A 72,089-nucleotide genomic window follows, 5' to 3' on the forward strand; every position below is an offset into this window, starting at 1 on the left:
ATTAAATCAACATAAAAAATAATTTTATCAAATGGCGACACTCGGAATAGTGAGGTGCCCGGCGTGTCATTTCTTAATATAGTCCACCTCACAAGATCCTTCCACATTAACCCTTTCCCTCATGAGCATATTGTGAAAAATGGCCGTTTTCATTAAAAAGCCTCCTGTTACAAGATCAAACTGCAATGAAACTATGAAAAATGCTTCAATACTAATCAAACTTGACACAAATGTTGACTGGACCATTGTCTTTGTAAAGACATGCTCTGTCTTAAATTTCATGTTACCATGGCAACGAGGGGACATCGCAAAATTGCCAAAAATCACTATTTTGCGTTGACTTTTTTTTCATCAAAATTTGTTTCAAAGTGCTGCAACTTCTCAAGGGATTTAGAAAGAGTCAAAGGCTTTTCAGCGTTGGTTACACGTTACCTTATGATCGATCTGGGGTCATTTTTAGCCTCTCACAAGTCCAAAAAAAACCCAAACAGAAGGGGGCACATCCACCTTCTGGCAACCCCTGATGTATCCTTTTTGATGGAGGGCCGCGTCGAAAAAGTGCTCATTTTTTTAGCAACATTTCTCAAACGAAAACGTGTGTTTGGGGCCCAAATAGGACATTTTTTCACTACTTGAGGCCTAAAAGAGGGTGGGGGGGTCGAAAGTGCGTTGTTTCGCGTATATATGAGGTAAAGGGTTAATCTTATGTTTACCACTTTTGTATGACTTATACAAATATGCTGTATGACTAAGATATTTATTGAGTAATTTATTCAGATTTGATGTACATGTTTGACATAACAGCGGCAACCATTTGCAAGCCATTCCATTAGATCATGGTCCTATTCTGTCTTTAAATATTTTGAATCTTCCCGGTTTTGTCCAGATTGAAACATGGGAAAGTTCAATATCATAAGAATTTCATTTAACCCGCCTTGGTAAGGATGAAAGAAACATGACTTAGTATGTAAACTTAATCTTAACTTGACTCTAATGTTTAAGTGTTGATTGATTACTTTCTTTTTTCTTTCTTTTTTTGTGATTTCGTACTGATTAAATGTATTCGATATTTATATATTTCTATCTTTAAATGACTTAAATGATATATTTGCATATTCATGACATACACCTTAATCTAAATATGTATACATTTTGTAATATGCTAATATGTACTGTTTTATATGTATCACCTGATACGATCTATATATAAACATTGTTTGGTATTTATAATACTGCCTTTTTCAATTCATTGATAAAAATAAAACGTATATTAATATCTAAGTTAATTATAACAATAACTTTAAAAATGTCCAATAGCACAATCGATTTGCTTGTTTAACTAGTGTGTAAAAGTTGGATTTAAAAAACTGTTGAGTTAGTGAACAAATATTAACTCAAAAATGACACAAGAAAAACTCTGTTATTATTATCAAATACTCTTATCTTCTGTTAATATGCAAAGTGTTACATTTTTTGAAAATATTGACTGAATGTTTTGTCAGTAAATGTTAAAACGTAGTAGAGTAAATGTTGAAACGTGATTGCTATATTTACGGTTTTTTTTTCTTTTCACTGCTGTATTCAAATTTTTGGACTCAACCAAAATTCAAAATAATAATAATAATTATGTCTTTTTTAAAAAAAAATGGGTAATAAATCAATCGAACAAAACAAATAATAAAATTATCTTGATTTTACATTAGGGTGTTCTAACTAATATTAAAAAAAATACAACAACAACAACAACATCATCATCATCATCATTGTCAAAAAGAAAGCAATGAGTCAATTTAAATAATTGAAAAATAATTGTGTATGTCTAATATTTAGATTAACAACAACTGACATTTTAAAAGTATAGAGAAGAAAACTCAATATTCGCACAATATAATACAATGATCATTACAATATTGCAAACATATATAGGTTTCTTATTTTAAGTCCATAAAAATCATTCTTTTCTGAAATCAAAAAAGGAAAGAATTGATCAATGGATATAACTATTGTACGTTTGCATAAAACCACTATTTTTATAAGCCATTATCAGCTATATTACTTTTTTCTTTTTCTTGTTTTAATGGCGCACCAAAAAAGTTTAGGTCATATGGCGCCGAAAAAGGAAAAATGATTTTGACTAACCTCGGATGTTACAAACTTCAAAGTCAAAATCTCACCTGCTGGAGCTAAAAGATGCATAGACTCCAATTGTTCGAACCCATTTAGTCGCCTCTTACGATCACACGAGGATAAACGGTGACTGCAGTTCTTATCCAACAACCATAAAAGGCAACACCTCAGCCACAAGGAGACTAATAATACTTAATCTTGAAAAACAGTATTAAGAGTCTTTTTTCGTGTAAATCAGTTTCATAAGTCGTCCATTCAACCGGTGTCATCGGTGCATCTTTTAGTTTCGATCTAGGATACATCATTTTTATTATGATGGTGTTTTACAGATGATTGTCACCGAATTACAGTTTTTAAATCAAATGTGTAACACCTAGCAACCTTAAAATGGTATAAAAAAACATGCAAGTTCTATGAAAACGTAAAACACTCTTATATAACCTTTTTTTTTGATTAACTTAAAAATTAAATTTGATATTTGAAAAAAATTATGATTGCTTTACAGTCTCTTTTGTGCATGTAAAATAAAAATAGTTTGATACTCGTATTTCAAAAGTAAGCCAGTTAGTTTTTATATTAAGATTTAAACATTCACATAATAGTCTACATGTTAATAAAAAATAATATTTCAATCAAAAGTAATGGTTCAGGTATACAGAAAAAATCAAACGAAATGTTTTATTCAGAAACAATTGAATTAGCTAAACAAATTGACAATGACAATTGACCAAACAAATAATGGTAGCGAAATTTCAGACTCTAATGCTGTTAATTGCAAGTGCCGAAAGTAGTCCGCTTTTTTGAAGCGGTTACTTCCCTTTATATGTAAACTAACGCCGAAAAAAATCAGGGGAGATCACTTCCTAAAGATGGTCAAATGACAGGCGCATTAATTTTCAAGCAAAATGATTCCCGAATGGTCGAAGATTTCTAAGCGCTCGCTTAGGAAGCGAGAGGTCTGGAGTTCAAATCCCAGTTAAGGCAGCTATTTTTTTTCAAATTGTTTAAGTCAAATAAACATTGGATTAAATATCAGTGTTTAAATTAGTCTTATAGCCAATTTACTGTAATTAAAACGCTGGAAAGCATTGGTGGCACTTTACAATAACAAATTGGTTTATAATCTCACAACCTTCACCTTTCTGACATTCTGAGACCCAAACAAATTCAGCGCCTTCTGTGCTTTGATTTACTTCTCAGTTATAATTGTTAATACCAGCGATGATTTGATCTTTTCGGTTGATAAAGCCGTCTTTATACACAGGAAGAGCTATGAACATCCGACAATCGCTAGGAAATATGTTTGAATATGTTAATACTATTGACTGCATCTGCGCATTGTTCATGGCAGATTCAAACATGTCAGATGTTACGACATTTAGTTGCAATGTTAATTTTCGTTTTGTATTGTTGTTTTCGTGTTCGAACGCTGCTACAAATGAACAGTTTTCACCTTGTTTCAACTCCTCTTTATGCATCTCAGTATACAGATATATTTGATGTTGATGTAAAATACTTTTTACAACTGTCATATAATTCTCTGTAAACGTTGGAATAAAAAACACACATTTGCCTTGGAAATATGAATTACTACCAGTATTATAAAAACCTTTCCACACAAGTTTTTCAATTTTAAATGGATTATAAATATTTACGCCTTGTCTTTCATCTATTTTGAATTTACAATTAGCTGTATTTGCAATTTGTTTAATGACAATACAGCTTATTTTTTCGTTTACATTGTTCTGATTAGTTGCTTCTTCGACATTCGTATGGCCATGAGTGATATACACTCGTAAGGCTTGTTTATCCATTTCAAGCCATTTATTATCATTAAACAATTGCGTTAGCATTTTATTAACTTCTTTCTTATGTAGGGTGTCTTGTAGCACTTTCAAAACACTGTCAGTGATTGCTTGCCATAGCATCTTATTAACCAAAAGCAATTCTTCAAGCCATTCCAAAAGGCTTTCTTTCTTTAATGCTTGTTTTATCATATTACTCACATTAACCCCTTTCTCTTTTAAGGTATCTTCCAGCATTTCAGACACTGATTCATCATTGAACGTTTGCTTTAGCATTTTCGTGAGATGCTTATCCTTGACGGCTTTTCCAAATGTGTGAGAGTAAAGTTTCTTCCCGTTTCTTCCCATCAGCAATACTTTCAGCAAAATATCCATAAAAAGTTGTACAATCATTGTATGGAATCCCACCTTAGAGTCCTCTAGCTTGCCCTTTGCAATCATTGTCGTATCTTAAATATATCAAATCATGACAATATTAGATTATAAAAACTATGGGATTAAAGTTGGATATTCTCTTCTAACTAATTGAAGTTCATGGAAGAGAAATGATTGACCATTTTTCCTTATAATTTTCACATGAGAAAGTTTATACTGATTCAATTACAAAATACTACTTTAGAAACACTTTCGAATCCATCCACATTTTAAATAAATCTTATATTTAACTATTCAACATGTCAACGTTCAATGTCATTATAGTTTGTTTTTTTTCAAAGAATTAATCAAATCTTTCTATCACTAACAAAGTTAAGGTAATTTTAGGAAAATTATAAAACTTGACCATGACGGACGAGGTCATGGTAAGATAAAGGTTAAACTTATTAAATAATTCAACATGTAGGTGTGAAAATAAGTCATGTCATGTTCAAATATGAATCAAATTCTCAAATACAGAAGAGGATTTTCTAATCCATCAAATCTGTCATTTAATAGTAAAATCATCACAACTCAAGCAAAATTCAACAATTTCTTAATAACAATCCATTTCATTTAAGACTAATAATTATTATATCTCAACTAACTGGTCAAGGTCAGTTTTACAATTCGAAGGTTTTTGTCTATAGGGATGCCGTGTCTATGTATTAAGGCGTTCCATTTAATAGTTGGTATTGTTAAGAATTAATGTAGTTCTAAACGCTCGAAAATGACATGAAGATTGCTGGTATCATTTTGATCATGCAAAAGTTCAATTCAGTTTAGAAATAAATTAAACTGATTCAAAGTTCTTATTATTCCGCAGTACAAATAGGCTGAACACTGCCACCTTTTCATTATATGATATTTTCAATATTGATTACTTGTCTGAAATGATCATAATTATATACATCATACCACGGCCGGAAATTATATTCGAATTTTCGAAATTCTACAGAATATTTTAACATTGAAAAACGAATACGAATGTTCGAAAAAAGAAAATAAATGTTTTGAAATTTCATTTATTTACTTTATTTATTTCAACTTTTACTCAAAATCGTAAATTAAATCATTGACCTTCACTAGATCTTTATATAGCACATGTCAACGATTATCGCCAATCAACTTTGAAAAGTTTGGGGGTTTAGTTGATCCGAAGGGCACTCATTTCACAATTTGTAATTTAACTGTTTAACAGTTTATATTGTAAAAAAATCCGACTTAAATTTTCTTACTTTATTGATTTATGTGCTTTATTCTTTCCAATAAGAAGCGAATTGTTATACCAAGAGAATCTAATTCAATTTATAATTTCAGATATCTTTTTTCATGAGATTCAATCATATGATAAAGGCTGTAGCGCACATCTATTGTATGTTAAGAACAACATTCTGTTCTCTAAAATTTCCAACGATCATCGAAGAAAATACACATTTTTGTCATTTATGGTGTATAATAACAGATAAAACTCTTTAAGATCTATTTGATATATCATATAACCTGCCATTTTTTTAAAGACATGTATTATACATAGGCCGTTTTTCCTTAAGGCATATAAATATATAAGACGGCCAGTATACTCTTCCGTAGATATATAAGACCTAAAACGCTAGAATATTCTATACTAATAATACACTACAGCTGCATAAACAACCATCTAACGAAATACATTACTTGAAATGAATCAATAAGTTCCTACCTCTAAATTCCTGTTTATTGTCGGCGACGTATAATCCTCAAATACATGTATGGTCAACTTATTGTTAAACACCTCAATAATTCTAATAAAACCTTTTTTTCATAGATTTTGACTACGTGGCAGGAGAACGACACTGTCTATTAGTAACAAATAAATATGGCGGCTCAAAAATACATGTAATATTGGGAAACCAAACATTTATAAAATATATTATAATCAGTAGATTTTGTAAATGTTGTAAATCAAGTAAATGTTTGTGCAATTAAATATTGTTTAATGTTTTCTGTTGGTTGTTATTTTTTGTTGTTGGTCTGTTTTCTTTCTCTTTTTTTTTCATTTAAATGTTTAAAATAGTGTTATAATCATTTTGCGCGAGTGTTATCTTTACTATAAATTTTACAAAAACATATCAGCAACCTTGCATTATCACGTCTGGTAAACATTAGAGCTATCTCTTTCAAAGGTATGCGGTACTAGTGCATGTTGATAAATTTAAGTGTCAACAAAGGCGCAAGTTAAAATGTTTCCTGATAGGATTACGTTTAATACTTTAAATATGAGATATATAATTCCAGTTTGTGAAGTCATATATACAAAGTTTAAGTAATCCAGACAACCACACACTTTCAAATGTGTGTTTTTTTTGTTTTATTTCTTCTTTCTTCAACAAATTGTCAATTATATGTCATCTAAATCTGTTAAATCGAGAATATAGTTTTCAATAACCGATCAATAGCCCTGTTGTTTACCAGGCCTAATAGCAAGTTAAAAAGGCTTCCTGCGGGGTCGAGTTGTCATACTTTAAATACCAGGTACTGAATTCAAGTGTGTAATGTTGATATCCATTCTTTTTAGCAGTCAGCAGATAGAGACCAACGTAGGAGAATAAAGTTTACATAATCGATTAAAGACCGAAGGATAGGCCTATTATTGACTATAGTTGTGAAATTTACATTTTTATTTTTAATTGCACTTAATTATCCAGTTTGTTTAGGTCATATTAACTGAACTATTGTTACTCAGTTTGATGAGTCGAATAGCTGCAAGCTTAATGCCCATCGTGGCCGGCTGGGATGCTCTGTACTGTACAGTTGTGTAAAGTCGCGGCAATAGTTGCTTTTTGAGTGTAACGTATGGATGAGAAGTTTTTTTATTAGGTAAAGCAGCAAAAACTTTTGAAGCTTTTGTGTGTCTATACAAAGAAAAAATTTAACTTCGAGCATTGGCGCCAATCGTAGCAAGCTGATATTCTCTGTACTGCGCTTGGGGTACAGTTGTGTGCGGCAATAGTTTCTTAGTGTTACAGTTGAGATTTTTGTTATCCGAATGATCTTTAATCAAACTTTTTTTTTACCGTACTGATACAAGTAAATACTCAAAGTTAACGCAGATTGCTTGGGAAAATTATCGAAAAATATTTACTAACGGTTTCAAGTCCGTGAAAAATCTAAGCGCCACGACAAATTAGTTTGGCAACTTTTGCCTGCTTCGGACAAAAAGCTATATAATTTTAATTTATATGTTAACTTTAACATTTTGAAACAACAACAACAAAAAAAAACCTAAAAGAATGCACACAATTTGGTATTTTGGTGTTTGAAATGACTAGATTCATTGACTTAATTCATTGCAATGATGTTTGACTTATTATGTCATTGTAAGATCTTTTATTATAAAAAGGCAGAGCAATTGTGATCCAAGGGATCACTTTGTTTCCAGAATTTTTTATTAATGCAAAACATTCAAACATTTTCAAGTATAATAAAATATGTTTTATTTGAATAGACTCACTATGCCTTTGAAGCAGCTTATACATTGTATTTTATTTTTCATTTGATAATCGCTGATTCAATGCTTTCTTTTTAACTGTTAAAATAGTTATGTATTTGCTTGTAGATAAAACGATCACTATATGATCTCAATGAAATAATATAATTCTAAAGTCGGCGACAATGAACAAGCTAGCGCGCTTTGTGATACCCCTGCTTTTGAGCAGATATAACGATAGAATTGATAATGCTATTGGGGGACTAAGTGTTATTGATTTTATCTCATCAATGCACAAATGAGACATATATCAGCTTTCAAGTTGTAACGCAATGGCATTTTGTTTGGATTTCCGATTCATTACATCAAGGTTGAATGACAAGCAAGCGTATATAGAAACTTTATGTTTTGCCGTTTAATATGCAGTTATACTGTCGTCTTTTTCAGGACACAATTTCTACATTTTTGCTTGCATAAAAAAGTGATCAATATATTTCATGTAAAGATTGTCTATAAACATAATTCTAAAGTCAGCCACAATGAATGGGGCCGTGTGATTGCAGTTATATTGGGGGACTGAGCGCTCCGGATTTTTTCTTGCCAATTCATGAAATTGAAGCATATGTCTGTCATGCGAATGCTCAGTTTGGAATTTATGTTTGCATTTTATGTAGTAAATACATCTGCAAAAAGCCCATCAGTATAATAGTTGAAACATAACTTAATCAATCATAATGAGACAAAAATGTTATTTAGGAACTTCCGAAAAGGAAGCAGTTGCTATAATTTAAAGTGTAATTTCAATGATACAAGATGTGATTTTCTTGTCACAGATTAGCACAGAAAACAATTGTGCTTTTCACGAGCAATGTTTTTGATATGATTGAGAACAATTTGGCTCTTTTATAAATCCATTTGAAATTTCCATGCATGCATGGAGTATCAATTGTATTCCAATATCACTGGGACCTGGAATAAAACAACATCAAATACTGTATATTATTACTTTTCATAGTCAGTAGTAACCTATCCATTGCCGTCAGCTAATTGTTTTATATTTTTCAAACTCAGATCTACGACTAAGAGGCCGACTTTCACAGATGTGTTTACATTCAACAGAATAGTGACTTTATTAATTTTATTGTCTATTTTTTTTTAACTTTCTCATCAAAATAATGTGCGGAAAATGATTTTGATTTACTTTGGAATGATAACGTATCTGCAGAACTTCTAATTGCGAAAACAACTAGCATAAGGCCAAAAACCATGTTCATGTTCTTCTTCGTGCAATGAATTGTCAGACAATCAGACAAGCTCCACGATTTTTAAATTCAAAAATTATGTTATGACGTTATGCTGCTAAAATTAGTTTAGATAATCTACAACTTTTAATAAATTTCATGTTTGACAATTTTAAACAGTTTTAAAATGTACAATGCGTTTAAGACAGTAAAAGAAACATTGTACTACCACAACCAACAAATTTCTAGTATTGAACATCGTCTGTTGGGGATAAAAAAATAGAGCATGCTTGTTGATTGGCTACATTTTTCTGGGGCTTACATATTATGGCGACAGAGAAAGAGATAGTAATAGAAAAATCATCTTCAGATGTTCGTACATAGGTTTATTTACTCTGGTGTTTCATATTGTAACGACAGGGAACGTGTTTTTATTTTTGCCTTTGAAAAAAGTGTAAGAACATCAAAACATTGATACTCGGGCTCTACTCCCCCTCGTACAAATCAGATTCATTCTGCAGCCTTTAAAAACTCCAATAGACCTGTAATATGTTCTGATGAGAATATTCCCCGGGGAATACTTCTAAGGTCAATTGTGGGCACATATTACTACAAATACTTTCCACTCACCGCTATGGGTTCGAATATCTACAGGGACTTAAGATTTTTGCACGCAATGAAGCTATCCAGCTAGCGTCAGTGGTTCTATTCAGGTGTCTGTTCGTGCCTGAAATAATGCACCTAAGGCACTTAAGGTCTTCCTCCGGCACTATAGCTGGAAAGTCATCCATCATAAGGTTAATACTGTGTTGATGCGACATAGATTAACAAATAAACAAAACTTCATAATATGTAATTTCTCAGGATATCGTTAAATCAAATACACGTGATTAACGTTATGATAGTTTATATAAATCTTTTAACTGGCATTTTATCCTAACATTCTCGTTATATTAGAGTTTTTTGATTGACAATACCTAATATTACCTTTATGTTAATATTATACAATTAATTGCAATATCATATTAACGAAATACGTTTAATTAAAAATATAAATAATATACAAACATAACTCATTCTGTTATAATTGTTGATTATTGTATTCTATATAGATTACGGCTTGATATAACGAGTATTTGAAACTTATATGTTACACAAAAAACAAACTATATATAATAACCTCCTCGGGACCATTATTTTGTTATATGTCTCCATTCAATAAATACAATACCAAAGGCAAATGTCTATCCTAACTAGTCATATAAAATCAAATAAATACGCAAGTTAGAGAAAGAAGATGCATCTTTTTAATTTTTAAATGGTACACGTATTGTCATTCAAGTAAGCACACTATACGTAGCAACACAAAAAATAAAATAATGCACCATTAATCAATAAATCTTTTTCAATAAAGCATACGTAACAAAGCAAAAACAGTCAAGGTCATAGCTGATCTTTTCTATGGATATAACCATCTTTATAGATTGGTATTGCAATAAACATTCTACAATCACTTGGAAATAAATGTGTGAATGTCAATTCAATCATTGATATCTGGCTAGCCCGCATTGCTTCCTCGAACATCTCCGACGTAACCACAGATAGTTGCAGCTTGTTAACAGTATCATTTGTATATTGAAGCTTTATCTGTGTAATCATAAAAACGTACTTGTCAATAATGAAACCATATATCCACCATTTTATATTTTTGGCAGATTTAAGAAAATCAAAAATGGTACTTCTAGATTCATTGTTGTTTTCGTCTAAAATTTGATATTCGTCACCGGAACAATTCATTGAATCATGATCGATTGTCTGTAGTTCTTCGTAGCTTTTATACGTTCCTCGTCCTGTAGATATTTCATATCTTAATTTGCCTACCGATGTGTAACGGATGACAAACGTTCCATTTCGTATAACAAGCTGTTTTTTATTATATACAGCACATCTGTGGTTATTTTGTGAGGAATTCACTTCACTATCTAGAGTGAACTTGCAAACGGATTTTCGCTCTTTTGGTGAGATATTTTTATGAGAAGCAAACCCTTTCTCTTTATAATTTAGATTATTTGTCGCAGATCCTTCTTCCATGGATTTAACAATAACATGAGGTTGAGCTTTACCCTCTTTTCCAGATCTTCTCGTCAATGTTTTGTCAATGATATTTTGTGCTGTTTCATATTTATCTTTCATGTATTTTTCCACTCGCTGTACTTTTTCACTTATCCATTTCAAGATGGAATAAAGACTGTAATAAAATCCTACAGAAAAAGTTGTCGACTTTGCCCTGTGTAAAAAAATGATGATATATATTTTTTAAATTAAGATATAACTTACTAATAGTTTTTATAACATACAACATGTTTTTATGTATTGGTCGCCGTATTCAGGACATTTTTGCAGGATACATCTTTTCCGCCTAAACAGAAAAACACAAGTGCATTTTCACGAAGCGTAAATGTGTAGCACAGAAACGAGTCGTACCAACGTTTAGACTCAGTTAACCTCGGACTTTTATGAATTTTGATATATTTTACAAATCTTGCCCATTATGTGTTATGCATGCAAATCACTACGTAAATTCGTACATTGAAATTAATGAAATGAAAAATTTATGTTTATCAAAATCATAAAATTATAAAAAATACCAAAAATGCAACACACGATATATCAACTGATGTTTCAAATAATTAAAAGAAATAAAATAAAAAAAGATCATCAGTTTATGAAAGCTACTTAAGAGGTTTGTCCAATATTCGAACATTTACATGGTCACGATTCCGCCGTTCTTATAACTATGCCATCGATCATTATTTATTGATTTAATATCGAGATCTTTACTATTATTAAATTCCAAGTAAAAGTAAATAATAATAAATAACGGAAACCTACGCAATACCTCCCGAAAGTTTATGCGTCTCAGCTCAGGTCAATATTGACAAATTTTAGAGATTTGACAATATATTACGAAATCAATTTATGTAAATATTTGACATCCACAGGAATATGAAGTCTATTTCGCTAATTTTTTTATTAAAAATTTGTCTGACAGACATAATGAATTTAAAACTGACTACTGATGTACAATTATAAACAAACTCAAATAAATGTCAACAGGTATTTATAGTAGACAATTTGAACTTTCGGTTTCTACCACCATTATGATAATATATAAAATATGTACTGTTAACTTTTATATCTTTAAATTTACTTGATTTAGACGCACTTTTATTAAATATACATGTATAATTGTAATAGTCCAGCATTAAATTACTACTTGTTATGAAATACCATTTCCGTTCTGTGTATTCTTATAATTGTGTCCGAAGTTCAACGGAAAGGACCGAGAAGTTTCAAATCCGTTTAGCCTATATACTGTAGTATCAATTATATGTTGCTTCCTGTCGTGATCCGGACTAAAAAAATACCAACATAACCACCACCAATTATATCATTATCAACTGCAGTAGCACAGATACATTTAAAAATGATAGTAGTTATCAACAAACATCTGACAAGTGTATTTCGCCCGAGACGAGTATGAAAATTAGCTGTTCGTATCGTGGTAATTCTCTAATCAGTGAATACATTATACATGTATAGTGTACTACATAATGGTCTTTAAAAAAGATAAATTATAATACCATCAAAGTATGATATTTATCACAGATATCTAATTGGTAAGGTTGTGAATAAGTTTAAGAAACAGTAAACAGAGAAGTAACTTAAACTTGACGTGGTGAATGAAAATATGATTAAGATACGAAACTTACATTTTTTCCTCCTAACATTCGATATCCTATTTTCATGTTATACATGTAAAATAGAACTGGAAACCCGAGTTTATTTTTAGAAATTTGTCCGCGTGACGAAGGAGTGAACAACTGCTATTTAAATAATACAGATATGCGTTTACATTACATTATAAACTTCCAATATTTTTAGGCTTTTTTACATGTTAGAGCACAACTCTTTCAAATGGCTATAAGATAATACCAGCGTGTTTTTCATCATGTTTGCTACCGTCATTTTTAAAACTGAATACAGTTTCAAAAATGAAATCTAATCAAATATTATTCACCTAGGTGTATATCGACAAATTATTAAAAGCTTGGACACTATCAAGAGTGAATAAAAAGCTTTGGTCAATCAAAGAACAGCCATAAAAATTAAAATCAAATGTTATAACCTATGTTATAGAACATAATCAGCAATTCTTTTTGCGTGTTGAATATCACGTTAATTAATCTGTTATTGTCAATTACGTTACAGACCTTAATTTAGATATTAATTCATTATCATTTAAATTAAGATTTGGCAATTCGACAATAAAGGAATGGGGGATTTTACAACATTTTCACAATGTAATAATTAAAACATATGATTATTATTCATAATTAATGAACTAGGTTTAAAATAATTGTTTGGTTGTGGTCCTGATATCAAGACAAAACGCATTTTTTCTCGTGAATGTATTAATATATGTATACTGAGATATTTAAATAAACTTTGACCCTGGTCCAGATGATGTAAACAGCATGTTCCTTTGCATTATTATAAAAACTTTGCCAATTGGCAATTGGATTATTTTTGTATTTGAGGATTGACTTTTGCAACACGTTACCAGCCTATGACTCATATCTCTATTTTTAAACAGGACAATTATATGCTAACCTTATAATTATAATCACAAATTCCAGTGGTTTATAAAAGTTGTACTAGTCCATGTACTACTTAGCCCCAGTTCATTCTAATTCCAATGATCATTTCGTCTTTTCAATATGAAACACATAAAAAATACAACAAACTATGTATGTTTGGTTTCTGTCTAATTATTAAAATGAACATATATGCTTAATGTACATTGTACAGCATGTCTAACTTAAAATAAAGCATTTTATTATCAGAAATGTATCTAAATTGTTAAAAAATGCACTTTGAATATATCTAATTTCGTTAAACATATAAACACTTTGCTCTTGATTAAATGAAACAACAATATCAAACCACTTAGAAACATTCATTTCCTAGAAAACAAATTCAGGTTATCCAACCTATTACAATTACATAGCGATAAGAAAAAAATACACGTTTACTAAAGAACTGTAAAAATACATCGAAACCGAAAGAAAGATTAAAGATAATATTTTAATATTAAGAATATTTTTATCCCATATTTAAAATTTGATATAATATCATAAGGTTTTTGCCAAGGCATATGATACAAACTGTGAGAAAACACCATTATTCATTAGTCAATGTGTGGTAAACGTTTTATTAAATAGCTGAAACACTGGCAGTTGTTTTTTAGCAAAGAAATGTTTTAGGGGAATTGATATTGTTATTTCATTTTTTCCATCGACAAAATATTTACATATTGAACCAACTTTAATACAAACAATGATACTTTCAACAAATCAGGTATATCACTGATGATGAAATATCTTATAATAAGAAAGGTAACTATTCATTTCCCTCACAGCAAGCTATCTTACATATATATACATACATAAATACATATATGGTATGTTGCAGTGGCCATACGATTTTATGGTAACCAAAATGTCTTTGACTTTTTTTCCAGAACTAATATTCAATGATAATGTTGCGCATTTGTTAAAAATTAATATTCAAATATTGTCTCTTGAAAGTATTATAATACTAATATTAAAACAGATGGTAAAACAGAAATAGAGCCAACATGAGTTAGAATAACGTTGACATAAAATGTGATTCGAAATCAAAGAGAGCCAAAATTTTAGAAAATGACTTTGAAAAGGAGTATACTATAAAAGCTCGGACTTTAGATTATACTTCTGACAAACAAAAACATTTTCGTTACCACTTATACTAGTACCCAAACTGGTTTAAGTCATTTTAAAATGTATTTATCTGAAATTCCTAAAGAGAAAACGTAAAGAAATTGCAAACAAATGATACCGTGTCTCTTTTGACTAACATATAAAAAAATCAACAAATTTAATCAAGAATAAGATAACCGATTATTAAAAGTAAGACACCTTTGCATAATTATAGACTAGTTTTGTTATCCAGTAATTTAAAACCTGATTTAAATGATAAAAGAATGTAATTAACATTAAAAATGTAATAAAAAACAACAGGTACTATCATTATAAAGTATATTTTTACAATTTGATCTAACAAAGAGTACGTCTCTATTCTATTTCCTTTTGTTTTGTAAAACAACTACTTTTTTCAGAAATTATAAGGAAAATTTAAAAGTAAAACGAATAAAATTCATCTGCATTAATTGTAAATATTTGTATACCAATAATTTGCTTTTAATGAAAGGCTCTTTACTAAAATAGATTTGAGACAAAATACATTTTAAATGAGCATAAACAACTGTGAATAAAATTATAACAAAACATATTACCACTGAAAGACAACCATATATTAAACATGGCTAATTAAGATGCAAGACGAATGAATATAATTGATCTTAACTCAAAGACATTGTATAAATTCCAAAACATAAAGATATAAAAATATCATTTTCATTGTAAAAACAAACAAACTTAAGATAGTATCAGTACACAAGGTACTGAGTCTTCACTTGATAATCATTCCATAAATTATTTCAATTAAATTTTGTTCTAAAAGTATTCTTGGTTAAAAAATAATCTCGTGTAAATATCTTTTTTTAAAAATGAGTCAATCGAAATAAGCGTTCATACAAATGTTATGATTTTGCTTGAATACGAAAATATTTAAACATTTTGAAAACTTGAGAAATTGTCTTATATACTTAATAGCATTAAATATGTTTGATAACATTGTATTTTATATAAATGGTATACAATAATATATACAACACTCGGTTGCAAAAGAAAGTGCGTACTTGGTGACTTGATAATTCTGTAAACATACATGAGCAAAATATTGACACATTTGGTATTAAAATTTGCAGAAATGTATTGACCATACAATGTTTTAATTGTACTGAAATTTGATAATCATCATAAGTTTGGTTACGTGTAAATAGCAGTAGGGTGACACGAATTTTGACGTTTTTGTCTAGTTAATAAAGTGACCATTGAAGTGACCATTAAATTATTAATATCTCTTGAGTGCAATTCATCTATGGATCAACAAAAATGTTCGAGACTACAATGACCTGGCGTAAAGCCATATAAACTTGGGTTTGAATGATGTTCCGCTTAAAACTTCAAGTATCCAAAGAAAAGAAAACATCGCATTATCAAAAGGCATTAGTCTGCAATTATCATGTTTTATCCAACAGCTGTTCACACGTAACCAAAATTCTGATGATGATCAAATTTCAATAAAACGTAGCCAAAACATTGTGTAGTCAATACATTTGTACAAATTTTTATACCAAATATGTCAATATTCTGCTTTAGCAAGTATACACAATTTTCCTGGAACTAAGGACACACTGTCTCTAACAACTGAATATATAAATGGTACATTTTCCTTACAGTAGATAGACTGTTTAAATAGTGATTATAATAACTACTTCTGATTCGCAAAATAAGAACAAATCTAACAAGCTTTCAATGTGTTTTTTTATTTGGGTTATTATTTATTATCACACCAACCTTTTCAATTAAATAATCGCATTAAAAATGATATTGGCCTTGTTCGTTTACCCTAAAAATGGCATTATTTGCAATTAAATATAATATCAATCGAACTATATAAAACTCTTAGCGTTTTAATTGAACATTTATTGTCAGAAGAAAATATCAGGTCTTTCTGTCCTATGTTATCTAATGTGTTCGTCAAGGACCAATTTTAAAGAGAAAAAACTGTGAAAAGCAGCTAGCAATATTTTAAGTGAGAAAAATGTCACTTAATGAATGCTTTTGAACAGTTCAGTTAAAAATCGTTAGAAAATCTTAACAAATATATTACGTTTTGCACATATACCATAAATAGGATCTCACTAATATACCGTAATTAAAATCAGTAGAATATAGAATGTATATCCAAGCTTGAAAGTAGATAAATCAGGCTAAATATTGATAGCAATAGAGGGTTGTTTTAGTTACAGATATCATGGTACATATATACTTTGGTAACAAGAGTGTCAAGCTATCACTTGATTGCTCATCTGAGAACTATTGCTAGAAAAGTTTCTAGAATATTTATTTTTAATATCAAAATCTTCTCTGGGTTATATTTAGGGTCAACTGTAATTAAATTGTAATTTACAATACAATAACTATTTAAAATGACAAACTAGGTACAATTCAAGAATGAAAATGAATATTAGTACATCATTTAACCTATCTGTTAACGACCATGATGAGAGGAACATTGTCAAATATCAACATGTTTACTACGGGCGTTGAGACTTAATCATGAAAACATTGTTATGTTATTTCCAAGCAACAAATATAATAATAATATCATAGTAAATGGTCATGTTTGACCGCAGTGTCAAGATGATTTATAGAATTGTGCCAAGCAATGCTACATGCTAAATATTTAACTGTTTGTCATATAATTAAGGCAAAACATAATTTTAATGTAATGCTCGATATCTTTCTAGTCTAAGTGACAAGCTAGAAAATAAAAACTTTGACCGAAGGGACATAAGTTCTTTTTTGAAGAAGACAATTGGGTCACTACTATATACCAAACCAAAACTCAAAGTTCTTGGTATTGAAGTTTCTAAAGAGATGTTTCTAACATATTGTGTTAATGTAGAGCGTCTCACCGGGGATAGACTATTTTAGACAATCATTAACATTTGTGTTGATGCTACAATCATACTAAATGTCAAATATTTAGATCTTTTTCCTAAGTCTGTTATTACCCCACAATACCTTTTTGAGCATCACACTTATGAAATATAAATGTTTGAAAATATCAAAGGAGTAGAGCCTCAGCTATTTCATTCAATAACCTTTATTACCAATATAAAAATCAGACATACAAATAAAAAGTGGACAGTGGTCAAAATCTACCTTGTGGTAAAAAACAACGGAAGACAAATGCTGGACAAAATGCGATCACAAAAGATAACATTTCAGCGGTGTGCATTTCAGGGGTGTGCATACCTAAAATTATGAAGCAAGTTTGACAAATTTTCACTTAAAGTATGTAATCATTGTATCATTATAACATTCCATAATAGTTCTTTGGTTTCAAAAATGTATTCTGTAGAAGCATTTCTTATAATTATGTTTTTAGCTAAATTTGTAAATGTTTATATACTCCTCTCCCCTTAGTTGGATGTACATTCTGTTTTTCATAATTTTTCGGATTGAGTTAATAGTGTTCATCTATTTTCTTTGTAACTTACTAGTTAATTAATAATTTTACATGATGTTGATATTATATTAAAAGAAATAAACTATTTCTTTAAGTACATATTTCTACAGACCATGCATGGATGGTCATCTGATCAAAACTAATTATTTCCCTTATATAAGGAACGATAACATACAAACTAAAACAAAATTGATGTTTCACTTCAAATAAGATTTTTTTCCATTAAGTTCAGGAATAATCATTACTGATGAATTTGTCTTTATATACTTTGTACAATAAAACATACATGTATATATCTTTGTAAGGAAAATATACCTAAGCATTAAAAAAACCAATTTACATATATATCTAATCTATGCAAATCTATTTAAAAAAAACTAAAAACAACTTATAAAATATCCCCTCCAACCAAACCTAAACGGCCTCTGATTTTCGCAAAGGTCATAGTCTATCAACAACAACCAATAGCAACTGTTGCTTTGTTCTTTAGCCTTGTTTATTTTTTCTTGCATTATGTATATCTCTCTTTGAAGTCTAATATACTTACAGAAAGTTATTCAAATTGCCAAGTCCTCTTTGCCTTCAAGGTCATTTCAATTAACAGCAACCAACATTTACTGTATATCTGTTCATTGGCTCTGGAATACTTAGCGTGCTATATACATGTTGTGACACATTATTATTTTCCTTTTTTCGTCATCAATATCTTGTAATAGCTTATTTCTCTACTCTACTTCAACAACTAACACCAAATCCGTTAATTTATCTGCATTAGATTGCAGCAAAAGTATCACACAAAGTTGTTTGTGAATATTTTCAACTCTTTTCTGTCTCAATATATGTATCTATCTCTATACATAGCATCTAATATATTTCTGCATAAACACACAGTTCACTTCCACATCTGGCAATCAATTTCAAGAAATTTATTCCTTTCAGGTTGTATCATAAAAAGGAAAAGTATTCAAATACAAAAATCCACTCATCATGTTCATGAAAATGTTTATGGACAGTTAGGCAAGTTGCGCAAATGTGTTTAAACCCATTACCCGTCGAAAAGAGAATCTTTTAAACCTTTAACATAAGAAAAACGTTTGATGGCTTATGTATTCGTTACAAATAATTTTCACAAAAGTATTTTCAAATACATGTATACATGCCGTCTAAAAGAAGCCGTCTAATAGAAGTGTTGTACAACCTTTAACAAAGGCGAAAAAATAAAGGTTGTTATAACAAACGGCTAGAATACGAAGACTGGAGTATTAAAAACCTATTTAAAGTTAAATTAAAAAAGTTCACAACCTCCAACCTTTTCTCAAAAGCGAAAACAAAGGTTGGTGTAACGTACGACTAAACTATTTCATCTAAAATATTCTTTTCAAATTACGAAATGATTTGTAGATATATTAAACATCTAGCAGAAATCTGTATTAACATTTAACAAAAGTAAAACATACACGGTTGATGTCACTTACAGCTAAAACACATTTGTTTAAATACAACCCTAACTTTCAAACGAAACAACATCGAAATCAAAAAGTTAGAGATTTTAAACTTTAGTGAATCAGTTGTTTCAACTCTAAATTGATTTAAAAACAACTATATTGTTATAAACCTCGAAAACCTTTTAACCTTTGTAAAAAACGAAAACAAAGGTTAAAATTATTAAAGATAACAATGTTATCGATACACAGGAGCTTGTCGAATACGAAAGTCTAAAAAATTTCAAAAGTAAATATTTTTCCCACTGTAGGTATAATGAACTTTCATACGTGTGTTTGGAAACACTAATGTGAATTATTGAACAAAAATATTAAAACAAGTAGCTTATTAAAGATCAACCCTGATTAAATAGATTAAATGAAATATTAACTGCGCTATGTGTATTACAAAATATAAATGGATATCATTTGGTAAAGTCAGATAATTAGAAAACAATCGTATCTAAATTTTACTTTCATCTATCCTGGTTATATGATATGAAAACAAAATCATTATTTAGGAAACAGTGGCTTATCATAATGAAATTGATACTTGGTGTCATTTCTGCTGTCATCCTGATGATATTCTTTACCTCTCAAAGTCCTATGTTTGTTGGCCGTAACTTGTTTGACACTTTTTTTTCCGTCCGAACCAGTCATACTATTCTTTTTTAAAGTGGGTGAACTGTTTGTTTTTTTATCATAACATCTTTCATTTTTATTATTTTCACCAAACTTGTTTGAAGAGCGTGAGCCTTTTATATTTTCATTATGATTTCCACTTTCACTTTGGTTATTTTTATCAGACTTATTTGAAGAGAGTGAGCCTTTTATATTTTCATTATGATTTCCACTTTCACTTTGGTTATTTTCATCAAACTTATTTGAAGAGAGTGAGCCTTTTATATTTTCATTATGATTTCCATTTTCACTTTGGTTATTTTTATCAGACTTATTTGAAGAGAGTGAGCCGTTTATATTTTCATTATGATTTCCACTTTCACTTTGGTTATTTTCTTCAGACTGAGTACTACTTCGACTGCTTTTATTTGCACTTAGAATGCATTTACTGTCATTATCTTGGTTATTCATAATTTTATATTTTAAAATATCTACTTAACTTTCTATCAATAGTCTATAACTTTACATCAAACGTTTACATGTAACGATAATCTTTTCTATTTGTCATATTTGTAAAAGTAAAGTGAGTATAACTTAGTAGACAATAATTTAAAATATTGGAAAAATTAAAGGTTATATACACGCTACTAAAATTTTGAATTTTAAATATTAGTTTTCATGTAATGACAAATCATTATCCGAAAGGAAATATATTACAAAAAAGATGTTTATATATAAACATTAAAAGATGATACAAACAAAGATGATTTGATTAATGTTAACGTTTTTTCTAACATTTTCAGAGTATGAATATAGGTGAACGTAATTGATTTCTACACATGCTACATGCTTGAACAATTTAAGATCTTGATATAAAAACATTTTTATCATTTGTGGCTTTAGAAATATAAATGTATTATGTTTATGTTAATCTGATGAAATAAGCAAAGTGGTTCGAATCCCGGCCACGGACCATCTGCTTTAATTTAACACATTTCTTTCATATGTAATTGTGATAAGCTGTTGTCTTTGGTTCAAACAATTTAAGTGTAAACCGTATGATGTCTTCTAAAATCTGAAAATGAAAGAAGAAGAATAAAATACATTTAGGTATTTAAAGATTTCGAATAATGTTTGTAAATAATCATTTTATTAAGACTTTTCTACATTTCTTACATATCGAGGCCTAAAAAATCATAATCAACATTAACTCACCTTTCATCATTATATATTTGACTTCTTTGATAGTTAAATTGATTATTTTCATTATAAATGAAAATAATTTTTAATGCGCATTTAAAGCTTACTCCCGGCAGAGCCCAGGACCATCCCGGTAAGTTACCGGGATGATCCGGGACGATCCGGGTGAAACTATTGTTGCGGTCACACTAACTTCGGCAGCGCTATGGTAGTTCCTAACTAACCACCCAGGATGCGCTCCGGATCATCCAGGCAAAGCCAAGGTGAAGCTACGGTTCATGCCGGTGCTTCCCCGGTCGTTCCTGGATGATGCCGGAAGAGTCCCGGTTGACCTAGGCAGAGCCCCGGTCGATCCATGCAGAGCCCCGGCAGAGCCCAGGACGATCAAGACAGAGCCCCGGTAGAACCCCGGTGGAAGCGAAAATGATATCATTGATACATAATTTTTATTCAATATAATACCTTTTGTTCCAGAATAGTAATTAATGATGATTTTCTGAAAAATCCTTATGCCAGACAGGATAGAAGGGAGATGGGAAGGATTTTAATACAAACAAGTGCAATAATCGCAAATTGTCGTGATTCTTTTAAAATGAACCGGGTTTTGCCGGGGCTCTATCGGGATCAACCGTAGCTATACTTTCTGAATCATCCCGGACCACCCCGGTGATATTAAATATTTTATTCCATCCGGGGTCGAATGCAGGATGTTCCTGGATCATCCAGGACGTTGCCGGCAGAGTTACGAATGTACCCCGGTTGTTCCCGGTCGCACTCCAGTCGTTCCCGGATCACCCCGGACGTCTATCGGGGCTCTGCCGGGATGTAAGTGAGACTGTAGCTTAATGAAATATTCTTAATACCGAATGACTAAAACAAAGGTACATACCTCAAGAAATGAAATTATTCCTTTAGAAACTCCTTCCACAATGATTTTCCATTTATTGTTTGAAATGTATTCATAGTTGCATTTTCATGGTCTTCTGTAAAAAAGAGCAAAAGAAGTAGAGTTATGATCTTGTTTCGTTACACTTGCATTCATGAATGCTTACTCTATACACATGGGTTTTTACTATCCTCGAGTAGTGTATCAATTGCAACGACTCGCCTTTTTATATAGAAAAAACATTTGATACCTTTAAGCATCCGTTTGGCAAGAAAATTAAACAAACAATATTTAAAACAGTAATGCATAAAAAATGCAGGTATAACTCGGAATGCAATGCATATAGCGTCATAGTGTACATTGTATGTAATTTGTCATTTAGACGTTAACTGTAGCGAATTAAATGTAAATATCGTCTGTCAGACGAAAACTCTTAGCTCCTATTTGTTTAATTTTACATTAGCAAAATATCAATCAGAGTTCATGATAATTAGTCTCAAAGGGTAAAAGGATGCAATGTGTTAGTATTTCAGAAACTACAAAAACGGTTTTATTCCTGAATTTATTTACTCAGTTAGGACGTTTAAATATGCTTTAAATAGAGAAATGATGAGACACAAAGAGCCTCGTTGCTATGCAAAATCGAGAAGTTGTCTTATTTCAGGCGGAAAAAAATCTTAATTGGGCATATAAAGATCTGCAATTGGCAATGAACTCGCAAGTTTGTGTCTTTAGCCTATCATCAGTACTTGGTAAATTCAATTTGAATACGGTATTGTAAACAAGTATGATTTACTATGAGTTTTGTCTAGAATAACAGACAGAGAAGTGGTTTACTAATGCTTAACAGTGTATACATTGTATATTAATACGTTGAGAGTTGTTTGAAACTACTAGTGCTGAAACTTGTGTGAAATGTGTCACCGTTCAGCCCTTTTTCGCAATAATGATAAGACATATTTCCGCAAAAGTCGGCAGGGAAATAGTATGCACTGACGATGCTTATTCGCAAAAGAAAAAGACAATTTAATGGACATTGAAAGAGCAGCATTAGATGAAAATGGGTAATTCTTAATTGTTGTTGTTCTAATTTCTTTTTCTCCATTTTAGGGGGCGGGGGTATAGCATTCGTAAAGGGTATACAGTATATTAAATATGACGGTCATGCAAATTACTTTTATAATAGGTTAAAGGTTTGAAATTGTGTGTACATGTAAGACAGCACTTAGTTATGAATGAAGTAAATGATTTATTGTCAGTTGTCAAGGGGAAGAATGCAGGGAAAGTAACATCGATTCTGAATTCTGAATTACCCCTGATTTTATCGGTAATTTGTGATATCTGAATTATAGATGAAATATGAAATGGGCAAGGGACTGTTACTAATGTTGGTTATTGAATAAGCAATATGCTACACAGTGCCATCAATCAGAGATTTTCAATTTTTTGTTCCACTTATCTGTATATTTTGACATTGTTAAACTATTAAGTTGTTTCCAAAAAGAACATTTCAGATATTTTAGATGTTTTTCCCTCTAAGTTTATTTTGTTTTGTGCGTGTAAGACCTAGTTAATGGCAATGCCAATAGGTACTAGCAAATTCAGGAAAATTGTTAATCAACGGCTGTAGAAAGCACATTTTAGCAGATTTCAGGAAACATTTCTTAGGCAGAATGTTTTGACAGAAAACAGGAAAAGCCTTTTTTTAGAATTCTATTATATTTCTGCATTATGCATGAGGGGGAGGGGCGGTATAAGTTTCTCAATATATAAAAAGAGCCCTTTGCTCACAATTACCTTAGAAAGGCTAGCAACAGTTCAAGAATATTTTAAATGCTTCTAATCAGCTTAAGCACGAATGGTGCTTTCCAGCTCAATTTCTACAAAATGACAAGTCTGAATAGTTCGACTGCAGGACCAGCCAATTTTTTTCAAAAACTGATATTACATACATGTCTAACTTTACGATTTTTGAAGGGCGGCCGAAGAATGTGGTAAAATGCCCTTGCTCACAATATGTTGGGCTACCAAATGACCTGTTTCATCAGGAGCTGAGTTTTGAGTGTTCAGTATTTGCGTCAATGAATATCATTGTCTCCCTTTGAGAGTAAATCCTGAAATAAATTATCATCATCTCTTCCTATTATACTGAAATTTGATTCGTCCGCCAATGATCAGTCTATGCTCTAATACCCGCAAATTATACATGTTTGGCTGAAATGGATCAGGGTGAACTATAAGCCGGTTATAGTTCACATATAAGAAATAATTATTCACAAATTAAGTACAGCGGGCGCTAACGCTCCATTGTACTTAATTTGTATATAATTCTAATATATGAACTAGAACCTATACTTCTAAACTATACGGGCTAACTTAACTAATTTTGTGTCAGTCGTTTTCTGGACATGATTATCCAGTAAGTGGCATCCCCATCGAAATAAAAAAGTATTGACCATTATTATTTATATAAGTTGAACATTTTTACACTTATCAAAGAATTGGTATTGCCTAATATCTTATATTCAAACTATCAACCTATTGTAAAAGTTTATATTATATTATTTGGTATATTTATTACCATACTTTCAAAGACTTTAATACGTTTTACTTGTTTTCTTTTAATCGATATGTCACATTGACATTTTGTATTCTATGGGTTTAACTACAAGTACTTATTATAAAATTTAAAATGACACTTAAAGGCTCCCATACAAAACATGAACTAATCCGGCTTCCCAGTGCATCTATAATTAAACCTGATGTAATTGATTTTACCAATTATTTGATAAGTGTAAAAAAATAATATTAATTATAAATCTAACTGTAAAAAACCTTTTTTGTGTCTAAAAATCATTTATTATATATCCATACATTCATCTTTACGCTGCAGGGTTACCAAGACCGTCCTAAAATTAGCTACTATGACGTTGTGACTAAAATAAACCAAACTGAAAATTTTCCTTTCGATTTCAAAATAAATTAATTCTATTTCATAAAATTAAATCTAACATATGAAAAAGTAATTACATATTCCAAGATATTTTAAACAAACAGAAATAACACTTATTAAATTGATTTGTTCCATTTTTTTCTCATTTCAACGATCCTATATTTAGATCTTCAAACAGAAAATGGAAAATATATATGTTGTTTATCGATCATAAAAAACGTAACCCACAAAGTAAAGAATAACAATCAATTCATAAACTTACATTAAATGAAATTTGCAAATTCCATAATTTAATCAGATTAAAATTGAATCTTTAAATCCAAAAAAGTGTGTTAGCCTTCATAAGCTGTGACATAGACCTGCTGTCTATCATAATTATCTCATAACATAGATTTTAATCGATCTAGTTTTTTTTTGTGAATGTGCATTACTAATAAGTACATCCGTAACAATAGTTTCGTTTTTTTATAAGTAATTAAGTTAGATTTGCGTCATTAACATAATAAATATTAGATTATATATCATAAATTAATCTTTAAAACAGATATGTCCGATTAGCATAGAAGGGTCGGATTCGAAATCGATGCTTCTGCGAGGCCAAATTACTCCAGAGCCATTGAGTCTTATGGCCATAAAAATCATGTGAGAGTTTACGTTGGTCAAGTATGTAGTAATTTGTAATTTGTCGTTAGTTACCCAGGGAAGCCGGTTAGGTGGATCTACCGCTGAGATATGGCCATTATGTGCTAAAATTGACGTAAAATCAGAAAACGAAAAAAAAAACGAATATTAATTAATAGAAAGCAATAAAAGCATTGAAAATAGGTATCTGTCAATAGCAAAGAAAACAAAATTAGGTAGGCGATTTTTTATCACTTTCGTACATGTAAATGCAGACACACTTTCCTACATCTAGTATATAAACCTTGTCAACATTATCCAACTGATATAATAACTCGCAAGAGGAAAACAAAAATAATGTTTTTATTATATAATAGTCGCATGAATACACATACACTTGTTTACAATACAAAGACAATAACATAGCAAACAGTGAAAGCTACATGTATTCTAAATAATTACATCATTTTTTACTTTAAGGGGAAACAACTCCATCGTCCATACAAACAGTATCATTAATTGACAATTTACATAATGACCATATTCGTAAATTCAATGGAATAATTTCATACCATTTTCAGTTTTAGTGGTATTGGAACAACACAAGATAGATTTATGGCTAGCAGAAAATAAGAATCATCATTATCTTGAAATACAGTCTTTAAATTCTTAAATGACCCCTGAGGGGCAAAATCCACTAACAATTTTGGACAACCAAGTAAAAATTCCTAGCCTTGATGTAGCTAATATATTTTTGTTTACAAAATTTCCATAAGGAAGAAGCATAAGAATTATCTAACAAGTCTGATATTTTGATTTGAAAAAGGAGACATTACTGTCCTCAATAATGCAATCCAAAGTGATACATGAGAGAGAATCTTTCCGAAATATTCTTACGAGAAATAAACGAGACGTGCATGACAGGGAGCCAACGAATTGCTCAATTCTTAGATCGATACATCATGAAAACTTTTTAATAATACAATATTTTGGTATTGATCGATGAACAAATGGGTACAGAGATACACAAACTTTTGTTTTACAGACACTCTGTTGAATAAGTATTCCATAAAAAGAATTATGACAAAGATAGGAGCACTCGTTTTTCTACTTAAGTTTAAGAGTAGTTTATCTTCTAAAAGCGCAAAACAACATGTTTTCGTGAGTTCAATAAGGAAATGGTATGCACTCACAATGCTAAGGCGCACAATATAAAGACACAATAGTGGAAAATAAAGGACCAGCATTAGATGAACAAATATGATTTGAAGTATAATGCAATTGTTTGTTTTCACCTTTAATACGTTTACTCTATCGTAAATGGGATGTAAGTTAAATCTAGAAGCAACATAAGTATGACTTTATTCAATATATTGACTTTGGAAATATGTTATAATACATGTCTTATTTAGGTTGAGCTCCAGTGCGAAATATAGAAATTTAAAGCAAAAGGGTTGGACAGACATATAGGGATCAGGAAGTACGTACGATTTGAAAACTGTTTAGTGGGTCATAAATGAACTTCAAAACATGTAAAAAGTACTTCCATTGTAAAGTATAATCTCAAATATCTATTATAGGTTAATATTTATAATGGTTACAAAAATACCCCAGATAGTATGTGTAGTTTAAAATGTTAAATTCTATTTTGCTTGTGTCGTTAGGTGTAATATCACAACTCTTACAGAAAAATAGCTGCATGTATAGGGTTTACAGTGCAAAGAGTCCTTGCATCAACATCTTTAACACTCTTGATGGTTTTATTACAGCAATTCGCCGCTCCTTTTGTGACATTCAATTAATACCATGCAACAGTATGGCAAGATTTATTCAACAATAAAGGCAAAATGTTGACATTAAAAAACTTTAATATCTATGTGATGTAGCAAAAGTGCAGGGGTAAATATTGTTTATTGGTAAATAAGCGTTTAAAGTGATAGAAAGTAAAGTGTAATAAAGATAAAATGCATCTTGATCAATGTTACGAAGAGTTTGGTACTGAAAATGCCGAGCTCAAAACTGTATATAAAGTGAATTTTCACTATTCGAATCAGGACATGAAATGTTACCAATTGGTTTAAACTGGTTTAGATATAAAATATAAGAAAACAACCAATGTATACATTTTATTTTATTTAGACTTTTAAACAATATGTTTTTATGTTTGTCATATGCATATTGTTGTATATCACTAGTTTTTGTATTTTTGGTAAATAAATGTTTCAAGAATTGTCACGGTGTCATTTAATATGCAGTCAGATCCACCTATCACTGTTCTTTTTTATTTTCCGGTGTCTCGAATATGTAGTGAAATAAGCTGCTTCCTACATGACTTTATCCGTGCTTCAGAAATAAAAGTACGATCATATCTAAGTAGAAACGCCCGAGGACAAGTATGTTTTATTGATCCGGAGTGTTGTCAATTTCGTCAATTACGCTGAAGATAAACTAAATCCAGTATTTGCACGGTCAGAAACAGAGGCGCAAACAGCTATATTTTTTTCTTCGCCTGAAAAAAGGAAACAACAAGTTAGAATGCAGATAAAGATACAAAATGAATATTGTATTTATAATAAACAATTTGCTGTTGAGTTAAACGCATGTATGGCAATTAAGAAAAATCATTTCTATTTGCATTTATTTTTAACACTCCCTGTCGTAATAACTTCTTAATCAAAAACCTTTTCCCAGTTGAACGGATGCCGATATGAATCAACCTTTACATTTTAGTTTAAAATTTCAGAATAAACTAAGTAGAGTACATTATAGCTGAGATATACTTACCATCATTTTAAAGTTTTTTTATACTTTGGATTTGTTGCTTTTTTTAATGAAAGGTTCAATTTGTCAGTTTCTTCTCTTACGACATGACTACAACAAATGAAACAATATGGGTGCTTCTATAAATAAACCTGATGTTATCGCGTGTAATATCAATCTATCTGACTTATTCTTTGATTACCGTAAATATGTTTAATATTTCAATCACAAATCTGTTGAAAAAATCTGGTGCTCATCTGGTTAGCATATATCCATTATTGGTAATTATCAAAATAAACCATAAAAATCCATCAAAATTAATGACCTAGATGAAACATAAAAACACAAACTTGCTGCGCAGGATTCCAAAATCGTAAGACGCAATTTGTTAAATTAAATCTTGAATTAAAACAGGAAAGTCTACTTTCGAGTTTAAATTACTTGTGCCCTTTAATTACTTTTAATAACACATGTGACTAAACTAAATCGCAACAACAGAAGAATGTTATCATATCAAATTAAAGTTAATAAATTGATTTTAAATTTCATTATTTTCAGCGAGCCTACATTTAGATAAAGAAAGTACAACACGTACTATTAAATCGAAAGTAGAAAAACAAAGTTGTTTATTAATAAATTATATGAAATTGTAACGCATAAAACTATTAAATAACCCGTTATTTAACTTACATTAACTAAAATTTGCTATTTCCATAATGTATTCAGACCTGAATTATCGACTCAAATTTAGCGATTTTCCTTGCCCTAGATAAAGCTGGTAATTGGACAATAGATAGATCAGATTTATTAATTTGCATTACGTATAAATGCATCTGTAAGATTACTTTCGTTGACATTTTATATGTAATTTACTTCGATCTGCGTCAGTATATATATTAATTAATCTTTATTAAAATTGTTCTGTTCTCTAAACTAAAGTGTAAAAAGAGAGCAGTGTAAAATGAGAGCATTGAATAAGTGATTTAGAGGTCGCTCGTCTGACCCTCGGGCGAGAGAAAAAAATAGTACGTGACAAATGATCTCGGTCAGTAAGTCTAAAGGACTTTTTTGTTCTCATCGGTCATTCAAAAATCAGTTGGAATTAAAACCTGGTCACTTGCTGAGAAATTTGAAATTATACTAGTAAGCTATCCCAGACGACCCAGATATGACCAATAATGTGTTCATGTTGGCGTTTAATCAGAAAAACAAAGCAAATAATATTTATTAGAAAGCAATAAAAGCTTAGAAATGGAAATCCGTCAACAGTAAAAGAAAAATAGGTGGGTGATATTTAATCCCGTTCCTAAATGCTGACATCATCCATATGATATGTTCAAAAGCAGAAATAATTTAAAAAAAAACGATCAGAATAAAGAATAATTTATTCATTTAAAATTTCTTATACATACATATTTATATACATTTTTCTGTATGTGTGTAACAGGAATAGCTATTCCAAATATAACTTTGAGAACACTATTTGTTAACTTAAAGGGTGACAACTTCACCGTCCATATATATCTATTGTCTATATGCAGTGCAGATTTATCTTCTCTTATAACAAACATTTACAGCATCAATTAAACAATCACCAAGAATATAAAAAACGCCTAGATGTATTAAAGGTGTAAAAACAATGAAATGATACATTTAAGTATGTTAAGAAAATGATGAGACAATCAATCACTTTTCAAGCACTTAACTCTCAAAAAGATTACAAATTAAAAAAAATATGTCATAATATTGAAGCGGTATTAATTACAAATTAAAAAATATGTCATAATATTGAAGCGGTAGGTAGAAACTTTACATGAAATACCATTTTACCATAACAATATATAGCATGTAATAACTTACAATATGACACCTTTCAGTGTGATGAAACACTTATTTTTTTGTAATATATGAGATTATGACAGACATAACGAATAAGATTTAACAACTTAATCAATGGTAATTTAATGAAAATTAAAAATATAAATTGACTTAATCACTTGTGATAGCAAAACAAATATTAAAATCTCCTATTAAGATTTAACAACTTAATCAAATGTAATTTAAAGAAAATTAAAAATATAAATTGACTTTATCACTTGTGATAGCAAAAAAATATTAAAATCTCCTATAACAACATCAAATTTTGTTATCTGTATATCAGATGATTCCTTACTTCAATATTGCATAACAGTATTTGGCGTATTACCTATCTATTACTTTCTTTAAAAGCCCATTATGCCCCGGAAACAATTTTTTTTTACTTATTTCTCAAACGTTTTTATTATTCTAGGTGTTCTGTTATAGTTTCAAAAAGTTATTCATTGGCAAATAGCCTCAACCATATTTTGATATGCTGCCTTTTAGCATTTAGAAGTTATAATGATTTAGTATTTTGAATGAAAATAATCTGGAAATAAAGTGATCCCGCGGAAGCATTAATCACTATGGTGGCATATTTCTGCCACCAGATAACCATATAACTAACTAGTTAATTAAGAGGTTAACTAGTTACGTAACTAGTTAAAATTTTAATTAACTAGTTAGTTATGTGGTTAACTACTTACGTAACTAGTTAATTTTTTCAATAAATAAAAGATTATATGCCACCATAAATCACAACAAAATTACATGAAAATTAGTCAAGATACTACTGTGTATAAATTTTGATACTTTTATGACAAATAGTTTTACATTCAACGTTATCTATTTAGGTGAATAACATCTTACACGCTCTCAAATCATTATTTTAACGTTTTGAAACTAATGCATTCCCTTTTTAAATAACCAAATATTTATTCGCTGAACACATATGAGTTGATTAGGACAGGTTACCATTTATTTTTATAGCTTTTGTGACTAACATCTGCTTAACATGAATTTCATCTTCAATTAACAATTTACATAATTGCAACATTCTCTGTAATATTTCCATAGATTTCAGCGTAAGATTTATTGGAACAACACAAAACAGAAGATCTATGGCTAACAGGTAAAACAAAATCATAAAATTATTTTGAAATACAGAAATACAGTCTTTCAGTTCTTATTTGTTTCTACCGCTCCCTGATGGACCAACTTCTCTAACAATATTTGTTGACCACCAAGAATATATTCTTTCAGTGATATAGTCAATATATTTTTTTCAAAATTTCGATAAAGAAAAGCATCAGATCTGCTTAACGATTCTGATATTTTTGTTTTAAACATGAGAATTGAATATCCTCAATAATGCAACATTAAATTTTTATTACAGGTTCTTGTTTCAAATATGTACAAGAAAGGAAGCAAGACGCACATGACAGGGCAGCCAACAAATTGCTTATCTGTATATCGAGAAATTACGAAAAAATAATAATATAACAATATTTCGGTCTTAATCGATGGACAAATGGGTACAGTGATTGAGGCAGCTTGTACATTAGCTTTAGTTTTGCAGACTCTCTTTGCAATAATACATATCCCATAAAAAACATTGTGACTCGTTGTTCTGCTTAAATTAATTTATAAGAAAACCTTTTCTTCTCAACATGCAAAACAACAGGTACCTGACTGTTTTCGTTGGATTTAGTACAATGGTCAACAAGGATGTTCGCGGAATGATAACACATGACATAGAAGAAAAGCGTATCACAGATGAACCCAACAACTTTATCTCTTGAAATTCAAAAACAGCTCATAGAGGCACGGTTTGAACAATGCAACCAATGCATAGGACAACATTCATCATGATCCGGAAAATAACTTCAAAGAGATTAAGTAATGAAAAAAGTGGAATTTTAACTGACAGTTGAGACATATTTAAACTTTTATACTCTTCGTTGTTTAAAACCCTTTATTACTTACAAAATATGGCATTAGATTAGATTTATTTTTTGTATGCACCTGACTTAACATGGTTTTTGGCTACCCTGGTAATTAAATGAAAGCAATATATAATAAACAGTAAGTCAATCAAGAATATTGTCATATTGTGATACAGAATTATTAACTTCTCAAAACCTATAAAGCAAATAATTCCAATCACCATTATTTCTATATACAATGATATATTTTTAAAATGTAACATAGTTACATCAAATGTATGTACATATTGTTAATTACGATAACAGTTCAAACTTGTAATATCATCACCACGAGTGCTTATAAATAAACTAAATGTTTTATATACAATCCTACTGTATAGTTACATTAGTTTGTTTGCTTTTCTTCACAACAATCATTCACTTTAATTTGATTTTGCCATAGAAAGAGCTATGACTTATCAAACTGCCTGCATGATCTCTGTACCACAGTTAAGCGCAAGTCGTTTTCTACACTCCATAGCAATTTATATGTGATATTACAGATCACTAACAAAACTTTTTCTTGTCACAAACCAACACAAACATCTCCTATAACCCTTGAATATTGCCACAAATCAATGCTGTCAAATGTACTTACACAATGATATTGTCACAAATTATTACACTGTGTATTAACAACCGATATACGTATATTACATCTCCTATAACACTTGAACATAGTCACAAGTTATTACACTTGAATATTGTCACAAGTTGTTACATATGAATGTTGTCACAAGTTATTACACTGTGTATTAAAAACCGATATACGTATATTACATCTACTATAACACTTGATATTGTCACAAATTATTACAATGTGTATTAACAACCGGTATACGTATATTACATCTCCTATAACACTTGAACATTCTCACAAATTATAACACTTGAATATTGTCACAAGTTGTTAAACATGAATGTTGTCACAAGAACTTATACACTGATATTGTCAAAAAAATTTACACTGTGTATAAACAACCGATATAAGTATATAAAATCAACGTGACAATTACCACAAGTTATTATACAAAAACATTATTACAAATTGTAAAACTGTTTGTTAACAACACATGTAACTAATTTTTAAACTGATTTGTATAAAACTATATTTTCCCTTCTTGAATATCAATTTGACAATAAGAGATTTTCCACTAACAATTATAACCCGCTTGTGTAATTTACTCTATAATTTTACTCTATAACTTCGTTTCAGTGTAACAATGGATAAGTTGCTTTTTAATTATGGTTAAAATATATAACACTAATCGTGCAATAATGAATGCTCTTAGAGTTTGATATGTATAAACAATTCAACAGTTATAAAATAAAAAAAACTGGAAGATGTGAAATGTTTTATACACATGCCATATGTTTTACAACCCGGAAGTAGTGATAGCATTGAAATTCACATATGAGAAAAACAATATATTTTAAAAATGACAGTCTATATAAAATGGGTAATTAATATGTGTAATAATAATGGCAACATGGGTAAGTGTACCTCAAATTTCTGTATCATAAATTTCTATAGATGACTGAATCTCAACTAAATGCCAACATATATGAAAACATGAACATACACAAAATACATACACTAAAATAATATTAGGAGATGGTATATATCAACTAAATATTCAACTTGTATATCTTATCTAATTTTATAGTCCATTAAGTATAACTATTCTATCATTTGTTGTTTCCTTTCCTAGGCTTGAGAAATCTTGTAACGAGTTCCAACAAAGTTACTATTTGGCCATATACTTGAGCCATTTTTTTACTTTCTTTTTGTTTTGGCAATAAGTAAAGTTACTATAGTGAATAAGTATTTACAATAGAGGTAAAAGCACCATTTATCTTACTTTTGCTTGCTTTACAACAAAAAATCAGTGCAATACTAATTTATTAAGGTTATAAAGGTTTCAAATACATGTATTTCTAAATCCATATTGAAACATATTTTTGAGACATTATGTGCCTATACCTGAATAAAATGTTTGTGTCATGTTCGTACATGTGGCTCAATTCCTCAAATCTAGATAAACGAAACATTGACTAACAAATATTAAACATTCTTTCATGTTATAACCTGATAATAATATGAAGATGATATGATGGTATATTTATATTATTAGGAAATTATTCATTGTTGATATAAATCAGAATTATATTGGACGATTACGCAGCAGTCATATATTTGACGAAACGTTAGCTGCTTACGAGTCCAAATAAAATAAGTATTGTATCAATAATGTGTATTGACTTCTGTCTTTCACACTACAAATTTTAACATTTTGACAAAACTGTATTACTTCAATATAGTTCAATATAGATTATGTATCAAATTTATGTACTTGGCAAATGAAAACCAGGCTAGACAGAGTACAATTTTTATCTGTTTCGGATTTCTTAAATATATACTATGCTCAATATTGAGTAAAATATTCATATTACAGAAATTCATTGAAATCCAAGAAATCTGACTGGATGTTTTAAAGTTGAGTAAAATGTGTTCAAATCTTGTATTAAAAGCTGCTTTCCCTATTAAAGGTCAAATGAAATTGGTCTTTTCTTAAAAAAAATGCCATTTTTTTATTAATGACACTTTGTATTCATATTGTGACTACTGATAGTGTATGGAGTTTAAAAGATAGCATATCTACTTTGAATTAAGCCGAATCATGTTTATTTTTATATTTACATAAAGGCCATGTAGTAGTAATCAATATTTTCAAACACCAAACATAGTATAACTTTAAGTTTGGAAAATGAATAATATGAATTTGATATGACTTTTTTACGCAGAATATGAAAAAAGACTAAATTGATCAGATATTATTCAATTATAGAACATCCAGGGTTGCAAACGCACGAAGTTTCTTGGTAACATCTTATGCAATGTGAAATTAATCTACATATATTTTACATGTGACAATATTTTTGATACCTTATCTAATTTAATATCTAAATGCCTTAATTATCTACTTTCAAAAATGCTTACTAATTTACATTTCGGAATTTCTAAGATTTAAATCTACAAAATATTTACTAACATAATTATATTGAACTATAATACAGATATACAATTTGTGCTGTAAAGATTAAGATATCATCACAAATTTCAACTTGCATATTTTCTGGTATGGAAAAAGTAATACATTTATATCATTGACAGAAACTCCTTAAACAAAATATTGAGAATTTGTTGTTTAGTTTTTAAATATTAACTGAAATAATTATTAAATAGTCTGAGCCATCATGTCATATAAATACATGTGTCAGCATAGATTTATATTTGTAAAGAAAAATTGATAAACTTTCCGACATTTCGTGGAAAAGAATTATAGTTTATACTTTAAAAATTGTACAAAAAACACAAGTAATAAGTTTTGAGAAATTATGCTAAAATTGGTGAAACAAAGCACATATTTGAATGAATAAATGATTACTTTATTGATTAAATGTGGATCATGGGAGACGTTTATAAAAGTACTCAAATTGATATTTGAGCCCCTGTCTGGAATCATCGACAAAAAGCACACAACTTTTGTCTTCGGCTTTGGCTGCTTGTACCTCAATTCCCTTTTTTGCATACAATAACGCGTTTTGTAACTCGACCTTAGTTATCCTGTTTCCTGGCTTTATTTTACCAGTGGTCAGTGCTTGCACAGTTTCAGGTTTTTTGAAATATTGTTTTCCCACATTGTTCTGTTGATCGGCACGCTTATCGGCAGCGCTAGAGGTGAATGTGTATCTTGTACTTTTTCGCACTTCCTCGGCATTTTTACTTTCCGGTTCCTTTCTTTTACCCGTCTCAGATATCGGCAGTTTGCTGCACTCTGACGGTTGTTGATCATATGTCCTACCTTGACCTTCTTTAAACCCAACTTTTCTCCTAAGCACCGCATTTTTATTTTTTTTATTTTTAAATGTCTTCATGTTGTCGTGTGTAATGTCAGAACAAGCCTCACTGGAACTTTCTTGGACCTCCTTTGAAGAATCAGTCTGCATCTTTATTCACTTCTTTCCTTTCTGAAGAATTGTTCCGTATTTGATTAGGAAGATGCCGTTCACTAAACTTTAACAAATCATGTTTGGCATATTACAGAAAATGTAACTGTTCCATATCAATTCTGAAATGTTGTGGAAATATAAAATCATCTTATATTTGTTCCGAAATAGTATGTGTCATCATCGCTTGAACACGAAGATTTTGAACCTGTGAAATATAAAATTAGTTATAAGATTTGTGTGTTTTCAGATATCGAAAACTGGTATAAATTTTTATTCAATCAAAAAGTTTATTATCATTTTGTTTTCTTTCAATGAAACACTTTGTATAAACTAATAAATTTATTTAATTAGTCATTTGAGACTGATCATGAATGCAGATTTTATCTATCATTGTACGTTGAGTATCATCAGATCATTATCATGAACTGAGTTGACTGATTTACCTTTCAAAGATACACAGCTAAACCAGTGTTTGCATTGACGGAAATTATCGTGTAACATTGCTTCCGATCCAAATGAGAACGCAGATCTGAAACTACCGTTCGACATTGTCAAGCATTTACTGAAAAAGAAGATAAACAACATAAATAATTTCGGCAATATAACTGATAATTTTACAAAAGATACTTAATATTGTAAAATACATACGACTATAAGATGTCCCAAGTAAATAATATTATAATAAAGCTATTTTGTATAAAATCTAGATAAAGTGCAAAAACCTATTGGAAAGAATTTTTTAAGCAAAAAAAATACAACGCATTTTTCCTGGTTTTAAAACTTAGAATTCCTTGAGAATTTTAAACAAACTCGTAGATTCCATCTTTAATAATATTTTTCGGGTACAAAATAAAAGTGTATTACAATATATGTAGGCAGTTACGTAATTTTATATTTATCACACCTTATTTTATGCTATTTCGCTGTAATATGAATTAAATTATTATTGACATATTATAAAAAATGCATTTATTTAACAGTTACGACTATTATTTGAAGTCACCTCTCCTTGTACCTCAATGACATCACGACCTACTTCCTTCAGTTCACAATTTATTACCTCCCTTAGATTATACACATAAGTTGGTAACTGCCAAATTCCACAATGAAGACCTCTGAGATAGTTAATGAGATCATACTATTAGATAAAATTCAACATTATTGTAAAAGCAGACGAAATGTTATCTACGACATACATTGTACACACGTAAACATACACATTTAAACTGTTTTCAATATGTAAAAAATTATTTCTGACATAAAAGTTGTTTATTATCAACTCATGTCCATTCATAACATTAAAACATTTGCCATTTTACTCCACAAATGCACAAAACATTTTTTCTGTGATTACGTTCTTGCTGATACTTAAACTTGAAAGAGTGTATCTATTATCATAATTCCATTCTTGATTGATCTTCATCTTAAGACCTTAGAAAGAGGGCAAAGTAAATATCTTTAAAGACAGTCTAGACCCATCTTTCAAAGAGTCAGGCTACATAATGTTATACTCTATACTATAAAAATTGAAAGGGCTGATATGGTAAATTAAAGGGTCAAGGTTTGGGTGTAAGGAACAGAGGGCGGGCACAAAATGTGATCCGAGGAGGGAAGGAAGTAAATACGTACTGCTAACGATAATATAACAAGGCAGGTCATCACAAAAAGTGTCAACATACAGAACACGTAACAACTCACAAGATATAAATGTTGAATATGTCTAACATAAAGAGGGTACCGCATTGGAACAGTCAGTAGTAGTAGTAACACTACTGGATAGTTTCAAACGGTTTTAAGCTCGCAAAATCTCAATCCCCGTCAATATGTTCCCACATGCCGAAAAATATGTAAATAAAATAAATCCTTCCCAAATGAAATTTTAACTATTGTAATGGTTACATAAGACGAAATAAATTTATATAAAACACATTAATTGTCATGTAAATATAAACAAAAGAGTACAGACCATCACAAAAGTACTCGATGCCTTGAATGAAGGCACAGCAACAAAATATCTCCTGGGACCAACAAAGCAAAATAGACGACGAAAATTAAACAATTCAGTCCTTAAGACTTTTCGAACTGTTCATTTCAGTCCTTCAGATGCAACCAAAACAGGAAAGCTTAGCATCAAACTGTCAAAGGGTTAAACACAATGCATTCGGTATGCCTAAACATAAATGGGTCATAGCTTCTTAATAAAACGTTTGATGATTTAAGTGAAGACAACAGAAAAAAACTATGACCCATGACCATAAGAGGTTTATCAACCATATCTCCATAGATCTCCATTAAGCTTGCTATACCTAGTCGTAAACGAGTTTTTAAATTACAAGGAAGATAGAAATTGGAATTGTTAAAGCCAGAAGATTCATAGTCTATTCAATACTGATGACCAAATAAAGGCTTAATCTGGTAATTGTCAATAAGACCAAGGCTCGTTTGAATTATGCTTTTTTCTTCAAAAGCATAAAGCCTTTAAGATCAGTTAAACGAATCTCATAAATATTTGCATCGTGCATATAATCATGTTTTAACATTGTTGGAATATATCATACTCATTTTGTTCAGACTCATATCTTCAAAGCCTTCCAAACTATTTATTGCTGTGCATTTATCAATACATCAATTTGAAATGTTATTTTATATAAATAATTATAATGATTATTATCATCATCCATTTATTTCCAATCAACAAACGAATACATGAAAATCATTATTTCAAAATTTAAACAGGTCTAAAGGTCAGGGTATTGCAACAAATATTTGATTATCTAGAAAGAGACCAGTCCGCATTTGATAAAAAGTGACCTAAGATGATAGCCCATTCCTAATAAGACCACACAGCAAAGTACTGGTTGAAAATGTCAAGTGGGTACGAAGGATATTTTCAAAAATTGTTGATGAGATAAGTATCAAAATTGGAGTTAGAAACGTCATGAATTTGACCATATGGGTTTCCTTTAGATTCGTAAGCATTGCACATGAGCTTGATGTTTCCATTAACATGATTGTCTCATCTCAGAGTTAAAAAGGAAAATTGTCTTGTAAAACAAAAACAAAAATTTTAAACACACAATTAATTGAAACCCATGGAAAAATATAGAAACTTGAATATATGTACTTCAAGAAAAATTTCTGTGATATGTCATCAGTTATTAGTATGTATATATTTAAGTGACATCCAAGGGTATAAAGTGAGCTAACAAGTGAAATTCAAAAACAGTTCACACTTTGCCATTTTTCCTACAACCAATAAATAATAATGTCTTTTTAAATGCTTAAATTAAATAATTGCACATTATGTACTGAAACAGATAAAGAAAATTTAAACACCAAATCAAAGAAGATGAAGTATCAAAAACATGTATAAAAGCAAACGAAATGAAAAAATTCACCAGGAGCACCAACTATTAGACATTTTATTAAACAAACTTAACTTTTAGCAAGCAACACTATAATCGTCGATTAGCTATTTGTAACCATCTTCAGCTACTGCTTCTGGTCTTACAAGACCATAGCACTATAGGCTATGAGTTATACATTTCATTCTTTTAAACGTAAGGTGACATTTATTCTGATTTAATTTGATCTGCCAAACATAGGAAGCAACATATAGGAAGCCAATCATGGGAAGGAAAACACGTGACAGAAAATACGGGATGGAAAACTTGGAGAGGAAAACTTGGGAAGGAAAACAGAGTGTTAGGAGCTTTCATATATAAACAATCTACATATATCATGTTTACAATCTAACACATCAGATAGATTTCTCCATCATTGGTTTTCCTTTAAAAAATCATTACATTAAACGAGAAAGGTACTTTCTAATAAAGTGACCGTAATACACATTAGTTGGTCAGATAGAGGCAATTTGGTAAAAGTTTTAATTAAACTTTTATCAATTGTTATACAATAAAGTTCTGCACTCAGTTATTTGTACAAAAGCAGGGTTTTGGCATGCAAAAAGCCTTTAATAAAAATTTTGGGATTTAGCTGGGAAAGCTGAAAAAAAGGGAAACACAAAAATTTAAAATTTTCAAAATCAAATATGCCAAAAATTTATTCTTTTTAAAATCTTTTTATTTTATATATATTAAAGTTTTTCTTATTGCTAAACATTTTTCATTCTCGATATGTACTCAGGATAAGAGATTCCATTTTATAACCGAGATCCTATGGTTGAAGACCCTCTTTCAAAATCTAACTCTTGTCAGGCTGAAATTAAACATTTCAAAAATCATTTATGTTTATTAAAAGCATTGAACAGGGCATTTTCGTAACATAGTATTGACTGGTTGAACCCGTATCAATTTTCTAGAAGCAATTCGATCTGTTTCAGATGGAAACAAACTAAGGACATATTGTATCTTTACAAATCATTATGATCTTGAAAAAAAATGTACAGATGCATTGATCAGCTCTCAGCAAATATAGATAAGGAGCAGCTCTGTTTAGATTAGAAAGTGGAAGAAATGATGGCATGCTAGTTGTTGGGCAGATTTTTTTTATTCCATATTCATTCTGGTATAAATGTTTTTGAAAATGAATGGCATTACCTAGTTTAAGGTAACCTACATACTGACTTAAATAAAATGACATAACATTTGAAAAGTCTCAATTATTGTCATTCATCTATGTTTCATATGTAAAGATAGGATTACGGTAAAGAATAAAATCGTTAAAATTAAATTATTCAAGGATATATGTTTATAACTGAGACGTGTGAGATTCTGACAAGCATTAAAGAGTGTTTAAAGTACAGTCCGTGATTGATATGTAAGTTTAAAAGAATCATATGCCGTTACAATAACAAACTATTTTATTTCCGACTACAGCAGTAAATTCTTTATTGTCAAATATTTATCCTTACAAAGTATGTAAAACAATATTCACACGCCAGGCGCATCTGTTTATTATTCAATAAAACACTTTTCACATCGCAAACTAACTTATATCCATAACTTTATAAATAAATTACTTACCTTGCCAACCAAATTCTTTCATAATAAACATCATTTATTATTATTTTTATCAAGCAATTCCTACATTTTTTACTTTAATTCAATTACGATACAAACTTGTTATCTTTAACCTTGCTCCATAATGGAATGTTTACATGTATATAACGCCACCTAGCGGTGAATGTCGCAGAGTGTAAACGAAAAAAAATCCAAGAATAAAAACCAGATAAAACAAAACATGCAGACACTAGTATTGCCCCTATCATTTTGTCCTAGTTTTTCGTATCATGACTTATAAATTATGACAATGTTGTCTCCTTTCTAACTTCTCCCACTTTCATCTTACAAGTTATTGTAATATACTTCGTCCACCTCCATTATTATTCCTGATATATGGAACACTGCGTCTGATGGCAATTGGGCATATTTATGTACATCCCCAAGCAATAACTGCAAACATTGAGTTTAACAAAGAACAGCTAATACTTGGAGTGGTAAACAAAAAGCCCATTTTACTTTAAATCGAGACCTTCGACCTTGGTCTGACATCATGTTTTACCATCTGTTATTTCAAACACACTTCTGATAACGATTATATCCTGCCTATGCTGGTCCTATATGAAGATGTCATGCTTTCTTAATTAATGAAACTGAACTGAATCCATCATTTCAAGTTTATATCCGTTGAAAACCGACAACTCAAAATAATTTCCGCCACTTCATTAAAGACGAAAATGGCGGACAATGCTTGTTGTCATATATAGGTTATACATATTTGTTATTACTCCGCGCTCGAGATACGGCTTTTTCAAACGGTTATGTTATTGCTTCTTTCTTTCATTTTGTTATCCTTTACAATAAAAAAATCTTTATTAATAGATTTTGATAAACTAAAACGTTATAACCGCTTGGTCTTGTTTTCTATTTTACAATTTCTTGCAGCGTATTTAAATGTAGTGCGGAAGTTATTTGGTCAAAAAGTGGGACATTCACAAGTGCTTATTATTATGACGTTAAAAGGCGTATGATAAGCGAATGATACAGAACTATAAATCTTATTCAAATTACAAATTGATATTATGATGATTTTCTCCTGGACATGGTCTTATAAATAATATTAATGGTTTTTTTTATCATTCGATATTATCTGTATCCTTATCTATTGTTTTATTTTTATCCGCCTGAGAATATTTTAAATTCCACTGGTGTTTTCATTTCCGGTTTAGAAACTATTACATCAGATGTGTGAAGTGCCCATTCATGACCTCGTTATTTTTGTTTTGTATTACAATTTAATTCTTTCATTACCATATCTTACTTGCAATGATAATTCTAACGTACATATATTACATTATACGAGTATATGTAAAGAGAAGAAAACGTTTAACCAAAACCTGTTCAACAGCAATTTAAGTACGCTTGGCCATGACTACTTAAATTTACATTATGCCAAAGAAGGGAATACAGTTTTTCTTCTTTAGAAAGGGCACACATGTGGTTTATTCAGTTTAAATGATAGTTTTAGTTAAATATTTGTCAAGTAGCAAGGTGTAAATATAGTAATTTGTTGACATCCATAAAAATAAGTTAAATCATCATATATGTATGCCTTGCCAAAATGAAACACAAGACAGGTATATGGCCACTTAGAAACCTACTGGAATCTATAAGAGGATACTAAAAATTAACTCTTTTGAGAAAAAAAGCATTTGTTTCCGGGGAAGAATGGGCTTTTGATTATCAATTCATAAACACCATTCTTTCAGACTATGTACTTTATTGACTTATACGTGTTCTATCGATTTCAGAAAGGAAGCCCAATATAGCAACCATTTAAGCACAACCAAAATATTTTTCAAAAAAATGTTAAAATTGGCAGTGTTAAATAAAAGTTATCTATTGGCTAAATATCTAAGTTACCTGCAATATATCAGTTACATTTTTATATGAAATTTCTTAAAAACAAAAAACAAACGAAATGTTTGCTATCAAAGGTGATAATTATGTCTGTTCATTTACACACCTTTAATTCTAACTACGTAAAAACTTAAAAGCAGCTATCATATTACATGCTCTGGTTATAAGGAAACGTAAAGGGTTTCATGTGATCTTTAAAAATATGTTTGATAAATAAACGGAAAATATGTGCATACCTTCGTTTGAAATGATCATGTTACATTCAAGATAATGTACATACCTGTTTTTTTTCTTCTTTTAATTTATGATGATATTTTCTCAAGAAATAAAATATCACATCCACGATATTTCTCTTTCACTACTGTTTTCTCTGATTAGACAAATATATCCTCTTGAATGTACGCAGAAATAAATTATATTGAAAATAACAAAATGATTTTAACCCTTCTCCTATATATGTTTTAACTAATTGATATGCCGTCCAATATGAAAGCAAACAAGTGACTGCGTCAAAACAATTTAGGTTACAAGTAAGATACGTCACATGATAAGTCAATACAAAAGAGTTTTTAAGGTTCTTAAGGTGGTTAACATTATCTAGTTGAATGTATTTATTGGCGGAATCATACACCGTAACTAGATTTATGTACATAACTAGTAAAGCGTTTTATTTGTCGGGTTAGTTAAAAGCAGGACATTTTTTTTAAATCTATAAGTTTAAAATGTTTGGAAAATTAGAACTTGAGAAAATAAAATCTTATTAGATCCACTTTTCGAAGGGAAATTTGAGCTTTTGTCATGACCCATTTTTCTGATTCTGCGTTAACATAAAATGACCTAGGAACTTTGCAACATTGCATATAGAGCTCTAATTGTAACTTTAATTTCCAGGTGAAAATGTAAAGATCAAGTTCACTTGGGCCTGTAATAGGTTATTGATGTAATTTCATTTTCTCAAAAACTTTCAAAAGTATTCACTTATATTTTTTTTACTTTTTGTATTATCTAAATGTGATTTCATGTTTAAGATAATTTTTACTTTTTCAATCAGCAAAATTACGCCCTCTTTCTATTAAGATTTTCCCCAATTTAACTGTTATAATAAGTAAATTTCTCAAAACATATCAAAACTATTTACTTTTAAATTTAATTAAAAAATTTATTTAATTGTTGCACTTGTATATGTTGTTAACTATCAAAATTAAAATGACATTCCTAAATGGTAGATAGTTATAAAAGTTACATCTTTTTTTCGATTTCTTATTCCTTTATACTTTCCTAATTTGCTCAAAAAACATCAAATATATTCATTTCAAACTTGAAAATAGTCTTTTTTGCATATTAATTATGCTCCCTTTACTTCTTGGCTTTTATCACACTATCTTGAACTGAGAAAAATAGAGCTCTGTACTCCTTGGAAAACCCCTGTTTTCAATAAAATAATTATTTTAGCAAAAGTTCATGGGATATCAATAGAAACATTTGTGCCAGTGAAACCAGCTACCGTGTAAAGTCAAAAGGAGCACAGGTACAGCTTGGTTTCAACTGGGAATAAGTGACTTTATTAACGAAACTCGAATCGCATTTTTTAAAATCGCAAAGGGAGTGAAACTTGTAAGCTTTTGATAAAATAATTTCTAAGCAGACATGTAAACAGTCTCCAGGTAGGAACAGATGAATAATCGAGTGATAAAAAAGACATCAAGAAAATAAAAAAGGCACCACTTAGTGTAATAAATAATGGAAAGAGATAAAAAGCATAAGTCAGAGAAAAACAAGTACAACAACAGTTACTCTCCTTATACTACTACGAACGTGCCTGTTCTTCCTACTTTTAGTACTCCAAGCCAGGGTCTTTTTTGACCCTCAACCTTCGATTTTCAGAAAAGACAAAGGTTATTTTTCAAAGACCAAGATAGAAAGTTCTAGATCTGTCACTTTTGCTCAAGCTGTCCATACACAGCTTATTCCATAGAACATCCGATGATGAGTCAGAATAAAAAAACAGTCGTCGACGAATAGATCATCAATCAGAATGTTAACTTAAATCCCAGCCGCAAGGAGTGAAAGATCTCAAACTTTAGTATTTTATTTTCAATCAAATAATGTACACAGAGGCATTTTTGAATTGAAGGCAACAAATCTAAAGATAAAAAATATCGGTAAGGCCAAACCTAAGCAAAGTACAAATTTTCGGAAAAAATGGGCTTATATTTAAAGACGTCATTAATCGAAGTGCAGAGTACCTATCGGCTGGCAATCTGTTTCTTTAAGTTTATTTCAGAACATAAGAGAAGGTATAAATGTCTTTTATTTATCTAATAATCATAGGCAGCTTTACTTTAAAAGGAAAAGGGGAACTTTTTTGGCTTATTTTGATTACCATTTTTTCATTTCTCCAGGTTTTGCGTTTTATTGCCTTTAAGGTATGATACACCTAATGGGCGCTATAAGGAACAGTTACTGTAACATTGATAACATAGGTCGGTTATATGATGAGAGGAAACTTTATACAGAATAAACACAATTTAAAGTACAGTTTACAAGTTAAATAATTTATCTGATCTAAAGCTTCGCTATAAGAAGTGTTCATTTTCAGAAATGAGGTACCTCTAGATAATCTAAAGTAGCATTGTAAGTTAAAATGTTGTTTTTTATTGAGCATTGTAAAGAAACAAATAATTATTATTATAGCATTCAGTTATCATATTCCGCACATACTTTTACAAAACTACTAAGGAATAATCTAAGCGCTTTGCAGTTGAACTGATCAGGTGATAGCATCCACAATCTTGTGGACATTATAAAATTATTATAGGTATTTTTGGATGACCGTCATTCTATGGCCGAAGGGAGAACAGACATATATCATTAAATACACTGAAATTGCGACCTTAAGAGTCATCCTTATATGCAAAAATAGGTATTGTATTTAAAACCAGCCAACAAGTTTAACTTATATAAAAAAAAGAATGCTGCTGAAATTCTGTGAAAGTAGAACCAAAAAATAATAATTCGTTTCATGCCGTGTACAAGGGTGATAAGCCTCACAATAGTTTTAAATAAGGACCATAAAAGCATCATCAGTTGAAGTGGCATGACATAGGGATTGGAATTTTTTTCTTGAAGCAAGCAGATGTTTATTTTAGTCATTACTGACCGTTAAATAGAGGCACAGTATTGTAATTGTATTGTAACTTTTATTCATGCATTACCATTGTCATAATATCTTATATTCTTTATTTGTTTTTGTCAAAATTTTATTTGCCTTCGCATTTTTTTTCTTTTTAATTGAAATTTATAAATTTTATTATTCAAAGTTTATTAAAAAATTTTATCTGACAATTTAATTTTTTGGGTAGGAACATAGGAGAGCCCAAGACCCGCCCTCCTTCCCTTGGAAAAGAAACCCCTAAAAAGAAAACCCCAAATGAATTTAAAAAAGCCGTTTTTTTCCGCTCATTAAAAAAAATTTTAAAAGCTAAACCATTTGTATTCCCCTTTTTATAAAACAAAAAAAAAATTAAAATTTTTTTTGAAACGGGATCGTTGGTGTTTTACAATGAATAGGTTTTTGACTTTAACAATTTTGTTTTAAAACTGCTTTAAAACCAAAAATGGTTAAAAAAGTTAGGGTTTGGTTTGTTTAAATTGTTTGACTTGTTTTCCTCTAAAAAAGCTTCCAATTCCCATTTTGATTGGGCATGACCCTCCCTTATTAAAAATATTAGAAACTCTATGACAAGGTAATTTCTCTCCGTTGGTACTTACTCGCAACTTGTCTGTCATATTTTATGTACAATACATATGAAAGGCTATATGCAACCATTGAGTGTATACAGGGAATCTCGCTAAAGTCTTTTTAAAATCATGATATTAGTTTCAATAAATCACTGGCAAAGACTTGATAACATTGATAACAAATTGCAATGAGTCTGAAAGTGTAACAACGAAATAATGTCAAGATATTGATGAGTTATGTTACTATACAAGGTAGATAGATATATAAATGAATATGCAATTATTGACTGATTTTTTCAGGATTTATAATAATGAAAAGAGCGACGTCCCTCACGCCCCCTAGCACCGACTTAGGCTGTACTCAATTTGCAACTCTTAAAAGTGCTGGAATCAATAATTACAGAGGACCAGAAAAACATAACAAGTTACAACACTGAAGTGAAGTACGTGACAACTTATTAACTATGTTTTTACTGTTGTCATTTTCTAATGGTACAGTTTATTTATGTATTTGTTATAAAAAGGGGTATTTGGAGATCTATATATCATAATATCTATGTCTCAATAATATCCAACCATCACAGGGACGTTGAGACTTTGAGATTTTGGATAAAACCACTTGGAATCCTGAACTTTTCTGAACATTTTGGTTGGATGAAGTTAAGATTTTGGATGAACCTGCTAAGAATCCTAAACTTTTCTTTGCCAACATATCCCAGTGAGATACTTTTATAATATCTCTCATGAACAGACTTCAATTTTTATATATAATTTTGTTCTCATTGCTTCTCCTTTTCAAAATTTTAATATATTGGATTCAAATTGTCTTATTTCTTGCCACCAATCTTTAAGCATTATACACCATATCACTATCATGGTTTAATATATTTGATTTTAAAGGTTTCAAGTGAAAAGAAAAATTCAGAGTAATTTCTGTGACATAATGTGGTTTGGATCTATGTGCAATTTGTACAATTGTTGAAAATTGAGATTTTCTGTTAAATAAAGTGTTTTACATGCACGACATAGGGAATGAAATGAGTCATGACCCCATTCTATATGTATGAATGCATGGGAGTTGTAGATGCACCACATCAGATGTAACATACTAGCAATAATGGTTTTGACCAATGTTATTGAAACAGATTACATGCCTTTGTCTGCCATGTTTTTATTATTTATCATTTATAGAAATTAAAACGAAAAGATAAACCAATGTTAGCAACTGTTTCATTCCAAAGCTATAAACAGTGAAATTGCAGTTACATTTTTTTATAATACAGTTGTCCTGATATAATGCAATAAGAATGTTCTTTTAATCAAGTTTTATCTTTATTTTCATAATAAATAATTGAGTAAACAATTGAAAAATAATATATAAGAGCTGTCATCGATAGAAATGAAATTGATGTATCGTTGATATTTTTCTGTTGATCTGAGTACACATTTTAGAAAAAATGATAATTTTGATTTAATAATTGAATGTCTAGAAATTATATAAATAACCAAAACATATGCAGAAGCATATTTCATAGAAGTGATGACAAAAAAATTGTTAGCAAAAAACATGCAATGGGCATTTCTTTGAAACAGGACACATTTATGAAAAGACCATGTTTTTACTGAAAGAATTTTAAATAATTATGGAAAAGAATTAGAGACAAGTAGTTGATACTTAAAGTATGTAATTATCAAATTGAATATATCTGTGTATCATCAATATTTTTTCATCTTAAATTTGATTTCCACCGAATCAATGACAGCTCAAATATAACTTGAATCATTTAAAAATATCAACAAAATTTGAAAACTGGAAAATTCCTAGCTATATTGTTTGTTGTAAAATTAAAAATTTTCTTTAAATGTTAGTTTCCTAAAGTAGATTTATGTATAAAATTTGTATTTTAGAAATAATTTTGCTATTTAATAATGCAATAGTGATATATTTTAATGCAGTTACAATACTTTTTGCATCAAATAATTTTCAACTTATCAGTAAAAACATTGGCGCAAAAACTCATGAAAGTGTACTTACTGTAGTTTTTGCACTGAAGCTGCACTTACGTTTTTTGTTTTTTATGCCAAAAAAGTATTTTTTATCAAAATTCAGATTCTAAGCTTCAGAGACTGGTGACAACAGGTGATTTTCTCAAAAAATGTCAGTTACATGACCTTTTGCTCCAAGGTGACGATAATCGGTCTTATTTATTTCCATTAAAACATGAATTAAATAAAGATAAACTGTACCTTGGAAAACATGTCATCAATATATCTTGTAAATCTTCTCAGGTAACTTTAGTCTTGAAATGGACTCAAAATCTAAAAGGAAATGTAAAAACAGTGTCAAAATATAAGCTTTGAAGAACAAGTGTTCAATGACTTGAATATCAGAAAAACCTGTCATTATCTTATTCAGGGAACTCGCTCATTAAAGCTTGAAATGGTTATTTAATATGCATATAGCTCAAAATGTATGTAAAAAATTGCTGTAAAAAATAACAAGCAAATTTGTTTTTCCGTATAGTCTAGCGAAGACACTTTGGCCAAATGCTAACTTGATTGTAAGTGTAAAAGTATATGCACACATTAGATATATTAAAGTGTAAAAAAGCTATATATCTGCTGCAAAAAGATTGTAGAAACTATGAAATAAAAAAATGTTAATAAATCTTACAAAAATATTTCACTAGATATAGCTTTAAATACGCGGAAGGTTCGTAGCGCTCTTACATTACATGTATGACGAGTATAAGTTAAATTAAAATCACATCAAAATCAATATAAATGTATGTCTAAGTCTAGCAAGTTTGAGAAAAATCCTCAGTTAGCCGCCATTTTGGAAATTTTATGACAAGCTGACTGGTTCTGTATTTCAACTATTTAGATTATAGGAAGCTTTTGAAAATACATTAACAAAAGCGTCTACACAATGCAGACTGTTTTCTTGAAGACATCACAGTCTTCAATCCTAAATTACTCTTCCTGTAGAAGTGTAATGTAACAAAATCAGTTATTAAATATTATTATCATTGATAAGAACTAAAGTAACGATAATAATCATAAAAAGTTACTTTTATATATATATCCATTTGATACACCATCACGTTTAAATAAAATAGAAACAACAGCTCCGATTAGAGATTAACAAACATGGCGGACATTTTTCACTGATAGGTTGAACACCACATTTCGTTTATATAGATTGAACGGTACTAAATGTTTTAAATCATAACAGCTTACCGCGTTATACGTTGCACCTATTTTCATTTTATCTTTTAATGTATGGACACTTTGCACACATAAAAATATCCAATAATTCAATGTTGTGGATCACTGGAAAATATAATTTGTTGATTTTAATCTCGCTCGTATTCCAGACAAATTTATTTCGATTCTTCCTGCGCGACTAGCGGAATATTTACATGAAATGCAAAAATATGACTTATATTTTATAAATAAAAAAATAAACTGACATCGATAAGTTCCTTGCCATTGGTCCTAACTCGGGGAATCATGACTCACAAGGAATATAATGTCTCCTTTATTACATCTGTTTCCCACATCTTACACGTTATTGTTATATATTTCGTTCACCTCCATTATTATTCCTGATATATCAAACACTGAAGACAACCGGGTATATTTATATACATCCCCGAGCAATAACTGTAAAAAATAAGATGAACAAAGAACAGCTAATGCTCGGAGTGGTAAACAAATACCCCATTTTACATTCAATCGGCACGTTCGACTTTCCTTTGACATCATGCTTCGCCGTCTTTTAATGTAAAAACAACCCTGAAAATGCTTATTTCCGCTTCATACCAATTCCATATGAAAATGGATTGTATCCTGTACCACTTTATCTGAATTAAATCCATCTTATTAAGTCTATATCCGTTCAAAACCAACAACACAAAATAATATCCGCCACTCCAGTACATAAAAGTTTAGTAGAGGTTATACATGTTTGTTGAATATTACTCCGCGAGATATGGCTATTCAAAAGTATGTCGTGTAATCGCCGTTTTCTTTTAAAAAAAAAGGTTATACTTGTTCAATAATGATAACCTTCTTTCAATGATTTCGATAACTGAAACGTTATAACCGCCTTAATTGTGTTAACAATTTTACATTTTGTTGCCGCGTGTTTAAATGTAGTACGGAAGTAATTTGGTCGAAAAGTGGGACATACATTCACAAGAGCAATATCAATATATTAAGTGTTTTGTTTTCTTTCTTTTCCAATTCAAGGTATATCAGAAAGATACACAACACCAGTCTTTTTTTATACATTGTTTCTTTTATCTTTACCATAATGTTAATGTGTTTTTTTTTCTACTGAGCTTTGGACATAGTCGCTAATGTTACAGTTCAGGTTGATGTTATACACATTTTATGGTTCATTATCTAAGACTTTATCGATGTCAGATTAAACAGTAATCAAATTGCACTAGTATTTAGTTAACCGTCATGCTTATTTTGTATTATCATTCATTTTTCTTATTAATTTAACTTATTTGCAAAGAGAATCATCACGAAATATCCCGCTTATTTAACCGGTTTTAAACATGTAAAAGTAGAAAAGGCATATCTAACACGTTCAATAACAAACTGTTCAACTGCAATTTAAGTAGAATTTGTAATGACTGTACAATCATCTGAATTTCCGATGATCAGTTACCACCAGAAAACCCTATTTAAGCATATATTTACATGTTAAGGCTTCTATCAAATTGACATCAAAGAGACAAATATACATCCACGTGACTAGAGAGAATAAGGGAGCATATCATATAACACAACAACGACTACCTTATCATAAGGTTATAACCCTCATTCTTTCAACCGGTGTACTATCGTAAGATTGTATTAAGATACAAATACTTATTCTACCGGATAGGTAATCCAATATAGAGGAACTTTTAAAACAACGTGCAAAGTAAAACTTTAAAATGTTAAAAGTTACTGTAGCAATGTTTATTGAGTGCTTTACCTTTTTATATGAGATGAATAATTTTATTTTTGTATTTCTCATGAAATCTCTTGCTTAAAACAAAATGTTTACTTTTAAATGTGTTTTTTTGTTTTATAATTTAAACACCTTTTGATATTCCAAATACGAAAAAAAGAAAGCAGCAGCTGCTGTATAAAATACTTTAAAAACAAATACTTTAAATTGACAATACATTGTACAATGAATGAATGCACCGAATTAAAAGAATCGTTGGTAAAGAGCTGGAAACTAATAAGTGAAACCTGCTTCTGCCGCAGATTCAAAAGCAGCACAGTTACAAATTGTTTTCAATTTGGGAAATAAATTGCGTTTCGACAATCTTAAAAATTGCATAGCAAGTGAAACTTACTAACTTTTGATAAAAAAGCTTAGTCTTAAAAATAATCATATCCGACTAGCAGACAAGTTACCTGTATTTATATATAAACACATATACAAAGGCGGAATCGTGGCACTTAATATCATGAAAGAAACGAAACGCGTTAGAAAAACAAAAAGCAGTACACCACCCATTTCTCTCCTTATACTGCTACGTACGTACTGTTTTCTCCGAGATCAGGATAGAGAGCCTTTACCACACGTATATCACGATCGTTTAAAACGACAAAGGTTGTTTTTCAAGTTCTTTTTCAGATTCTATAAATCGTGCAGACTGATATTAGATTAAAGATACATATAAATCAATAAACTTGTACTGAAAAAGTGTGTTTCTGGGACTTAAAACTCGCATTAGACGGGGATTTATTTCAAATTTTAAAATCTGGTTAACTTCATATAGAAGTACCTATTTTTCCGTTTTATCGCTTGGATAATGTTCAACAGGTTTCATTTGAGTTGATTAGTTAAATACCTTGAATAAAAATAAGACTTTTCCTATAGCAAACTTACGTTTTGTACAAGTTTCTTTATATCATATGATGTTAAGGACAATAGAGGGTAGATAACGTTTAGCAGGAAATTACAAAGTTGAAGAATATGCCCAACAGAGTTAATTCCCGCTTTTTGACAAAGATTGCTAGTATGCTGGATGTCCTTGAATTTTATATAGGACAATCTAACACTCTCAATTATTGGGTTTTTCTATGAAAAAAAATCAATAAAAGACAAAGCTAGGATTCAGTTTTTAGTATTTTCATCATGATCAGGTACTCAAACTATTAGAGTTCTGATTAAACAATTTCACTTATTAAATAATAGTATTTTTTCCCAATCAAACAAGATTCTCTCTGACCTAGTAGATATGCATTCCCAATGGAGAAATTTAGACTTGCTTTTGTTTATTATTTTTTTATTTTCTTATTATAGAATTAGTTTTTGTAACAAAATTACACTGTTTTCATATTCTCTGACAAAATAGCTTTTCTGATGTACAACATGACATATGGGCCGCGTCACGACAAAACCAACATAGTGCGTTTGCGACCAGGATGGATCCAGACCAGCCTGCGCATCCGCGCAGTCTGATCAGGATCCATGCTGTTCGCTTACAAACCCTATCACAAGTAGAGAAACTGATAGCGAACAGCATGGATCCTCATCAGACTGCGCGGATGCGCAGGCTGGTCTCGACCCATGCTGGTCGCAAACCCACTATGTTGGTTTTGTCGTGACGCGGCTCATATATATTTTGGATAGGAAGAGAGGTCTCAGGAGCCTTATAGCTGTGTTTTAAGATATTTAAGCAATTTAATAAAGTTCGGTTTTATCTATGTTAATATTTTTTCCAAGAGTAATCTTTGAAGAAGTATAATCACTCTGCTGTTTCACTCACTATTTGAACATTTATACTAACCATTAAATTCATAAATGAATGTTTTCTAATTAATTTCAGTCACAATATCATTAAAAAGATTAGAAAATTATATGGACAGATCACGTCTTTCTGTGAAGTGAGAAGTATCATTAACTTCATACATCATGATTATAGATATTGTAAGTCATTGATCAATGAGATTAGTGTTGTTTGTTTATGACTTGAATGGAAGAATATAAGCGTTGTTATATCTGCTGGACTTTAGAGGTGTTGAAGGTAAGATACCTCGATCAAGTACTTACAGTACTAACCGATGTTCTATACCGGAGATATTAAAACAGGGCCTTCTCTGAAACAGTGCAATTATTGTATTCATACATTCATCAAAATGCTCAAACACTAGTGACAATATAAACAAAACGTATCTTTAAAAAGATACTCGGCCGAAGTCAAACTTGTTAATTTGCATAGGATAAGCTACTACTAACCATGCCTACTGAAAACAGAGCATTTTATTCGTCCTCAATAGTTTTGTTTCAGTTCATTTTTACCCGCAATGTTTTTCCCCTTAGATTTAATTAAACAATATTACTTACATTATTTGATTTTAATCAAAATAGAATTTGATTTGAATAGGAATTTATAATAAAACAAAGATTTCGTAGATACTGTACACTAAATTCACGGAGAATTTGCAACAGTAAATTAGTCGAAAGTTCGTTTCAATCGTCTTATGCCCGGTTCGAGAAGAGAATATAATGACTAGAACAGCTTAGAAGAGAATCCCAATCGAACGCAAAAGTATCGAAAAGGCGATCTGTCATATTTAATTTCATATATTTATTAAAAAGCTATTAGAAACATCTAAAAAATATCATTATTGTGTTTTTATATTTATTCTGATTTATATCTTTTTCCAACACTTTTTGCCATCGCGCAATCAAACAGACCTCTACCTATAACGGAAGCTCTTCTGAATTATCAATTGAACAGGCTATTAGTGTTAAAATGACCAATGAAAATTCTGCCTATATTTATTTATTTACTGTTAATTTTAGCGGAAGTCAGTGTGAAATCAAAAAACACATCGTACAATCCTTTTTTAAATCATTATTTTTGTTCCGCTATGTGTTCTAATTTATATCGATTCAAAAACTTTGCCATCAGGAAAAAAGTAGAAGACTGTACTTTTAAATGTTTAGTGCTAAACATTCGCATATTGTTCAGATAATTTCATTAACCATAAAATCAAATAATAATTTCATTACTTAATTTCAGAATTACAAAAGAAACTTAAATACTATTTCATACGGGAAAAAGCACACGTAATTTAGGTTAATGTCTAGCTTTGCTTATTTTAGGCAATATTAAGAACCTTCATAAAAACATATTAAATTTTCATTAGCTATGTAGAAATGTTCTACAAAATAACAACACATTGGGTACAACGCAAAAGTATTCTAATAGAATTATAAGGTCAATGTCCTCAATAATCTAAGCATTAGTTTAACGACAGGAAAATGAATAATCATTACTATGGCGATTTTCCGGAAATGAATCAACAAAAGATATAGGAGTATATATCGTTTCCATCGGCAACAATCCATTCTATTAATATACCTTAATGAAGAGCAACACATTTTATCAAGTTTACAACATATAACTCATAATCTAGTAAGTCAATACATTTGCAAAAGCCCATAAAAAGAAATACATAATAACAAAATGTCAGGAATCATGAATAGTACATAACATGTCTAGTTTTATTGACTGTCCTTAAATGTTTGATAAGGTGTGTAATAAATACTATTATAGATCTCTGTGTGCTATAACCTATGTGATATGAGCCGTGCCATGACAAAACCAACATAGTGTGTTTGCGACCAGCATGGATCAAGACCAGCCTGCGCATCCGCGCAGTCTGATCAGGATCCATGCTGTTCGCTTACAAACCCTATCACAAGTAGAGAAACTGATAGCGAACAGCATGGATCCTGATCAGACTGCGCGGATGCGAAGGCTGATCTGGATCAATGCTGGTCGCAAACACATTATGTTGGTTTTTTCATGGCGCGGCTCATATAAACATTAAGATAATTATTTTGTTATACATATAAATGATCAAAAATAATTATTCTCATGTAACCTATTATTAGTTTGTTTGACTATCTTGTACATAATATTCTGTATCAAGCCATCAGTGACAGGGACCATAATGACAATAAGGAGAAATGAAGCATCCCCTTTTATTAACTTATTAAATAGATTAGTGATATTATATAGCATGCCTGTAGTACCATGCATCTGTTTATTGTATTGTTCTATATGTGTTTAGATGCAATGCTTTTTACTCAAATCGGGTTATTATTGCACAAAAAAATTCTATACTCAATTTAGTTCTGTGTTTCTTATCAATTCTAATTTTAATTGCTTCACTTGATCAAGGGGAGCGGTGGCCTAGAGGTTAAGGTATCGCCTCTCAACCCAGAGATCATGGGTTCGAGCCCTACTCGGGTCACGACCATGTTTCTTCATACGACACCAGTACTGGTTGGTTCCAGGAAGCGGACTCGAAAGTGATTAATATAAGTTGCAAGAACTTGCTTCGCAATCGAGCTTAAATAAATATGGTTAAACCAAACTTGATCTATAAAAGAATTTCAAATTTAATGTTCCCAAAGCGTTTTGACCTCAGAGAAGCTAATCTTATGATTATCTATCAAAATAGAAACACCAAAAGACAAAAAAAAAACTGTAAGAAACGCTTTAAAATGATATTTTGATATATAAAATGAAGATTCTTCCGTTACATTTGGCTGATAATTTATCTTTTGTTAAATGACATGTGCAGTTTATATACTATCATGTGACATTTATATCTATGTAACGATTTTGAAAAGATCTTTTATTATTACGTTGCTAAGCGACGTTACTATAATAACAACATCGTTATTTTCTTATTTGCAGCTCTTTCACTACTTACCGATATAAATATACGCCAATTTAACATACAATATTATCGGCTGCATTAACATCAACATGCACATTAAAGAAAACTTATGATAAAAATTCATAAATATAACGACTAAAATAGAAGTATTGTCACATAAGACCATTGTATAAGAAATTGTACCATACTGTCGATTGAAAGTACCAGATAATTATTTCCACACTTTACGCTGTCAGTTGTTCTGTTTAATATATTAAATCGTAAAGTGTGTTAATCACAAGATCTTTTAATAAATACATGAAATAAGGCACCATGCAATGATCTAAATGTTAAACAGTACATTACATAATATACAACGATGAATAGTGGATAATGTGGTTGTCTAAATGTTGACGAGTCCATTACACAACATTCAGTAATGAATAATGGACCATGCGATTGTTTTAAGATAGATAGATATAGATATAATTTATTGACGTATACATATTTGTACATAGTCATAATACAAAACACGTAATACATAAATCATAAGTCATGGTACGATCATATTGAAAACAAACATTGTTAAACAAAAGTATATATGGAGAATGTTCTTAAATCCATATTTAAACAATACAAAGTTGGCATTACTCTTATTAAAAAGTTGCAAAAATGACTTTCATATATTTAATATGTAGTGAATCAACGATTAAAATTACATGATAAATACCATACTGTCGCTTTTTAATGAGCAAAATTATCATGCGCATACTGGTAAAAATAGTCTTTAAATGGTAATATTAATAAGGTCATATCGACGCTTAGTAGCAAAGATGATGTATTTAGCAAGTCCAATTAATTCGGATTTATTTTTTGACTTCAAAAGCTGCAAAAATTTAAACATACTCGGCCTTCTGTAAAAATATGGCTTAATGAACTCCCTACGTAATGCAGTATAACAATTGCAAATGATAATAAAATGAAATTCATCCTCAATTTCTTGAAGATTACATAATTCACATTTTCTTTCAGAACGTGGATTTCTATTAGGACCATACCTCTCTGCCTCTATCTTTAATTTATGAGAAGATAATCTAATACGAGATAAATTTTGTCTGTAGGATTTAATGAATAAATTATCAAGATAAAATGCAGGTTCAAATTTGTCAATCAAATGTACATACAGATTAGACAAAAGTGGACTAGACTGAATGTCTGCATTTACTTTTTGTATAAAACAATCAACTAATCTACGTTTGAATATTTCAACAAACTCTTTTGGGCTGTATTGCAATGGGTTGAGCCATACATCTGTGAATCCATATTCATTTAAAATAGAATGAACCTTAGCTGCCCAGGAGTTATATCCATTATCATGAAGACTTATTGATGAATAAAAAGCAGACTTTAAGATATTATTATTTGAATGAAGAATATGTAACCAGAATCTTATTATTTGAACATATCTTTGAACATAAAGAGGATATCGGCCTAACTCCGAATAAACTGCTGTAGTACATGTACTGTGTTTTACTGCTGCAGTACATGTACTGTGTTTTACGCCTAACAATGACTTGCAGAATTTCAAGTGAATCCTTTCTATATCCTTAGATTTTGTAAAACCTCATATTGCACAAGAATAATTTAATGTTGAGGAAACAAATGCATCAAAGAGTTGAAGTGAAACGGAAGGGGTCACATCATATTTGTTAATATTACGAAGTAAAACATTTTGGGCTTTCATAGCTTTTCCTATAGCATACTGATTATGAAGTTGAAAAGACCCCGTATAATTAAAGACTACACCCAAGTAGTTGAAGTTATCAACAGTCTAATAAAGTATTGTCGTATGACCATTTTTCATTTTCTCTGATGCTTCCCCTCTTCCTAAAAACCATTGTTTTAGTTTTATCTGTGTTGACCTCTAGGCCCCATTTATCACAATAAAGCTTTAAATTATTTAAATTCGATTGCAATTCTTCAATTGACTTTCCAAATATGACCATATCGTCAGCAAAAAGTAAAATAATCATACATATATCATAAAAAGTGAAACCCTTATCGTTATTATTATCATCATTCCTTAAGTATTGTTCCAGATCTTCCAGAAATAAAGCAAACAAAATCGGTGAATTATTTTGGCCCTGCCTTAGACCAATAGAAATATCAAAAAAGTCTGACAAAGTATTACAGTGCTTAACACAGGAAGACACCGAAGAGTACATATCTCTAAAAATTCTGATCAATTTACCATCTAGTCCGAGATTAAAAAGTTTATACCAAAGAGCATTACGATAGATTGAATCGAAGGCTTTTTTAATGTCAATAAAACAACAATAAACAATAAGGTTGACTATTCCATTTCACTACAACCCAAAATGAATAATGCATCGTGCAATTGTGTGAAGGTTGACAATTCCATTACACTACAACCGAATATAAATTAAGAAACATGCGATTGTCTAACGGTTGAATATTCCATTACAAAAATTCAATGATGAATAATGGAATATGCATTTGTTTTAAGGTTGATAAGTCTATTACTTAACGCATACAATAATAAATAATGGACTATGTAATTGATCAAAGGTTGACGAGTACATTTCACAACATCTAATAACGAATAATTATGAAAAATGCACCAATACAAATGTTGGCAGGTCGGTTATAAAATGGATATTTCTTAACTAACTTATATATACATCACGTGACTGAAGTGAGAAAGTCGAAAAATTTTGCTCTGTGAAAAAAACTTATATTTTTGGATATTTTTGGATATTTAACATCTATTTCACAAAATCTTTTATCAAAAATGTAACGTTTGGATATATACTATTATGGGACGTATGAAAAAGAATAAAAAACGTAAAAATAAAAGCAGTAGTGATAGTGAACTGGATGGATCTATTTGCGTAAATAAAAGTTTACGATATAGAGGCCCTGGAAGTGTGGAGGAGAAAACAGTAAGTGACATTCTTAATGAAACAAACTTTGTATTGTATAGTAATACTATTCTCACAGAATCACCAATAAACGATACAGACAGAGACTTGTCCGTTTTTGTTACGGAAAATAACAGTGCTGATATATCAATTCAGTCAGACATGGCATCACAAATATCGCCACAAAGAACTCAAAACATTACAGTGTGTAACATGTCAGACAGTGAGAAACTTGATTACATGATTAACGCCGTATCAGATATAAAAAAGGGACAAGATAGCATAATACGCAGATTCGAATCGAAAATTGATAAATTGAAAAAGGACTTCATGGATACAATTGAAACAAAAATGAAGGGCCTCAAAGACGAACTAACAATGGATCTGTTTAAAGAGAGCGCTCGTATTGACGCTCTATTCACCATAATGAACTCAATGCAATCACGTTTGGACACTCTTGAGAACTGCTCATCAAGACCAATGGACGAAATGGAGGTTAACGGTACACAGCAAGGATCAACGCAGAATGGCTCGACGTCACTAAGTAACCCGGATGTAACAATTACAGCTAGCGGTATACCGGTAACGGAAGGGGAAGACTTAATTACCAAGGTTACGTCAATCATCAATGAACTAGGAATTGACGCACACGCCGTCGCTGCTACACGCCTGCCTGCAAGAATAAATACAAAGCCTCCAATAGTAAAATTCAGTGTGAGGAATCTCAAGGAGAAAGTTACTATTCTAAGGAACAAATACAAGCTAAAGGACCACGATACATATAAGTCTGTTTATTTGAAAAGTAGCAAATCACATGCCGAAAGACTAATTGAACTTAACGCCCGCACAATCTTACGTAACATTCCAAATGGAAACATGTACAGAGTTGACGCAAACGGAAGAATCAAACCCCGAGCTCAGGATAACACATCACAACAATAGGAAAACAACCGGTCCGTTGGCCCAATTAAGCTCGCGCATTTAAATGTTTCTGGTTGGACAAAGGACAATAATGACTTTAGAGTTAATTTGTTACAATCTCTTCAAGCTGATATAATTTCTGTTTGTGAAACACATCTTCGAGGCAGTGACAGTGTGTCTTTATCTGGATATATCTGGTTCGGACATAATCGTCAAGAGTTACATCGCAATGCACCGAAAGGCTCGGGCGGAGTCGGAATATTTGTTAAAAATTGCTTACTCGAATTATATGACATCAAAGTGATTGATCGCATTATTGATGGAATAATAGGTATAAAACTCATAAACAAAGAAAATTATCACGAATATATTGTGTATAGTTGTTATATGCCGCCAGAAAACTCTAATAGGGGTCGCGATAGCCAGACCTTTTTTGCACATATCCTCTCACAAATATATGCTAACAATGAGTGTGAAAATTTTATCATTGCTGGAGATTTTAATTCCAGAATAGGTAGTTTGTCGGATATAGTGAACGAAATTGATAATATTCCGGAAAGGAAAGTGATTGACAAGTCTATTAATCAACATGGGCATGCATTTGTTGAATTTTTATGTGACAGTAAGTTTTCAGTTTTGAACGGTCGAATTACTCCAGAAAGAGACAATTTTACATCAGTTTCGAAAAAGGGCAAGGCTGTGGTAGACTATATATGCGTTCCACACGACACATTTTCACAGTTTCATTCGTTTGAAGTACATACAATTCAATCATTAGTTGACAAATATAAACTGCACGGTTTTCTCGGGGAAAGGTCTCGTTTACCGGATCACTCGGTACTACTGACCGAGTTTGATAGTACACAGACGGATTATACGGTACTTAGATCAGGGGATCAAGTCATTAAACAGAACCGTTTTAAATTGAGCAAAATACCCACGGACTTTATGAATAGCAATATTAGTAGACTCGCAATTAATGAAGTCGTTCAACAGATTGAAAGAAGTCGCGAAACACAAGAGTGTATTGACTCGATTTATACCAATTTATGTAACTGTTTGATAGAAGACATGAACCAGAAAATACCAAAATATAATGCGTCATCCCGAACAACAAAAAGGCATAAATTCCAAAAGCCATATTGGACGGACGAATTGTCAAAACTCTGGGACTCAATGAGAATTAAAGAAAATGCGTTCCTTAAATGCACGACCGGCAGGAGAGAAAAACGTTTTCTTCATGATGACTATATAAATGCAAGTAATTTGTTTGACAAAAGACTTAGTCAATGTGAACGTGCTTACAGAAGATCGTTTGCAGACGACATTGAAGAAATGTCTACAAAAAACCCAAATGAATTCTGGGACAAGATAAAACAATTAGGTCCAAGAAAGAATACAAATATTCCAATGGAAGTTATCGAAAATGACGGAAATATTTCGAACGATGAAAACATTGTATACGAAAAATGGAGAAAGGACTTCGAAAATTTATATAATGGCACTGATGATAACTCATTTGATAATGAACATTTCTACCAGACTAAAATACACAAAACAATCATTGAAAATTCTCTCAGTGACCCCCTTTATGAACAAAACGAGCTCCTTAACAGAGATATAAGTACAGATGAACTTTCTACGATCGTCATGCAGGCTAAATCACGATCTGCGAGTGGGTACGATGAAATACCTTACTGTGTACTTAAATTTCCGCTAATTATTGAAACGCTTAAACACTTATTTCAACTAATTTTCGATACCGGAATTATTCCAAGTATTTGGAGGAAGGCAATTATCTGCCCTATACTAAAAGATCCAACAACAGACACAAGGGTCCCTATGAACTATAGGGGTATAAGTCTGCTTTCATGTATTAGCAAATTATACAGTTCACTTCTTAACAAAAGACTATCTAACTTTATCGAACAAAACAATATCTTAGCAGACGAACAGAATGGGTTCCGCAGTAGCCGATCGTGTGAAGATCATATATTTGTATTAAATAGCATAATTCGTAATAACGACAATGTTTTTACTGCTTTTATAGATTTACGCAAATGCTTCGACTTTATAAATCGTGATATAATGTTATATAAGTTACTTCTGAACGGAGTTGACGGAAAAGTGTATACCTCTATCAAAAGCATATATAGTTATTCACTCTCTTGTGTTCGTATAAATGGAAAAAACACAGACTGGCTCAACTGTCTCACGGGCGTGAAACAGGGAGATAACTTGTCCCCGACAATCTTCTCAATCTTTATCAATGACCTGGTGACACAGATAAACGACCTTGACATTGGATTTGATGTCGGTGATAAAAAGTTGTCAGCTTTATTATATGCGGACGATATCGCCCTTTTTGCAAGATCTGAAAATGACTTACAACTCCTTTTAAACGTGGTAACTCAGTGGTGCAGAAAATGGAGAGTCTTAATCAATACTGATAAATCAAAATGTGTTCACTTCCGAAAATCAAGAACCTTTGAAACAAACTATGATTTTACTATCGGAAATAGTGTTTTAGAAAAAGTTAAAACTTATAAATACCTAGGCGTAACATTTCATTGTTATAAGGATTTTTCCGTTAATTCACAGACGTTGGCTAAAAGTGGTGGCCGTGCACTGGGAAAAATAATATCAAAAATACACGGAATTAAAGACTTTGGATTTAAAACGTTTGAAAAAATGTATAATGCATGCGTTGTGCCCATACTAGATTATTCGGCTGCAGTCTGGGGATTTAAACACAGTCATGTGATCGAAAGTGTTCAGAATAGAGCAATACGTTACTTTCTCGGAGTACATAGATTCGCCCCAATTCTTGCAATAACTGGAGACACCGCATGGTTACCTTGTGAAAACAGGCGATGGATTTGTATAATCCGTTATTGGAATAGACTTTTATCAATGAATGATAGTAGATTAACTAAACAACCTTTTTACATGGATTATGAAAACTGTACAAATAATTGGTGTAGTGATTTTAAAGAACTGTTAAACAAACTAGAATTGAGAGAACACTTTGACGAAAAAACGCCTATTAACCTGGACACATGTAAATCAAAAATAGAAGAATACTATTCTAATCTATGGGCACAACAAATTTTTACTGTTAGAAAATTACGAACATATGTTACATTTAAAACAACCTTTACACAAGAAAAATATGTGCAATTAAATCTTAATAGAAATGAACGTTCACTGCTCGCGCAATTCCGCATAGGGATACTTCCATTAAGGATTGAGACAGGACGATATGTTGGCGAGGAACCAGAGCGTAGAATATGTACATTGTGTGATATGAACACTGTTGAGGACGAAAGACATTTCCTACTTGAATGTAAACTATATGATGAAATTAGACTTTCTATATTTTGCAACCAATGGTTTGATAATCAGTTTACTGCGTTAAATGCCACTGATAAATTAAGGACATTGCTTAACTTATATCCACGCAAAGTTGCTAAATATCTAGTGCAAGCTTATCATAAAAGAAGGACTTATATTTATAATAAGTAGTTCACACAATCCTTAAAATGTATGCATGTATTATAATGTCTTGATTCAGAGATTATGTTTCATCATTCACATACTAAAGCTCTCTTTAATATCAATCTGTAAAAATTATTATATATTTCTCACTTCAAGACGTGTATACTTATAATTGTATAAATGTGATAGGTGACATATAGGCCCATTGGGCCGGGTGTTCTGATAATTGTTTTCATTATTGTATATTGTATTGTTTATAACACATGTCACTTTAATAAACAATTTACTTACTTACTTACTTACTTACTTACTTACTTATAGTAAAATCAATTATTAACTTATCTTATTGATGTGTCCCTTTTCTGGACTAACTTCAGAAGGTTAACATATTTTGCAAAGGTATGTTTCATTTATTTTATAAAAAAAAGTAATTTAGTTAAAGCATGAGTTCTGCTTTTTGTTGCTTTTTGTCAATATATTCGTGGAGATATTATAACCTGGTGAGAATATGAGAACTACCTAAAAATCGAGAAATGTAGTGACTAATGGGAAAATAACAAACAGAATTGAGTACCGCTCAAGCCGGTGCTGGGGGAGGGAGGGATGTTGCACGTATTCATTATCCCTCATGTACAGACTCAATCAAACCGAGTCTGCAATTATCATGTAATTTTGTTGTGATTAATGCTTCCGAGGGATCACTTTGCTTCCAGATTCTTTACCTAAATGTATGTAATTGTTATAGGTTCAAATAAAATAGGTAAAATAGGACCAGTCGAGACATTCATATTGTCAAAGACAGTCATGTCAAGCCATTTATCAATCATGGAAAGCTCTTTTCGTTAGTCTTTCAGCATTTTCACCATTTTACTGGTATTTTAAACATACATTTTCTTTATCTTTACACAAAATTCTTTCTTTCAGGGAAAATATCGGCGGTAAAATTGGGTTTAAAATCGATATCTGATTGCGTAATCGATGTGTGTTAATTAAAAGATAGCTTTACATTTGTACATTTATCCCTTAATTTTATCTGAATGAGATCTTGTTTTCCTATGGTCATCTTCCATATTGCATGCGAATGGTACAAACTCACATTCTTATTTTCGTTAAAATAGTCATTTTATAAAGAAAAGCGGATTCGAAAAAAAAATAACTGATGATTTCCGTCACCATAGAGATTACTGAGATATAACTGAGATCTTTTATAATCAAATACTGTGTAATTATTAACAGAATATGTATTGACATATTTTCACACATGTATATCATTAGTAGTTTTTATCAGGTCATTAACGTAAAATAACATTCACCCAGTCTTAGTGTGGTTTTATTTAGTATGAAGAAATCGCACGCGATTTAATGATTAATGCAACATTGCCGTCATAAAATGAACTTTGACATATATTACGATGTTGAAGTCATTGGATGAATCACAGTTTACAGGTTTGAGACAAGTTGATTTTTATTCTGTAATACATAAGTAAAAACATATAAGCACGGACAAGACCATAGAATTCACCTAAATAACAAATTATCTACGCTTTAACAATTTATTGAACGCAATAACGTCGTATGTTCCAATGTTTTGTCCATGGTTCTGGTTCGACTTATTCGAACGTTTGAATGCTTTGCGATAAATAAAAGAAGCAACGTGTTTGTTTGTGTTTCAGAAAGAAAATGTATTTATGCCAAAAGAAATGTGTAAATTTTATTTTGCTGATACTGGTAACGTAGTGTTTCCTTGTAGACATGCATGTACCGATATAGATTTACTGTTTGTTCGTTTGTTTGTTTGTTTGTTTGTTCGTTTGTTTGTTTGTTTGTTTATTTGTTTACTGAGAAATTGTACATGTGCAAAGGATAATTTTAGCTAAGCTATTGATTAAAAAACAAAACCTTAGGTGTTTGATCTAGTAACTAGAAATAGAATGCCTCATCTCTTTAAATGAATTACAAGAAACTACATCTACATTTGACCTTTATCGGGTAATACAACTCTTTTTCAGATCAAACCAATCCAATAAGATAAAAAGAAAATGAATAATGATAGAATGACGTGAGCAAAGATCCAAGCAAATCATCAGCAATGATGGCAAAGTAAAAACACACTTCACTTTTATGTGTGAGTATACGATCAGTAATATATATGTTTAACTACAAATACATCGTCTTTTTATTGTAATTATAATGGTTAATGCATTATATATTTTTTCAGGTGTGTCACAATAAATCCTCACTTCATGACAGCGAAAAAGGTTCAAAGACCTTACATGAAATTTGTTATTGACCTGCAAGTGACCAAGAGTCGGCAATAGGTTTCTCCGGGAACGTATTGTCTACTGACACATACCTTGCATTGTATTTATCCTCAGTATGAAATCCAACAAAGGGATTCTTGAATTAAGCTCTCTCATGTCTGTTTTTCTGTAAAGAGTTAAATGTTGCTGACAATGTCATTTTGTTAAAAATACTGTGATATGTATATAATATTACCATCATATGTGTTGTATCACAGTCGCTTTTTCGTAGCATTAGATTTCTTGCCACAGTGTTCATAAAAGGATAGAGAAAAATTAATTGAACTCTTCTAGGAATATTTGTACTACACCTGCCATATGTTTGTCATAAAAGAAATATAGTGAATATTGTATAATTCTGTCATATAATATACAATTTAAGAAGACATAAGCCTATATTCGAATTAGTATCGTTGAAATGTATTAATTAACTAGAAACGCTTCGTAATAAAGTGTTAATTAAAAACCATTTTATATAGAAATGACAAATATGTTACTACCTATTATTTGTATGAAGTTTGTTATGGCCAATCATATCGTTCTAGTCATGTACTTCGTTTTAGCCGAGATAGTTTGGACCGCAATATATCATATATGTCTACCGAGAAAGATTACAGTAAAGTTAATGCTTTCGGCTCTGTCCATTATTAATTTTATGGATATCAAGATGAAAATTAGAAGATAGACAGACAACAGTGTACATGTTGTTCATACAGCACAGATTTGCAGACTAACTACAGAATTTTAGATGCGCAGACTAACTTGGCTGCCAAAGTGTAATCATTTTAGGTTCCAACACCAAACAGTTGTCTGTTATGGTTGTAATATTTGATAGCATCTTTATTAAAACCATGCCACAGTACATTAAATTGTAAGAAATATTCTTAGAAAATTAAAACTCGTAATTTTAATAACAAATCAGTCCAGTTAGAGTAAAAGAAAAAATGTAATATTGACTTTAATGACAGAATGACGTGAGCAATTTTCTTAGCAAATAATTAGCAACGATAGCAAAGGAAAAAACACTTCAAGTTTATTTGTTTGTATAGGAGCATAAACATGTATCCTTGACAAACATTACATCGTCTTTTTTTTCCAATTATAATGATAAATGCCTTGTCAACATTGTTATGTCATAGAATACAAAATGTAATTATATTTTTGTTCTTAAGATATACGTTCACTAATATATATGTTGGACTACAAATACATCGTCATTTTATTGCAATTGTAATGATAAATGCATTATAAATTTTTCAGGTGTGTCACAATAAATCCTCACTTCATGACAGCGAAAAAGTTCATATACCTTAAATAAAATTTGTTTTTGACCTGCAAGTGACCAAGAGTCGGTAGTGGGTTTCTCTGACAACGTGTTGTCTTCTGTCATATTTTGCATTGTACCATTGTTGTGATTTTTGCTTGATTATCTGCCTTTATAGATTTTTATCTTTTTAGATGACTCAAGATATCCATCTCTGTGTTTTACCTTGGATAAAAATACAACAAAACTGAATTGACATAAAATTGTATTTTAAGTTTTAACTTAAAATTGTATTTAAAGTTTTAACTTAAAATTGTATTGTAAGTTTTAACTTAAAATTGTATTTTAAGTCAGTAATAGTGACTAAGAATTTCGTGATAATTAGTCTGGCACATGGCAGCTTGACATAATGTACATGTAACAATTAAAACTCCAAAAAGGTGCTTATGTGTCCAATGATCAAACAATGGCAAGTGTCAAATAGTAATATTATCTTGCATAAAGGGTTATGGTTGGTAGCAGGGCTTTTCATAAAGGTGTATAAAATATCAGATTGGTTATTTTGGTTGAATTTTCATGATTTTATATTTTATTTAGCTGATTAAGACTATCACAATTTTATCTTGTGTTCTTTGGATCATCCATACCATATATGATGTAATAGGTTTGGTGAAGTAATACAAAGTAATGCATAGTAATGCACCTTCATTACATGAATTTTGTATTCCAGTACCATTACAAGTAATGCAAATCGGCATGCAGTATCATTACATTGGATTACTCTCAAGAAAAGTAATACATACTTACTGCATTACCATTACCAGTATCATTACCCCAAGCCTGACAGATTGGTAACAGATCTTTATCATGTGTCTCTGTATCTAAATAAAAGTATTGATTATTTTGTTTTAAATGTAAATGTTCACTTCTTCCGGAATGAAATTACCTCTTGCAAACCCTTATTATCATCGTTGTATGTGCGAATAAAAAACAAACCTTTTTTGAAAAGAGTCGCAGAATTAAAAAAAAACAGTTTGATGTTACAGAGCGTGTTTTCCCACCAGTCTTTGTGTATTTTTCCTACAATCAATATAATTCTAAATTTAACCTTGTATTATATATACTTATAAATGAGTTTTCAAGTTTCAACGCAAAGACGTCTCTCTTTCTATAGAAAACCTTTAAGTCCCAATTTACCCCTCAAATGTTTTTATTTTTTATATTTTGAAAGTTTTTTGTGTCCTCTTAATTTCATTTGACAACCTGAACCATTTTTTGCATTTGTTACTGTTTGGTAATTAGTACAGTTAAAGTGATGTAGTTTTATGATATGATAATCTATATAATTTTACTATTTTTATTCAGGTGATAGGTATCGAACATGCTCTAAAACCATTTTTTTCAACTCATGCGTGCTCTTTCTAAGGATAAAAAGTGTATTCGTTTTGATACCATATTTTATTAGCACAATATCTAAACTGTATAACTGATACAGAAAATTCAAAAGGCATGAAAACTGTTAAAATATATTAATTTAATTTCAATTTGATAAATGAAGAATTTGATAAATTCTTATCTTGACTTTGTGATGATAATTCAGCTACATCAATATAAAGTTTATATCTATATAAGATATATGTATTATTACTATCATTCCTTCTTTCACAATTTTCATTTCATTAACTTAGTTTATTCACTGTCATATATTCTTTACATTTGTTTAACGACTTTGATAAGAACCGTCTTTCACAGATTTCATTTTCATAAACTTGTTTTATACAGGAATATTTATATTTGTTTAACGATTTTTTAAAAGAACGTACATTACGTTGCTAAGAGATATTGCTACAATAAGAACATTGTCATTTCCTGCTATATAATTCACTACTGTAGGAGAACACGGTGTTCAATAACTGTAGGAAACCATACTGTTCAATAACTGTAAGAACACAGTGTAGATTACGTGGGTGGCTGAGAGAGAACACGTTAATACGGGTGTTCACTTCAACTGTTCACCAAATTACAAAGACACTACGACACAGTCGTAATGGGCAGCTTCACTAAGTTTGGGCAACAAAAAGATGCAATTCACGCGCTATATTTTCCACTTTTATTCCAGAAACAACACATAGTCTAAGGAGTATATAGTGTATCTAACGTATATAGCGTATATAGCGTAGATAGCGTATATAGCGGTTATCTGAAAGTTAAACAGTTATACTTTCATTAATAACAAATAAAACAACATACAAAGAATTTATACATACTTACAAATAAACAAGTCACATATATAATTCATCCTTAACAAATACTGTGGGAATCCTGCTGCTAGTAATTAATTAATTGATAGAATTACAGATTATTTACTTTTACATCAAAGTTTTAACTAGGATACAGCTTTATCTATCTTAACATAGAATTGTTAATGTATTTACCTTAACAATAATAAATGTAATTATTTTAGAACAAAAATTATGTAAACAATAATTTTCCCGAACGAAGGCAAATAAAACAAAAATAAACTTACTGAACAATGGTATCTGTGCCCGAAACTTAATAAATAAAAATTCACAAGATTTGTACTTCACATTCCGAAATCTTATTTTCAACTGCGCCTTGGAAAGGCGGCAAATCTCGCATTTGCATGTAATTATTATTTCTAGGGACAGTTTTGACCAACCAAAATGCAGGAAGCGCCCTCTAAGAAAATAAAAGTAAAATTTCATTTTCTAAATATGGGGATCATTAATTACTATGGAACGCTTAGTCTTGGCAGGGACCAGAGCGCACTAAAATAACACTGCGCTGGACAGTTGGCATGATTTATTGAAATCAAAACAATTATCTAAACATATTAAACCGGTCTCTGATAATTAAAACCAGCACCAACATTCGGAGTCTGGAACACCGGCCCTCAATGAACCTTTTTACATAAGTTCATTCTTATATATTAAGGGAAGACGAAGAATTTAATACTCGTTTTGTAATAATCAAAACATTCACAAGTTCTAGAATTTTATACTAATCTAGATTATGTTACACATATATACACTTTTTTAAATATCGTAATGTCTTAATAGCGAGGCAAACAAAGTCGCTCATTAAACGTTAATTCATTGCTGACTATTGTTATCAGTTAGCATGAACGATTTCCTGTTCCAATACACATAACATCGTAATCGGCCGTACTTTCACGGACCCATTTACCTTGACCTTACATGACCTTACAAGTCCGTCTCTACCTTTGTTTACTTCCAGAACGAGGCCTAATGGCCATTTGCCCCGAGATAATTGCTCGTCGCAGACGAGAACGAGGTCATTTACGGACACATTCCTTTGAATGTTATGCCATTTTTGTCTTACCTGTAAGGTCGGCAGATATTCTCGAACCCACCTTTTCCAGAAAACATTCGCTAGATACTGTACCTGTCGCCACCAGCGTTTACAATAAACATCTTGCTTATCAAATAAACCTGGTGGGAACGAAGCATTTGGTCTCATAATCAAAAGTTTATTTGGGGATAAGGTTCTGGATCCCTTTGATCACTACTTACCTGGGTAATCGGTCTATCATTGAGAATCTTTTCTATCTCTGTAACTAAAGTTAACAGAGCCTCATCGTTGAGAAGTTGTTCTCCAATGACTGATTTTATAGCCCTTTTTGTGGACCGTACTAACCGTTCCCAAATACCGCCCATATGACTTGCATATGGAGGATTAAAATGCCATTTCATTTCTTGCTGTTGACATAATTTTGCGAGTCGACTTTGATTAAATTGCCGAATGCTATCACGCAAAACTCTATCTCCTGATACAAAATTTTTCCCATTGTCACTGAATATTTTTTCGGGACGGCCTCTACGACTTAAAAACCTTTGCAGTGCACAGATGAAAGAGTCCGTATCTAAGCTATGAGCAATTTCAATGTGCACTGCTCTGGTGGTCAAGCACGTAAATATACAGCCGTATCTTTTCAGATGTCGTCTTCCAGACTTCACAGTCATCGGGCCAAAATAATCGACACCGACATACGTAAACGGTGCCTTATCGGGTGTGAGCCTTTCTTCTGGAAGATCGCACATCTGTTGCAATTCCGGTCGTTGTAACTGTCGTTTGCACGTTATGCACTTACCGATAACAGACTT

The 72,089-nt window shown here is 30.7% G+C and overlaps 3 protein-coding genes and 2 long non-coding RNA genes across 7 annotated transcripts in view; all 5 read right to left on the reverse strand.

The window, feature by feature from the left end:
• The window catches only part of LOC132754623 (uncharacterized), a 10,003-nt gene extending 3,756 nt beyond the window's left edge, over positions 1-6,247 (reverse strand). Inside the window, exons 1-2 of the mRNA XM_060745284.1 lie at positions 6,049-6,247; positions 1-4,381 (exon numbers count right to left, since the gene is read on the reverse strand). The exon at positions 1-4,381 is cut by the window's left edge and continues 597 nt beyond it. The gene's annotated coding sequence lies outside the window, so the exon portion shown is untranslated. The remainder of the gene's footprint in view (positions 4,382-6,048) is intronic.
• A 3,834-nt stretch (positions 6,248-10,081) lies between these two features.
• Positions 10,082-13,136, reverse strand: LOC132754625 (uncharacterized). Of its 2 annotated transcripts, none has more exons than XM_060745285.1 (2): positions 12,830-13,136; positions 10,082-11,343 (listed from the first exon to the last, which is right to left on the reverse strand). In XM_060745285.1, coding segments are annotated over exons 1-2 (846 nt in total). In that variant the 5' UTR covers positions 12,832-13,136; the 3' UTR covers positions 10,082-10,499. The 2 variants fall into 2 exon arrangements, with proteins under 2 accessions (XP_060601268.1, XP_060601269.1); XM_060745286.1 differs by lacking the exon at positions 12,830-13,136 and adding an exon at positions 12,348-12,726.
• Positions 13,137-28,200: 15,064 nt separating this feature from the next.
• On the reverse strand, positions 28,201-29,191 carry LOC132754628 (uncharacterized). The gene is made up of 2 exons (XR_009629106.1): positions 28,867-29,191; positions 28,201-28,591 (listed from the first exon to the last, which is right to left on the reverse strand). It is a non-coding gene; the product is annotated as an uncharacterized LOC132754628 (long non-coding RNA).
• Positions 29,192-30,415: 1,224 nt separating this feature from the next.
• On the reverse strand, positions 30,416-51,278 carry LOC132754626 (uncharacterized). Of its 2 annotated transcripts, none has more exons than XR_009629103.1 (4): positions 50,794-51,278; positions 49,568-49,639; positions 37,142-37,260; positions 30,416-36,903 (listed from the first exon to the last, which is right to left on the reverse strand). It is a non-coding gene; the product is annotated as an uncharacterized LOC132754626 (long non-coding RNA). The 2 variants fall into 2 exon arrangements; XR_009629104.1 differs by lacking the exon at positions 50,794-51,278 and adding an exon at positions 49,995-50,237.
• Positions 51,279-71,447: 20,169 nt separating this feature from the next.
• The window catches only part of LOC132754630 (uncharacterized), a 972-nt gene continuing 330 nt past the window's right edge, over positions 71,448-72,089 (reverse strand). Inside the window, exon 1 of the mRNA XM_060745289.1 lies at positions 71,448-72,089. This exon is cut by the window's right edge and continues 330 nt beyond it. Coding sequence (XP_060601272.1) covers positions 71,448-72,089 — 642 coding nt within the window.

This window comes from Ruditapes philippinarum, unplaced genomic scaffold (genome assembly GCF_026571515.1).
Source record: "Ruditapes philippinarum isolate M1 unplaced genomic scaffold, ASM2657151v2 ctg2843_1_1_1_1, whole genome shotgun sequence".
Taxonomy (NCBI): domain Eukaryota; kingdom Metazoa; phylum Mollusca; class Bivalvia; order Venerida; family Veneridae; genus Ruditapes; species Ruditapes philippinarum.